This window comes from Gopherus flavomarginatus, chromosome 1 (assembly GCF_025201925.1).
Source record: "Gopherus flavomarginatus isolate rGopFla2 chromosome 1, rGopFla2.mat.asm, whole genome shotgun sequence".
In the NCBI taxonomy this organism is placed as follows: Eukaryota; Metazoa; Chordata; order Testudines; family Testudinidae; genus Gopherus; species Gopherus flavomarginatus.
In genome coordinates this window covers 152,185,923-152,257,605 of record NC_066617.1, presented here as the reverse complement: position 1 = coordinate 152,257,605, position 71,683 = coordinate 152,185,923, and the positions used below count along the sequence as shown (strand labels likewise).

At 44.3% G+C, this 71,683-nt stretch overlaps 1 protein-coding gene and 1 long non-coding RNA gene across 11 annotated transcripts in view; both read left to right on the top strand.

Annotated features, from left to right (window-relative positions):
* LOC127047234 (uncharacterized) overlaps positions 1-7,703 on the top strand; it is a 10,462-nt gene extending 2,759 nt beyond the window's left edge. The window contains exon 3 of the long non-coding RNA XR_007773354.1: positions 7,092-7,703. This is a non-coding gene — a long non-coding RNA (uncharacterized LOC127047234). The remainder of the gene's footprint in view (positions 1-7,091) is intronic.
* Positions 7,704-20,161: 12,458 nt separating this feature from the next.
* KEL (Kell metallo-endopeptidase (Kell blood group)) lies at positions 20,162-52,609 on the top strand. 10 transcript variants are annotated; one of them, XM_050943523.1, is made up of 18 exons: positions 20,162-20,465; positions 27,317-27,458; positions 29,149-29,352; positions 30,183-30,307; positions 31,244-31,390; positions 34,148-34,213; positions 37,105-37,293; positions 38,423-38,568; positions 39,019-39,145; positions 39,750-39,854; positions 41,260-41,358; positions 41,941-42,018; positions 42,523-42,626; positions 43,219-43,329; positions 46,254-46,321; positions 46,696-46,862; positions 47,886-47,981; positions 49,341-52,609. In XM_050943523.1, exons 1-18 carry the CDS (start codon positions 20,439-20,441, stop codon positions 49,515-49,517), a joined length of 2,178 nt encoding a protein of 725 aa, XP_050799480.1. In that variant the 5' UTR covers positions 20,162-20,438; the 3' UTR covers positions 49,518-52,609. The 10 variants fall into 10 exon arrangements, with proteins under 10 accessions (XP_050799480.1, XP_050799490.1, XP_050799470.1 ...); XM_050943533.1 differs by having other exon boundaries at positions 20,163-20,465; positions 27,317-27,414; positions 39,744-39,854; XM_050943513.1 differs by having other exon boundaries at positions 20,163-20,465; positions 39,744-39,854.
* The last annotated feature ends 19,074 nt before the right edge of the window (positions 52,610-71,683 follow it).

Here is a 71,683-nt window from a genome sequence, read left to right as displayed (position 1 = left end):
CTACAACCTCCCTAAGCAATTTATTCAAGTGCTTAACCACCCTGACAGTTAGGAAGTTTTTCCTAATGTCCAACCTAAACTGCCCTTGCTGCAATTGAAGCCCATTGCTTCTTACCCTATCCTCAGAGGTTAAGAAGAATATTTTTTCTCCCTCCTCCTTGTAACAACCTTTTATGTACTTGAAAACTGTTATCATGTCCCCTCTCCGTCTTCTCTTCTCCAGACTAAACAAACCCATTTTTTTCAATCTTCCCTCATAGGTCATGTTTTCTAGACCTTTAATCATTTTTATTGTTCTTCTCTGGACTTCCTCCAATTTGTCCACATCTTTCCTGAAATTTGGCGCCCAGAATTGGACACAATGCTCCATTTGAGGCCTAATGAGCATGGAGTAGAGTGGAAGAATTACTTCTTGTGTCTTGCTTACAATACTCCTGCTAATACATCCCAGCATGATGTTTGCTTTTTTTGCAACAGCATTACACTCAGATCATTGCAAAGGCTGTCAGAAATAATGATTCCCCAGTTTCTATTAAGAAATTAGTTTATCCTTATATCAGAATCATAAAAAATGCAGACTAAAGAAAAATTGGAACACCCAAAATTGGAAGTAACTTGAATTTTCAATCACAGATTAAAATTCATCTCTATTTTGGAAGTTGGTGGCAATGGGCTTTGACAAGACAGGAAAGAGATTTCATCCCAGCAGAAGTTGTACAGACAATATTGATTGGTGGGCCCCCGTGCGAGCAAAACTTTTTATTAATTTAAATCATACAGGATTTTTCTCCTCAGATTGGTCACCAGGTATTATTGTTCCACTTTATAAAAACGGTGACAAAACTGATCCTGGGAATTACTGCCAGTTAGCCTCTTACATGTATATATTAAAATTTACACTAGATATCGGGGTGAGTAGAGTTTTGGGCAGAGAACTGTAATTTATTTGCCCAGGAATAAACAGGCTATTTGCCAAGGAACAAACCTGAATGGCCGCTCTACCTTTGCTAACTGCTTTGTCCTCTCATCGATTCACAAATATTATTCCTCAAAGAAGGGAAAATGTTATGCAGCCTTCGTTGACCTGAAAGTGGCTTTGGATTGACAGAGGTCATCTCTGGGAGAAACTTGCATGGACTGGTATACCAGCTAGGCTATTTTATCTCCTGAGATCCCTGCACAGCCAAACTTTTCATGATGGTTAATGGAACGAACATATAGATGGTGTAAAGAAGAAAGCACTTCTATACAAGCAGTGCTATGTTTCACTCAGGTCTATGGGGCAAATCTAATCACTCCAGTTGTAGAGTTTTCATGGCTAAAGTCTGTGCCCAAGTACTATATCACATGGAAATTTGCGGCTGGAATAATCTTAGGGAGTCAGGGTTGAGCAAAACAGTGTTTTAAAGAAAATGCCCCAAATTATACCTCTGCTGCTTTACTCAGGGCAAAAGTAGGGGAATGTGCTATTTCAACCAAAGCCTTTATATTAATTGTCTCTGCATTTATCAAATGTATCTACAGTGCCTTCCAAGTTTATGTCTAGAACAGGCCTGCACAACATGCGGCCCAGGGGCTGCATGTGGCCCATGGGGGGTGAGTAGGCAAGCGGCAGGTGACGGAGAGGGGCTGAAGAGGCGGGCGAGCAGTGGTGGGGGATGAGGAGGAGAGCTGGGTGAGTGGGCAGTGGCAGGGGCTGAGGAGGCGAGCCAAAAGGTGGGGGGGGTGAGGAGGCGAATGGGCAGGCAGTGGCGGGGGATAAGGAGGCGAACCGCAGGGGTGAGGGACTGAGGAGACGAGCTAGGAGTCAGTGGCTGACCTGTTCTACTGATCTGGTCTGGCTCCCATACTCTCTCCAAGGGTTGCAGCTTTCTGAGAGTGCCTGCCTTCCACGCCTTCCTCATTCACATCTCATTCATTCAACAGGGCAATCGATTACAAAGTTGGGGGAAGAGCTTGTTCTACTTCTAGCAAAAAGACATTTTTCTTTTACATTAATTATACTACCTTAGGGGCCCGCTATAACATATTACCAAGGTTCAATGCTGCTGTTTAGGTGGGGCAGTGCTGAGGAAGGAGGGTTTGTTTCCATGGGGTGGGCGGTGCTGGGGAGGGGAGTATTTCAGGGGGGCTGGGCAGCACTGGGGGGGGTGGGGTCGGCGGGGCCAGGGGGTTTCGGTCCTCAGCTGTTTTCTTTGGAGTAATATGGCCCTCTCTTTTTTATGAGTTGTGCACGCCTGGTCTAGAGGAACAGCTCAAGCAGGTACATATTCTAAAGTTCGCTTGGCTGTTTTCAAATTCACTGCTCCCTCCATTCTTTGCGCTTTTCAGAACTAGACTTAGGACTGTTGGCAAAAGTGTGGAAACTTTAATTAAGCTTTGAGCAAAAGATGCCTGCAAACAACTGGATGTGGCATTTGTTCATACAACAGATATGTCTCCTTGGCTTTCTCACTTAAAGAAAATCCACAGTTATGAGAAATATTTGGACATTTAGAACAACAGTATGTTAAACAGGGCCTTCAAACTATGCAGATGGACAGTTTGGAAAGGAGGTATGCTGGTACTGAGAGAGAGAGTATTGTTTTTGTCCATTTAGGTCTGGCCAAGTTTAAGACTTATCACACTACTTATTGTCTTGTAACCTGTACTCAGGGCCAGCTTTAGGCCTATTCCAACAATTCCCCCGAATTGGGCCCACGCCTAAGAGGGCCCCACACCCAGTGAGAATCCCTTCCCTGGTTAGAGGCGCCTTTTTAATTTTTACTCACCCGGCGGTGCTCCAGGTCTTCAGTGGCACTTCGATGTTGGGTACTTTGCTCATTCTGGGTCTTTGGCGGCAGGTCCTTCAGTGCGGTCGAAAACCTGGAGTGAGCGAAGGACCCACCGCCAAAGACTCAGAGCACCGCCAGGTGAGTACAAGCCCCACATGTTTTTTTTTATAGTCATCCCTGCCGGGGCCCCATCGAAACTGTTCAAATTGGGCCTCGCACTTCCTAAAGCCAGCCCTGCCTGTACTGCACCCAAGAAATAAATGGCTATTTCCTTTCTTGGTCTAGATGCCTTTTACCACATTACCTCAGAAATTAGAATACTTGCTGTAAAATTAAAATGTTCCAGTTGTGTGGGGTCTTGCCCTATGTGACTGGTCAGCCAGAAAAATAAGAAAAAAAGGATATGAAAGAGAGGCTGCTTTTGACAGAAATGAAATAATGTACTCCTATATTTTATTCTATTTTTGTGCATTATTTTTAGGGGTGGTGATTTTAAAGTGTAACTGACTTTAGGGAAGGGTTTATCTTGTGCAGATTCTGGCTCTTGTATTTGTAGTTCAGTTTCTGGAAAATGTCCAGCACAGCAAACCCAGTGGATACTGAAAAGTCTGGTTTGAGAAACCATTTGGCTAAAATGCTCTTCTTTTCATCTCACTGATCTGTGGGAGAGATCTCTTTCTCTGTATATTATGCTCTCACTATCAAATTTAACCTTGCATACTAGTCACATAGTAATTAATAATACTTTGCATGAGGGCTGTCAAGTGATTAAATGGTATTCTATTATTGTTTAACAGTGTGATTAATCACACAATATTTTTTTAAATATTTTTGATGTTTTCTACATTTTCAAATATATTGATTTCAATTACAACACAGAATACAAAGTATACACTGCTCACTTTATATTTATTTTTTATTACAAATATTTGCTCTGTAAAAAAACAAAAAATTGCATTTTTAATTCACCTAATACTAGTATTGTAGTGCAATCTTATTATCATTAAAGTGAACTTACAAATGTAGAATTATGTAAAAAACCCACTGCATTCAAAAATAAAACAATGTACAATTTTATAGCCTGCAAGTCCATTCAGTCCTACTTTTTGTTCTGCCAATCGCTCAGGCAAACAAGTTTGTTTACATTTGCAGGAGATAATGCTGCCCACTTCTTGTTTACAATCACATCTGAAAGTGAGAACAGGTGTTCTTACAGCACTGTAGTAGCCGGTATCAAAGATATGAATCTGTAGCACATCTGACACGTGCATATGTCCCTTCATGCTTCAACCACCATTCCAGAGGACATGCGTACATGCTAATAAGGGATTCTGCTCGATAACAATCCAAAGCATCATCAGCATGGAAGCATGTCCTCTGGAATGGTGGCCAATGCATGAAGGGACATACAAATGTTTAGCATATCTGGCATGTAAATACTTACAAAAGTGCCATGCAAATGCCTGTTCTCACTTTCTGGTGACATTGTAAATAAGAAGCAGGCAGCTTTATCTCCTGTAAATGTTAAACAAACTTGCTTGTCTTAGTGATTGGCTAAACAAGAAGTGGACTGAGTGGATTTGTAGGCTCTGAAGTTTTACACTGTTTTGGTTTTGAGTGCAGTTATATAACAAAATATCTACATTTGTAAGTTGCACTTTCATGACAAAGAGGTTGCACTATGGTACTCGTATGAGGTGAATTGAAAAATATTATTTATTTTGTTATTTTTACAGTGCAAATATTTATAATAAAAATAATATGCACTTTGATTTCAATTACAACACAGAATACAATATATATGAAAATGTAGAAAAACTTCCAAAATATTTAATAAATTTAAATTGGTATTCTATTTTTGAACAGTGTGATTAAAACTGTAATTAATCGTGATTATTTTTTTTAAGTTAATCATGTGAGTTAACTGTGATTAATTGACAGCCCTACTTTGTACTTATACAGGAAATGTTTTGCTTAATTTCAAAACACTTTACAGTAGTGGATAAACATAGTTATCCCATTTTCCAGATGGACAGAGTGGTTAAGTGATTCGCCCAAAATCGCACCTTGATGGGAATGGAAATGAGGTCTTCTGACCACCAGTTTTGTGCCCTAGCCACTGGAGCATGGTGCAATAGTTTGAGATGTGTGTGAGCATAAAAGGATGGGAGTGCAAGACACCAAGTGATCACATAGTGGCAGCAGACAGTAAGGGAATGAGGAAAGGTGGCTGCCAGCTCTGAGAACTACTTCAGTTCAGGTCACCTACGTATAAACGGATAGGTCACTTTCAGCCCTTGGAGAGGAGCACATTGACTCCTATCACTGCTTCTCTTCCCATAGGTATTTCTAGTATGCGACTGGTAGATGGGGACAACCCCTGCTCTGGGTGGCTGGAGGTGCTGCATGAAGCTACCTGGGGCACAGTGTATGATAAGCATTGGGATGCTCACGACTCTGCGGTGATGTGCAAACAACTAGGATGTGGATCTGCATTGGAATCTCCATGGTTCAGCTTTGGACCAGCCTCTGGTCCTGTGTGGTTGATGGCCACATTCTGCCGTGGTACTGAGCAATATGTCTCAGTGTCTGAGCCATGGGATGGGGCAGGAGTCCTGCAGTCATGCTCAGGATGTTTGAGTAATATGCTCAGCATCAGGTAACTACATTCTTTGCTACTTACTTGTATGGTTTAGTGCAGACAGCCATGAGAATTCTCCTTCCAACTTGCTCAGTCTCCAAGAGCCACTAGTACTGTGGAAGCTGAGTCTGTTACCTCCTGTGCGTTAGAGCTCTGCACTGCCATGCAAGAGACCCAGATTTGGGTCACCTGGGCCAGGTCTCCAGCTTTCCCTTGGGAGGGACAATGGAGGTTGGGAACACCAAAGCAGATGGGTCTGGGGGACCTAGAGTTGGCCACTCTGAGCTGCCTTAGGGGAAATCCAGATTCATTTTGCAATTCTAGCCTCCTGCTCTCCTCCTACAGCTGCAGCAGGTGTTGAGAGAGCTTAGAGGCTGAGTTGGCTGCCTCGTAGAGGCTAGCACTCTGTCATCATGTTGGAGATCAGGGCTCAGTTCCCAGTCCTGAACTCTTAACTTCCCATGGAGAAAACACAGCAGCGGCTCCCTACTCCGACACAGGGACAGTATCAATCTGCAGTATCTGTCTCCAGCCTTGCCCTTTCTTCTGCAGATATCTCCAGTGTGCGCCTGGTAGGTGACCAAGGCCCCTGTGCAGGGCGTGTAGAGGTATTTCTCCAGGGCAGGTGGGGCACTGTGTGCAGCCTGGGCTGGAGCACCACATCCTCCTCCATCCTCTGTGGCAGTCTGGGCTGTGGATCACCTCCAGAGACGACATCTATGCCAGCATCCGTGTCAGGCCACTCCTTGGCACTCCAAGGCCTACTCTGTGGTCCTGTAGACTGCAACATCTCTCAGTGCAGCTCCTGGCTGTTGGACAGGAAGCTCCATGTTGATGCAAATGCTGTGGTGGTGGTCTGCTCAGGCACAGGTGTGACAAAAGAATTTCTCTTGATCCCACCCATGAGCTCTGTGGTTGAGGAATCCCTTATTCTCCCCAGTCCAAGGCAAAGTGGGTTTGAGGAGGATAATGGGTGATGGGGGAGAAGGTGGGAATGAATTCCTGAGTCCAATAGCCACAAAGAGGGGAACATAACCAGGATAGTAAACTCTTGTGGGGGGCATGTCACTCTCCTTCCTGCCTCTCACCAGTGGCAGAAAGCCTATGGATTTAGTGTGTGGGTGTTGAGTGGTACTGGTGGCCTGTGATCTACAAGTGGTCATACTAGATGATCTGGTGGTCCTCTATGACTCTATGGGAGGACTCTAGGGTAGCAGAGTACACCTGGGAGAGGAGAGTCTTTGGGGGAGAGATCTGAGAGGTTGGAGGGCCAGGGAGTTGTGTTCTTGGGAAAATGGCTTTAATATGGCTCTTCACAGCCCCGTGGCTGGAAACACCGTGGTTTGGATTCTTTGTGTGAAGTGCCAGGAGGAGGAGGGAGTTTTAAAGGAATGATGGCTGAGTTTGGGGACTGAAGGTTTGTCAGGGCTGAATATTTGGATGCAAATTTTGAGTCGAGTGAGAAGAATTATGGGTGCAGTTGAAATTTGGGGTGAAGGTTCCAGTTTTGGAGTGATGGTTTTCGCTTAGTTTATTCTTACTTCCACCCTGCCCCTGCTTTTTTAGATGGAGTTTTCAAAGTGAAATTATTTATCCTGTGTTAGTGTGCATGGAACGCTAACTGACGGCCCTTGAGTTTGTCCTGCTGACTCCTGCTTCCCTTTATGTTTCCCCAGAGGATTTGTCAGTTGGTCCATCTCACCACCGTGTCTTCTACTTTTGGAGCTCCTGGATTTTCCGCCTGTTGATCGCCATGGCTGTGTTTGTGTCTATTCTCTTGGGACCCACTTGCTGCTTGTCTCCCAGAATCAAAATTAAGATCTCAGTCAAAGCTCCTGTGGGGACTGGATGACTCAGAACAGTCAGGGGATGGGATATGGAGCTTTTCATCTCTTGGTCTCCAGTTTCACTGTAGCCCCAGGTCAGGAAGTCTGGGTAGCTCAGTATGATTACAGAATGGAATATGATTGGTCCTGCTTTGAGCAGGGGGTTGGACTAGATGACCTCCTGAGGTCCTTTCCAACCCTGATATTCTATGACCTATGACTAAACCATTTTGATTGGAGTCATGGGAGCCTAGATTAGTAGAGCTGCACAGGTACTAGAATTTTTGCTCTGTGAAAAATTTCAAAATTTGTTTTCATTCTAAATCAGAATTTTCCACAGAACACAACTAGAATGTTTCATTTCAATAAAATCAGAAAGTTTCATTAAAATTTTGACTTTTAAAACAAAATAAAATAAATTTTGATACAAAACTGTTTTAAAATAAAAAGTCAAAACATTTCATTTTATTAAAATGAAATTTGGTCCAAACTGACACGTTTCCACTGGAAGTTTCAATTCTGACAAAACAGCATTTTCAAACAGAAAAAATTCAGGTGGATAATTTTTGACCAACTCTAATCATGGGTATATTCCCTCAGCAGCCATTAGGTTCCTATAGGCCTGAGTGCCATACTGTGACCGGGGTCCTAGCGGGGGCCAGTTGTGGTCACTCAATTAGGGTGAACTGCAAAGAATGCAGCAGACAATCCCCAAAAAGCTGGTGGATATTCCAATATTTAGATTTACCAAGCCAGCATGAAACAGCTTCTTTATTACCTTACTGGTTACTCAGAAGTCCAAACAATACAGATCCCTTAAAGTGACCCAGCCTCAGGGCTCCATCCAAGTACTTAAGTCAAGCATGATGATTTCTGAAAATCTTGTTTCATCAAATAAAATAAAAGGTCCTACCAATCCCAAAGGATTGGACACATTATCTCCTAGGTTAATGCATGTTTCAGATCTTACCCAAATACATGCTACAACCAATTCTTATTAACTAAACTAAAATTTATTAAAAACCAAAAGAGCCACAGAATGGTTAAAAGATCAATATACATAATGACATGAGTTCAATTCACTGAAGTTTAGATTCATAGCAGAGATGGTGAGCTTTATAGTTTCAGAGAGTTCCTTTAGAATTCAGTTCATAAGTTATAGTCCAATGTCCAAATATCATATTCAGGGCGTGCCAGCATAACTGAGACCTCAGTCTTGTGACTCAAACTTCCCCTGATGAAGCTTAGGCAGATCTGAGATGAACAGGATCAGGACCCAAGCGTCTTTTTATACAGTGTTCTAGCATCCACTTGACCACACAGTCTTGATTGAACAATAGGTTTTTGATGTAACCTTTTGCTTTCTAAACACCACTAGTAATAAGTTACACAAATTAACAGAGGGCAATTTATCCATAGACAGTCTATCACAAACTTCAAAGAGACATATAGCCAATGACATAATTTTACCCAAGAGATATCCAAATGTTAATATTCCATTTTGATCTCTGAATCAATAGTTATAATGACAGACAGGAACTGTCTGTTTAGGGGTAGCATTTAAGATACACACAATTAATATTACTTCTAACAATATAGGTTTACATTTCAAAGTTCTAGCCTATTTAGCATTAACGGCCCTAATTATAATTTGCATACCTTTCTAACATGACTTTAAAGGTGAGCTTTAGGTCATCCAGCCTGCAAGCTGTTTAACCCTTTCTAGCCATGCATCACACATATCATTAGCAAATATGACATTTCTGGGTTTGGTGAGGCCAGCTGGAGGAAGCACAGAGTGAGAAAGGCGGGATGTAGTTTCTAAAGATAAAGACGGCTACTCCAGGAAGCCAACGTGTTTTGTGTGTTTATTGTGATTAGTAGAAAAGACACAGGTTCTCAGAGCAAAGACTATTGCAGTTTTATTCAGCATGGCCAGCTATCCATTTATTGGGGGTCGTGAAGGAATTTTCCTCCAGGGCAGATTGGCAGAGGCCCTGGAGGTTTTTCGCCTTCCCCTGCTGTGTGGGGCATGGGTCACTTGCTGGTGGATTCTCTGCAGCTTGAGGTCTTCAGACCACAATTTGAGGGCTTCAGTGGCTCAGGCATAGGTTAGGGGTTTGTTATAGAAGTGGATGGGTGGGGTTCTGTGCCCTGCTTTGTGCAGGGGGTCGGACTGGATGATCCCATTGGTCCCTTCTGACCCTAGAATCTATGAATCCCAGTCTGCAGCATCACAACTCTAACAGCCCAGAATACTCCAGTGCAAGAGATAATTTTGTGCACTTTATATGGATCCTCACAGTCCCAGCTGATCACCTTTCTTTCCATGCAATACCACAGCTGCACATTTCTTCCTGACCACGGATGATGGTCAATATATGCTCAGAAGCATAAGAACTGGTAGCCTTGTAATTGTTATCCTAGCTAATTTAATGGCAAGTGCTGTTCTTTCTATGTTTAAAATAATTTTGACTCTTCCTAAATTAATTGCCTCTCCTACTGTGAGTTCCTTAAGAATATTACATTAAAAATTTATTTCCTTTTCCCCATTTTCAGTGTGTCTTCTTTTCATTGTCAGTGGTGTCTTACTCTTTTGTTTTTGTTAATCTTTTAACTTTACCATAACTACTCTTAGTCAAGTTCTTTCCAAGTTAAACTGTTGTGCTGTTAATCTGTTAATCCTGACTCCTTTAAATCCCACGTGACATACATATGCACATGCAAACACGTCTCTCATTTTTGTTGCCCTTCTCCAAGCCTGTTGTATTTCTACTATAACTTACTTTTTGAAAGACATGAGCAAGCCTGGATGAAGTATTCAAAGGGTTTGATCCTAACTCCTTCCAAAGTCAATGGGAGGTTTGACAAGGAATTAAATGGATGGAGTTCCATTTTAAAGTGAAGATACATTCTACTGAGGCCTAATTTTCAGTTTGCTCTTAAATGGGCCAGCAGTTACATTGGTGTCATTTTGTAGGTCACCTCCATTGGCTGATCTTGAGAGCTGCTGAGCACCCTCAATTCCCATGCACTTCCATAGCAGTTGGGAACACTCAGCAGCTCTCAGGAGGTGGTCAACACCTTGCAGAATTGGGCCCCAAATGAGCGACTTTCCTCTACAATTTTGCTGCACCCAGAAACATTTTTAAAATCCAGTTGTTGAATCTCCACTTGCACTGTATGTATATGCAATTGTCCCTACTTTTCAAATGACTGAACCTCTGAGCCCAGTTCTTCTCTCAGTGACACCAGCATATCTGCTTTGACTTCAAAAGAGTTATTCCTGATTTACACCTGTATACTGCATGCCCTTTGTTTCCTCCAGCATCATTTCTCAGAATGTCTCGATCCAGTTAGTTATACCAAAGTTATAGAAATATTGTTCTTGTCCCGCTTTCAACTTCCTGGGCATTTACCAATTTTTCAAAAATCTTTACAAGGGAACAAGGGTTTCAAGAAAACAATTCTACTCTGAAAAGTGACTCCCTGTAAATGGCATCATGGTGTTTCTTGTTTATTGGCTCTCAGTGACTCCAGATCCAATGGGCTCAGTTTACAGGTAAAAAGATGTTTATTTCTGATGCCTGGGCTCTGAGACTCAAGCTGAGCTCTTTCCAGCTCAGATATCAGCACCACAAGAAAAGGATCTGCAGGCTAAATTCTGCCCTTACTGTCACCTGTGCAGCCCTTTTGCCTTCAATGAGTTTGCTCAGGTGGAACTTAGTAAATAATCCTGTTGATGGTGCACAAGAAGGAATAGACTCCAGTTTCCTCTCACTGAGCTGCGCTGGCTCTGCAGGGCAAACATGAGTAAAAAGCAGTGAATATCTGCCTTGTCATTAAATTCAGCAGACTTGACTCTGAATACTGAAAAGGAACACGTCTATTGGGTAGGAAGGGAGCATTTTTACCTAGTCACTTTTCAAAGTACAACAGCACTTCAGATCACATGTCATGTGAAATTTGCTTCTGGCCAGATGCAACTGTAATTGTACAAAAATAATTGGAGAGTAGACACTACCTTTTAGGACTGTGGGTAGCTCATGTATTTGGGTAGATGGTGTACCCTGGAGGACTAAAAATGGGGTTGTGAGGAAGATTCCTGAGTTAAATAATAATTGGAGATATACCAACCTCCTAGAACTGGAAGGGATCTTGAAAGGTCATTGAGTCTAGCCCCCTACCTTTGCTAGTAGGACCAATTTTTGCCCTAGCTCCCTAAGTGGTCTCCTTAAAGATTGAACTTATAACCCTGGGTTTAGCAGGCCAATACTCAAACCACTAAGCTATTCCTCCTCACAATGCAGTTCTAATGCAGGTCTTATGACTGACTTGCTGGCCTTGGGCATGTCATTCACTTATCTGCCTCAGTTTCCCTATCTGTAAAATGAAGATAATTATTCTTATTTACATCACAAGTATGTGTGTGTAGCTTGAAACCATGATGTCTTTAGTTGCTGTGTAATGTACCTTTAAATTTGTGAAATATGTGCATTACACAACAGCATCCATTTTGTATTTCAAGTGATTCCAGCCTATCATAAAGGAGATACATACACTGTGCTCTCCTTTGCAGGGATCTTATTTCTGTTTTACCTTGTTTTGTTTTCCCATAATCTAAAATAAAAGCCATTCAAGGTTTGCTTTTTCGAATAGGAAAGCAGCACCCCAGAGGAGTGATGGCAGAATTTTAAAGAATCAAAGCTATCATAGAAATGTAGGGCTGAAAGGGACCTCAAGAGGTCATCAAGCCCAACCCCATACTCTGAGGCAGGGCCAAGTAAATCTAGAGCATCCCTGACAGTAATGGGGATCCTTTGGAAGCCTGTTCCAGAGTTTAACTATCTTTATAGTTAAAAAGTTTTTTCCTAATATCTAATCTAAATCTTCCTTTCTGCATACTAAGCCCATTACTTCTGGTCCCACCTTCAGTGGACATGAAGAACAACTGATCACCATCCTCTTTATAACAGCCCTTAAGACATTTGAAGACTGTTATCAGGTCCCCCGTCAGTCTTCTTTTCTAATACTGAACATGGCCAGTTTTTTAACCTTTTCCCATAGCTCAGGTTTTCTAAATCTTCTATCATTTTTGTTGTTCTCCTCTGGACTCTCCAATTTATCCACATCTTTCCTAAAGTGTGGCACCCAGAACTGGATGCAGGATTCCAGCTGAGGCCTCACCAGTGCTGAGTAGAGCGGGACAATCAACCCCTGTGTTGTACCTATGACTCTCCTTTTAATTCACCCCAGACTATTAGCCCAGAGGTCCCCAAACTGTGGGGTGCGCTTACCTAGGGAGGGCATGAAGGAACATCCAAGGGGGAGCGGTGGGGCCCGTGCCAGCCCTCATAGGTTTTCTTATCCCTGGCCACATCCCACCTCTCCCAGACCCATGTCCCAGCTTTAGGGAGGGCGGGGTGGGGGAGGAAGAAGAGATTAAGGGGGTGCAGCCCTCAAAAGTTTGGGAACTGCTGCATTAGCCTTTTTGAAGCTGCATCTCATGATTAGCACCTGAACACAAACAGCACTATACAATCTCTAAGTATTATGATTAGCTTGAGTCCTTATAACGTTTTGTGGAAAAAGCTTAAACTCACTATCACGTTTGCGAACTCATGTATACACAAATGAGAACTCACTAGATCTAGCCTGAAGTGATGTTATAATTAAGACAGATTCGCTCTCAGAAACCTTGCCCAATGCAGCAGTAAAACCAGGCATTAAAGTTCTCAGAAAGTGATGAAAGGCATTCCCCGGGAAAATGACAATAACAATAAGAGGTAGGCGCTTTATAATTGCTATCCAACACCTTTTCTCACTACCCGCACCTTTGATCTCCTCTCTACCTCTTGGCTTTCACCTCTAATCCTCTCCATTCTCCTGCCCTCCTTTCCCTGAGGCCCTGAATACCCTGATTTTTCCTCCCTCCCCATGATTATCCACCCCTGTTCTCTTCCTGGCTCTCACATATCTCCTGCTCTTTTCTCTCTGCATCACTTTCCTTCTTCCCTTCCTCCTCTTCCTTTCCCCCACCCCCCCATCCAGGATTACCCTCCAGTCTTGCTCCCCTCCAGTCCTTTCCCCTCTTTCCTGGCTTCCCATGATCTCTCCACCTCCATTTTCACCCTTACTTCTGGTTTCTCTCCTTTCCATGGATATCAGGCTCCCTGATCCAGCCTCTGCCTCTTTCATACAAACTCAGCTTCCTGGCCTAAGTGTGCTCTGGCTCCAGACTGAATTGGCCATTTCCTTCTCTTCAAAGGGCCCACAGAAATGACACTATTCCACCCTCCCTGCTCTAGTTCTATTGTAGGCTTGTCTACCACCTCCTCTGCTATGAGTTGGACAATCCCATTATCCCTCCCTGACTTGAATGCTAGAGTTTCCTTCCCCTTTTCCCTGCCCTGGTAACTGAACTTCCCTGTCATCTGAGAGTGGGGAGCCTCACAGGATTTCTGTCTTCATTCATGGTTGGAAGTGAAGAAGCAAGTGGAGGAATGAAAGTAGAAGAGATAACATACATAAAGAGGGAGGAAAAGTATAGATAAGGTGAGAAGCAGGGTGCACCTGGGTGTGTCACTGAGTCTCCATCAGCAGTCTCTGCCACCAATGGGCTCTGCCAACCGCTAGCTGGTCAGAATGGAATGACAAAACCCCCGAATGGCATCCTCACTCCTAGCCTATGGGTGAGAGATGAACTCACTCTGCCCATAAGGTCACCCTCCCAGCCTCCACAGTGTGACAGCCTCATGCTGTCGGTGTGCACTGACTCTCCTCTCTCTCTCCCTTCTTCCCTCCTCCAGCTGACAATAGGCTGGTAAGCACTCTTGCCAGCTTTCACAGTGTTTGATGTTTTGCGCTGTGTCTTAGCTCCTAGATTCAAGCAATTACTGGAAAATCTCAGTTTTCATATAAAAATAGAAGGAAGATTCTAGCGCTCATGATTGCAGAGAAAAGTTTGAAAATGTGAACCTAGTGACCCTGACCGGCTCCAGAACCAGCAGACAAAGAAACCAACATTTAAAAACAAACAAGCAAACAAAAAAACCCTTCTGTTTTTTATGTCAAACTCATGATTTTGTGTGGTGGGAAGAGTACTGTTGTAACTCTGCTACCCAGGCCCTTATGCCAATGGGCACAATCCTTTCCCCTCACGTGGACAGGCTGCAGTTTTGTAGCAGAACAAAGAGCATTCTACGACATGTATTATATTAGCACAATTCACACAACATGTGCCACAGTTTATTTTGCTTGCAGGACAGCCCTTCACTGCATCCTGGGGGCCCAGGGAGGGGATGGGAGAGAAAAGGAATGCAAAGCCCTCGTAAGAGTAGAGTTCTGTACAGGAAAGAGGAAGAAAGCCAGTATTGCCACTTCTACAACTCCTGTCACAGCCAGGGGCCTCAAGGGATCAGAGCTATCCTCTGCAGCTCACAGATAAGAAAGAAGTCAGCTGATAAATGGTCCTGTGACGTCCCTCACACCGACACCTCTGCCTCCATCAGTGGCACGAGAAAGTTTCCAGGGAACAGCATTTTGTCTGCTCTTTTAGTAGCTGATAAGGTGTCTTCGAAGAAATTCATGAGTTAGAAGCAAAAACAACTTCACGTACACAGCACCTTTCCTCCTTCGACAGTACAGGCATCACTCCTCCAGCGTAGTCACACTAAATGCACAACAGTATAGGGGATGAAGTGCAGAAGAGTTCAATATCCAGTGGAAATATGACAGTTGAGAGAGATATATGGAGTTTGGCAAGGACATGGGGCTTAACATCCCCTACTCTTGGAGAAAAAATACCATTGAATTTTTAATGGCCAAGAGTCACTTTATATCACAGCTAAATGACTCGCGGCACCTTCCTATCAAATTACTAATCATTTTCCCTGCAACCCAGTACTATGCTAGGGCACACTAGCTCCATTCTGGGGCACTAGGGTCAGTGCTGACTCAGAGGGGACAGCACCCCAAACTGAGCCACCCATACCGCTACAGCACAGCGCCCTCTAGTGCCATACTGGTCACTGCAGTGAGCACTGACAGAGGGATGAGTGGTCTCTATTGAGGAAATGGCACTACTTCTTGAAGCACCTTAGATCTCCATGAAGGTTGACTATCCTTAGCTTGTGAGATCTGAAACAGCTCACACTGACACTCAAGAGGTCAGACTAGATGATCATAATGGTCTCTTCTGACCTTAAAGTCTATGAGTCCATAAGTAAAACGGTCTATATACTGTACCACGGAGAATACATAGCAAGGTCATAATAATAAGAATTACATTTTTCCCACTGGTGGGGCATACATTAAAAAAAGCCTATCAGTGCCTAGCATCTGGTTAAGAAATTCACTGAAGTTAATTCCAGTCTCATTCTCTCATTGATGGTTTCCAATGTTGATTGCTGGCCAATTCATGTTTCACAGTAATTTTAAAACCAAATGTGTTTGGGGCCTCATTTTCAGAGGATCTGAGCTGCAACAGCTCCCAACGACTTCCATCAAAGTTGCAGGGCTTAAATTCTCATAGATTATTTCCCAGCCCCACCACCACACACAAACATGCTATAAAAACTTCAAGGCCCATCAGGGCTTCAACTGTTGGCTTGGGGGAGCTCAGGGCTTCTGCCCAGTGATGGAGTGGTGGGGCTAAAGGTTTCTGCCCTGCAGTTCAGCCTGGCTCTGGGCTTCACTTGAAGAGCTTTTCAGGGCATTAGCCCCATGTGGGGTGGCAGTGGGTCTCAGGGCTTCAGCCCATTGAGAGACACTGGTCCCGCGGCTTTAGCCCTGTTGGAGGTGCTGGGGCTCAGGGCTTCTGCCCCACAAGTTTAAAAATATTTACCAGAGCTCCACTCTGGACACCTCTGGCTGAATTTGAGCCCTGCACAATTGTAAATGTTCAGCAACTCTGAAAACTGGACCCCTGCTTCCTTTACTCTGTGTATATTTTTAGATGGTTTTTGTTGGCAGCTATTCCTCCATCTGAGCTTCCAATGTACTTATCAACATTTTGTTTTTCAAGGGTGTGGGTGAACTTCAAGGAAAGGAGCTAAAATGTTCTTAAAAGATAACTAGAGTCTAAACAAGCATCAACATTTCTGGGTCAGGAAAGCTGAATCTAGTTTGCTGAATAGCAGAAGAATTGATCCTATTTAGCAAACCAATTTATTTTAAGTTGTATCATGCCCAAACCATTCTAGGCACTTTACATACAAAAATGGAGATAAGATCTGTGCCTCAAAGAGCATAAAAAGCCCAGTCCCTGCTAACTGGAGAGGAGAGGGGTAAATATTATTTCATGAGTACATTCCTTAATTTTAGGAGGCTCTCAGGTACCTCAGTTACAGGAAGTATTTAAGTAGCTAGCTAGATATGTAAACAGTCAGAATAAGTTTTCTTCTATCCTCTATTGCTGAACTGGAGGAAGAGACTTCAGGAGCAGACTGTATGTGCATAGACACCCCTGAAAAGCAGAGAGACCTGCTTTGCCAAAGTAATCAATTTTGGCTGTTTTGGGTTAAAATTCACTTTAATCTTGGACCTGGGGATAATGAAACGTTATTATCCTGATTGTATGATGAAAGGGCAGCAGAACTTAATATGCCCTAATTGAGGGGATCACCCTCATTGTAACCTCACTCTCTTACCTTACTCATTAAACAGGGCATAGTGATGCCAAATCCAAGTGCAAGTCAGAGAAGATTGGAATGAGTGTTCCTATCTGCTGATAAGGCATTGTTTAAAAAGTCTGTACCAGTTGATACTCCCCTTCAGTGTCTAAAGACAAAGCTGGTCAGACTCAGAGAGTCCTTGTTTGTGCTTACTAATTAATGACTAGAGGTAAAATCACTGATGGGAAGGTCTAGAGCAGCATTTCTCAAACTGGTGTCTGTGGACCCCTGGGGGTCTGTAAGGGTACTTCAGAGGGTTTGTGGGCCCCACTGATCAACTCCTCCCCCAAATGCCTCCTGCACACTGGAGAACAGCTGTTCAGTGGCATGCAGGAGGCACTGGTAGGGAGGGGGAAGAGTGAGGATGGGGTGTGCTCAGGGGAGGGGGTGGGAAGAAGAGTAGCAGGGGTGGAGTGGGGGCAGGGGCCTGGGGCTAATCAGGAGGTTTGAGAGTCTGTGAAAATTTTAAAATCAAAATGGGGGTCCTCAGGTTGCTAAATTTTGAGAACTGCTGGTCTAGGGGGGTTGAACCTTAGACCTTGTGTAGGGACAGTATTGCACTGAAATACAACACAAAGGGTACAGCAGCAGCAGTGAGGTTCCCCACTACCCATTGAAATGGTGAAGAACTGGGATTGGTAGTGGAACCATCACAGTTAGATGCAGAGGTGGCAGCAGCATAGATAATAGTGATAGCAGGGAGCAACAGAAAAGGCATTGCTCCATGCCCCCGTCAGTGGTGGGAGCTGAACCCATGTGAAAGCACCCCTGACTTCTGGGACTTTGCTGACTTTGGACAACTGACTGTGAGTGAGATGCAGCATGTTAAAGGACATTTGTCTGTCAGGCTTTTACTCTACCAGGTGAGAAACTGAGGCAAAGGACATTGCCCAAGATATTGTGGGGCAGGAGTTCACTTATAGGTTGCATATTTTTGAATCATTATTATGGTATTTTCCAAAATTAATGCTGGGTTTCCTTTCCCTGGCAATAAAAGTTTTCTCTTGTTATTTACAGACTCTGTGCTTGCCTCTTAGAGGTGTTATTTTCCCCAGATTTCTGGGTGGGAGCTCGAGGCATTTCCTCTTTTGCAATATTAACAGAAACCTCTAGATATGGAACCTGGCCCTTGTTGCTGCTAGCACCACCAGGTGTAAGCAGAGGTGCTGGAACAGTTTGCATAGTGGGGGTGCTGAGAGCCATTTAGCCAAACTGTAAACTCTATATATATTGGAAACCACTTCAAGCCAGTGGATACGGCAGCACCCCCAGGACCCCTAGTTCCAGCACCTGTGGGTGCAAGGGTGACAGAGGGACAGAGTCAGAGAGCAAATTGCAGTCAACAAATTTGGCCAGTTTATTCACAGATGCTTATAAGTGTCATGGAAGATCTATGTTTTGAGAAGGGATTTGAAGGAGGAGAAGATGGAATGGCAGACCTCTGGATGAAGAGTACAGGAATGTGCACCCCATGGTAAAGGCACAGAGACAAATGTGGCAGAGGACATGAAAGGATCAGCTAGACACAGCTTGGAAGGGGCAGGGAGCAAAAATAATCATGAGCTGAGCAGTAGGTAGAAGTTAAATTGTGTAGGGCCTTGAAAGCAAAGATAAAGAGCTTGAATATGAATATAAATACTGCTGTAATTCATCTTGCCAGTTGTCTGAGAAAGCACATGCCAAAGTGAAGACATGGGCATGAGGGTTCAGGTATCTGTCAGGAGACCCTTATCAGCTGGTCTGAGGACAAATTGAGTACCTCAGTCACATGATATAAATCACTCTTTCACTTCACACTTATTCTCCCTATACTGGCTGGGGACAATAGTTTATGCTGCTCAGGGGATAACAGAAGGTGTGCTAAATAAAGCAATCATGAGGCTGAAATGACTTACCTATTCCCATCCCCTTATTCAGGATCCCAGTTCATTGTTCAGGGGCTCTTAATTTAAATAAATAACTGGTGGTTTGACATAACATCTTTCAGGTCACACAAGTCTTATGTCCCTGTGTCTGTCAAATGGTTCTGAACATGATGCCCTCAGTCTCAGAGACTTGATTTGGGGTGACCCAAGAGCTATTTTCTCATACACAGCTAGTTGCATATTCGAGGAGCATCTGTAAAATGGAGGCTGAGCTGGGGATGACACAGGGTAAAAAGCTGCACAAAAAGAAAACTTCTACAGGGACTTCCATGTTCCAGGCTGTTCAGAACCATCAGATGGATATGGAGATGTATGACTTGGGATGACCCTAGAGGTATAAGGACCTGGGGTAAGTAATTGACTTCAGCTTCATAAGGGATCAATATCCTTACCTCATAATTATAAAATTATGAATCTTCACATGCACTTCACAGATACAAAAATAACCTCACTGTTAGATGAGGGGTGGGGGCTAATACTTGGGAAATATCTGAAAACTTGAGCTGGAATCCAAACCTATTTGTATACCCCAAAGGCAGTGTGGGAAGACAATGGCACATTCATCTGGGGAGTCTGTTGGAGTGGAGTGGTGAGGGAGGACCCTGCGCTGGACCTCTGCTCAGATCTAACCTTTCTGTAAACTCTCACCATCCAAATAGGTCCTAGCCACCCCTCTGTAACTGTCCTTCCATGTCTCTAAGCTTTAGGGGTCTTGGGGGAAGTAACCTAGACTCCCACTCCTGTCATGAAACCTTCACGGGACCACCATCTGGTTTCTCGAAGTGGAGGAACCACACCTCTTAAATCTTCCCAGGAAGGGTCTTCAGGGAAGTGGGCTGCTGCTATTTTGTACCAAACTGGAATGCACACGGGGTGTACCTGACACCCTGGAATGGATTCTGGGTGCAGAAGGAAGAGAATCAGAATTCCATTTCTGTTCCTGCTGGAAATAGAATTTGGTGCTGTTGTAGAAGCAGCAGGAGAAGCACACGTGGATTTTTGCACCTTCTGGGGGAGAAGGAGCACCAGAATCTGTAACTCTCATTATCTTGGAGGTTAGACAAGGCCTCAGGGCCCAGAACAGCAGGTTCAAACAGGCAGTTTGAACATCAGAGCAGGCATGTGCAGTGCAAGGAACAGCAGGGCAGCTGGGCTAGGAAGGAAGAAGTGGTGAGTTGGCCGGGGGAAAGAATTGCATATTTGTGACCAACATGGGTTCCTGGCATGGTCGGGAGGAGGCAGGTGCATAGGGTGACTCAGACAGATAGATAAACTGTGGTCGAACTTTGCTCTCCCAAAGGGAAGTAGAAAGCAAAAATGCACTGTCAGGGGAGGAAGGGGTGTCAGGAGGAGAAGGTGGGCGGGGAGCTGCAGAAATGTATCCATATCTCTCCTCTCTGCCTCCTGTTTTCTTTAAGGGTGTTTTTCAGAGCCCTTGTTCCCATCTCCTCCTCCTCTTCTGAGCACTCAGCCAAGGTGGGAAGGAGATACTGCCTGTGATCTGAACTGTGTTTTTTATCAGCCCTTGGGCACGAGTAGGGCATAGACAACCTAGCAGCAGCAGCAGTAACCACACAGGGAGCAGGAGAGTCTCCGCAATGAATGGCACAAGGACTCCTCAGCAGGTAGGGAAAGAATTCTAGTCCCCTACTCATATCATTTAACTCAGTTGTGCTCCCTCTCTATGACTCTCTTTCACTCTTACCCTGCTCTGTGCCTGAAGAGGGTTGGACAGCCGGACTCAATTGCACTTTAGAGTTAGGGTATAAAAGAACTTGCACAGGGCCCAACACTAGGGGTTCAGGTTCCAGCAGGGGGATCTATGAAGTTTGAGTTTCAACTTTATTTGGACTTGCCTAATGTACACATAGATAACTCCTGGCTCTCCCTCCCTGCTGCCGGTGAGACAAGATATCAGAGTTTTCTGTCTCTATATTTATCTGTATCCCCTGCTTTGCCCACATCTCTAAGAGTCTTTCTTTCCATATCTCTGTGTCAGAGTGAGTGAATTGCAGGGGGAGGCTTATTTTGTGCTATTCCAATTGGTAACTGCTGCTAGAACTAGGTACAATTCAGAGTCATCCCAGTGGGCAGTTTTGTCTTGGAATTGCTGTCCACAGTTAAAGGTTTCAGAAAACCAGTTCCCATTGATGGCCATATTTAGGTTATGCTGAGACCGAAGTGAACAATTTGCAACAAATAATGTATCTGATGAGTTTCTTTTTTTTATAGTATCCACAAATTGTCTGCACACAAATTTCAGAATTCCAGATGACCTCTTTATTCAGAATTATTGGCAATTTTTTTCAACACTTTTTTTTAGCCTAGAGATCATTCTTCAATTGGAAATATTTGCAAATTGAAAATCACATTGTATTGCCTAATTATATGTCATGTGGTTTTGTTTCTCTTTCCTGACTTATGTAATTAATCAACATAACTGCAAATTTATAATCAAATGTACATTTGCCAAGTCGTGCTAATTTGGTTAAATATATAAGATCCAAATGGAACAGAAACAATACCATATGAGTTATGTAACTAATCAACATAACATTATTTTCAAAATATCTGTTAGATTATAATTAAGCTGTTGAATACAGCAAAAGACAGAGTTCATAAGCCTTTGTTTGTATTCTGAATTGCTGTTCCATTTGTTTGTGTCCATACTCATTTTTATTTTCTGTTCAGGCAAATGAGGCATGTATATTTGGGGAATGGCTCTTTTACAGACAAATACCCATATTCCCATAAGAACAAGAGTAGGTGTCATTCATTATTTTAGTTTTTTATTGGCTGTTTTTATGCTTCACACTTTTCAGTCTTCCAGGCCAGGGTTCAGCAAACCATCTCTATTTCGCAAAGCACTTTAGTATGTACTTCACTTTCAATGTGTCCTTCAATCCCATTGGTTATGCACGTGATTAAGTGCCTTGTTAAACAGAGATGGATTTAAGCACGTGCTAAAGTATTTTGCTGGATTGGGGCTCCAAATCTGGGAACATAAATAATAATAGCATGTGACCAGGTTTTAGTGGAGGTCCTGGGTGCAAGTACACCCTCAGAAATCAGGCCCAGATTAACCAAGGTGCACTGGATTCACTTGCACATGGCCCCCATCCCAGGTTTTGCCCAGTCACTCCTCCACTATGACGGAGGGGTGTTCAGCCCAAATTTGAGTGAGTGGTGTTGGGACCCTGTGCACCAGGTTGCAGCGCCACTCAGATTTGGATCAGCCACTCCTCCGTCATGATGGAAGGGGGGCTGGGCCAAATTTGAATGATAGTGAGACCCTCGGTGCCAGGTCACAATGCCTGGAGCGGGGAACTGGGCAGAGCCCCAAGAGACAAGAACCTCTGCTCGGGAGGGTGAGGGTGAGGCAGGCTTGTTCTCCAACCTACCCACTTCACCCACCGCTCCCTGGGACCTCCCATCTACCTTGTGACAGTATTAGGATTGTAGTGCTGAGGTGAAGGGTGCTGCTGCTTGTGGCCAGTGCTCCCTCAGCAGGGCCAGGAGGAGGAGGCAATGTGCACCCATTGGATTGGGAGACTACATCCACCCCTGCATGTGATTACCATGGCAAATCACACCTCAGGCCCACTGAATAGCAAATGGTCAAAGTGAACAGTTTGTGAACAACCCAGTGGCTGAAGACAATTCATTCAAGTTATTTAGAGAATACTTACAAATAATAGCCCTGATTCTCCACTGTCTTGCACCTTTTGTTTAATCATTTACACCCGTACTAACTGAGTGCAAATTAGATGTACAATGCTACCATTCTGTGTTGCTAGTGTTTTACACCTGCTTTGCCCTCCTTTTGCACAAGTGTAAATGTTAATGAAAATGGAGAACCAGGCCCAGTGAATGCATAGGCAGAAATCTGTCACAAACAGAAAAAGGGCTATGTTATTTGGAGATTTTATTTGCAACAAATAATTCTACTGGCTCTAACTGTAACAGTCTCAGTTCACGTCCTCTTAGTTTATAAGTCACATGGTTCACATCCCCGAGTGGATGACTTATGTAATTAACCTTCACATTGTAAATTCCAAATTGTGTATTGTACTCTCAAATAATATGTTAGAAACTAGCTTCCAGTGACTATTCAAGCATTTAGGCTGAAATGGAAAATTTGGCAAGAATTGGTGTTAGTAAAACTTCAGTGCCTGAATATTCGTGGAAAGCAAATAGGATTGTGAACATGGTTGAGTCAAAATACAGTTTCCACTTCATGCTAATATTCTTAGAAAATTGTCTCCTTGCTTTGTTCACCTCTAGATATATCTTTGCTTAAGATGCCGATTCTCTCTCTCTCTCCTCCCTCCAACCACCAAGAATTTCTCCCACATTCAGCACTTCAGTATCTGAGCACCTTACAAAATTATCATCACCACAAGACAAAAGCCTCTTCCTTAGACACTCTGGGTTGTTTTTTCCAGCAATTTCCTCTCCTCCTCTATCATCTCCTTTATTGCAGATGTGGGGAAAGATCAGCTGAAGAAGCAAGTTTGATACTTTGCTCTAAGAGCTGTGAGCTCTGAGCTTGTTTTTCATGGGAAGTGAATTCTATCTCTTGAGCCAGCTGCTGAAAAAGCTCTGAGTTCTTCTTTCCCAGGATTAACTGTCCAGACTAACATTTTCATAGTTCCTGATTAGACATCTATGGAGACAGTCAAAGATGTTTTCTAGCACTGCACTGGTTGAAATTACGATTAAAGACTCAGCAACAAAAATTAAAAAGAAAATGAACTATTTTGTTTTGTTAAAATTTTTTCACATTGTTTTCAATTTTTGAAAAAAAAGGGAAAAGAAAATTAATTTTGAAAAAATGTGTTTTGAATTTCTGGATCCCCTCCCACTTGTATCAATTTTTACTCCTGCTCATTTTTTAAAAAGGTAAGGGAATGTAAAAATGTGTGTGGGGGGGCCATTTTCTCTCGCTATATAGACACTTATTTTCATATATTTCCTGTAGAGAGTAATTTAAATAAGAGATAGTGGGGTTTTCCCATTATTTCTCTAACTTCTTTACTTTTCCCATCCCCCTTTTTCAGGGGAAGAAAGTTGGGAAGTAAGTAAAATAGAAACTGAGAAATTTCTGACTATTTTGAAATAAAAAATTCAAACATTTTAAAAGTTTTGGATATTTTAAAATTTTTGTTTAGAAATTTTTCTAAACAAGTCATCAGCAATGATATATTTATTTATACATTTATTCACAAAAAATATTTTAATTAAACCCTTTTTTTTCAGTATCTGCCCAGGTGATTACTTGGCTTACTTGATTCTGTGTCTAACCTTAAAGACTGAAACAGAAAATTTGAATTTGGCCATTTATTCTGTGAGGAGCTCATGAAGTAAGCAGAGCTTTGGGGAGATCTGCTTTTATTGACACTGGAGCCTGGCTTAGCCTTGCTGTGCCACCAACCAGACTTTTAACAGCCAAGTCAGCAGTGCTGACCGGAGCCGCCAGGGTCCCTTTTTGATCGGGTGTTCTGGCTGAAAACTGGATGCCTGGTAATCCTATCTGTATTAGTATATGTAACCTATAAATGACAGAGTCCATACCCCATTCGCCCATGTCCATCCCTTACCCTGGAATATCCAATCCCCACAGTATGGAGAAGCACTGGAAATGCTGATCCACGCCTCAGTCTTCTGTAAACCATTCAGACTCCACAATCCTTCATTAATTGAAGCTAGTGATGGCTTGGAGGTAAAAGACTCTCTATCTTCTTCCTCAATTTCCTCCAACCATACAGCCAGTTTACCCTCTTACTTCTCTCTTACCTGAGGCCAGGTTGGAAGGGGCAACCTGCACATGATAGGCTCCATATCCCATTCCTCAGTCTCATGTAAGCCATCCAACTGTCTTGCACCCCACAACTTCAGGCCAGATTGGAACAAGATGTAAAAGCCTCCATATCCCATTGCCAAATCCCTTTGAGTATCTTGACCTAGCTGAGCTGCAACTAGACTGAAACCAGAGACTATGTGAAAAATTCTGTAGATCAGAGGCACCCCTTCCTCCCTACGGTCCCCCAGAGCTATGGTCAAGGTTAGTTAGTTTGTGCTGGGCCATGTGTATCTAGCCATGAAAGGTAGAGGAGGCATCCTCCTGCTCTGTATCTTCTTCCCACAGCACTAAGGGAGGAGATCAGTGTTCTTCCAAGCAGACCCAAGACACTGTTATTTCAAAAGTTGAATGTCATTCCTTCAAACCCAACATCAAGAACAGATAAGCTAAATCCAAAGGCTGTTGTTTAGGAAATATGAAGTGTTTTAGGAACATTTGTTCATGTCATGTCCCTCATTGCACAGACCCTAAAATCTCAGCTTCCTGCATTGTTCAGAATTGTGGATTTGGAGAGATCACTCTAAATGTCTGTTTTTGTTTGCTTGCTTGCTTACTTCTTTGTTTTAATCACTGCTATTTAACAGAGGCATTATTTAATAAGGAAAATATTAATACACTTTGTGCAGAGTGTGCTTTGAATCATAGCTTCCACAGGAAATCAAAAGTCACATCTTGCTGCTTCTTGTCTTCTTATACCACAACTTTCAGCATTTGAGGAGGAGATCTAGATCTAAATCTAGATCTAGATATATCGTTCAAAGAGCACAAGACCAGGGCAATCCAGCATTTTGAACACCTTGTAATCAGGCTGCCAAGTTGAAAAACAGGGAAACATATTACAGGGGTAAAGAGGGGGCACAAGGAATGGTTTTGGAGGGAGTGAAGGAGTTGCAAACAGAAGAAAAGGGTACTCACTCCTCTCTGTTCTTAAGCCATGCAAATTCTCCCTCCCTTTCCACCCCTTCCCTGAGACTGTCTTCACTTTCAGAGTAAAACTCAGAGTGTGTTACCATCACAGTGGGATCAAAGGGTGGAAGAAAACAATTTTTCTCTCTTTATTGTATTATGTCTGGTCACTTTCTATGTTTTCTGTGCTGTGTAGGCCCAGCTTCTGTCTATTTGATTTCCTTTCTCCTATTCCAAATCCTGCCTTAATTAGTTGGGGGCAAATTTTCAAAGGCATAGTTATGCACCCATTGAAAGCAAGTGGGAAATGGGCACCTAATATAATAATAATACAATATATGGCAATATACCTATGTCATAGAACTGGACAGGACCCTGAAAGGTCATTGAGTCCAGCCCCCTGCCTTCACTAGCAAGATCAAGTACTGGAATGTCTGTTTTTGAAAATCCCACATTAACAATTGTGCTGCCTTTCAAGGAAAACCCAAGGTTGTAAGTTCAATTCTTGAGGGGGCCATTTGGAGATTGATCCTGCTTTGAGCAGGGGGTTGGACTAGATGATCTCTTGAGGTCCCTTCCAATCCTGATAATCTATGTAAAATACTAGGTGTGCTAAGCATTATGGCCCAGATCCATAAAAATGTTGAGGCAGGTTCCTAAATTCCATTGAAATCATGGAAGTTAGAAGCCTCAATACCTTTATGGATCTGGGGCTATAATACTGCTTTTTGCTCTTCTCCTTTTATTTTATTCAGCTCTGTATAGGATCTTATCACGCTCATCACTGTAGTGTATGAGCAGCCTCCAGCAGATGTATGAGCACCTTCCAGTAGTGCATTAAGCAGCATGACTAACGTCTGTCATGTCTGGTTAGTTCTCTCATACTCTCCCATGGGGAGAAGAGTGTTGCACGAGAGTGTTCTGTTTGGTAGAATGTTTAGTTTAGTTTTGTGTTGTCGTTGTTGTTGCTTAAATATACCTATGGCTCTGTGTTTATGGTAAAGAAGGCAGGCTGAATAAGTACACCTTGCGCTTGAAGCAGAAAGTGGTGAGGTTTGGGATGGTCCTTAGTTTCTGGAGGAGCCAATTCCACACTCTCAGATCAGCCTCTGAGAAAGCTTTGTCTCCTGCACCGATGCATCCTTCTCTTTCTGTACCATCTCCACATTTCTCCTTCCCCGCCTGGGTTTTCTATTCTTATCTTTTCTCTGATTTTATTATGTTTATTGTTTATTATTAATCATGTTTATGGCAGTAGTGCCTAAGGCCAACCAAGATTGGGCCCCCATTGTGCTGTACAAACACAAAGCAGCAGATGGTCCCTGCCCAGAAGAGCTTACAGTCTGAACAGACCACAGAGACACAGGGTGGGGTAAGGGGGTAACATACAAGCAGAATGAACAATGGGATAGCAGCATGTTAGTGCAATGATTTTTGGGGAGGAATTGAGGGGTCAGCTAAATGGAAAGAAAAGGAAGGTTTGCTGCAGCTGGTAAGGAAGAGGTGCAGAAACTGCTGTTGAAGGTTCTGCAAGGCATGGATTGAAGCAGCTGGGGAACTGGTACAATTACTAATGTCTCTGGTTGCCAGCTCTCCTGTGTCAATATTAGTAGAATGGGTAGAGCTGGGAGGCATGTGACCAGGCATAACTTTAATAGAAATGTTTCTCTCTTCATCTCCTCTCTTTTCCTAATTCCCCCTTTTCAGCCCTGTGAGGAGGATCCAAGAGAGGCTGCAAAGAACAGAAGATGTCTCCGGGGAAAGAGCCTGCTCCTGTGTGCTCTCATGCTCAGCACTGTCCTTGGGTTTGCATTGCTTCTTGCCTACACCATCCTACACCAGGGCCTGGGTACAAGACATGACAGTCTTTCTCCCTTCCCTCACATCTGACCCATCAGTGAGACCCCTTCCTCTCTCTCCTCTCCCTTAATTGCCTTTTGGGCTGAGCATCTATATGAGGTCCAGGCCCTGGACGATTCCTAAGTCTTAGGAAAACATAATTGTCTGAAGTAAAGATATTCTAATAAAGAGATATTGCCCTACCCCTTTCCAAGCCTTCCCTGCCATGTGGAGATCTCCTCACTCCCAGGCTTCCTGCCAACCTAGTGTGGCATGGCCCAGCTTCCATGAAAAGCAGCACTTCACTTTCTAAAAGCTATTGTATTACAGTACTCTCATCCCCTCCCTCTTACTCACAGCTTCTGTATCTCTGAGCAGTATTGGTCTGTCTGTAGGTGACCCAGCAGAAATGTGGATAAGTCTAGAATTTGGGGTTGGGGCTTGGAATTGCCCTTCCTTTCCATCCCTGAATTCATAGACCCGTCCTAGTTTTCACAGGTCCAACCAATGGAATCCTTATATTAATAAGACAATTAGAGAGTTCCTGTCAGTGGCAGAGCTGGAAATAGAGCCCAGGAATCCAGATCCACAAGCAGTCCACTTTTCTAACCACTAGACAGCTCTCTGCTATAAGGATCTATAAATATGAAGAGGCCAAGTCATACACATCCTCTTCCCCAGTTTACTTATTTTCCCCTTAGCTGGCATTTCCCTTTAACTCCTCTCTTGTCCTTTCCCCATGTGTGAGGGTTGGGGAGCCCCTGACTATAGACCCCTAGAAGTTCGAGACAGAAGGACTGTATTAGTTCAGATCTTCTCTGTCTCCCACCTTTTCCCACATACATCATACCAACCAGTGAAGGTCTGAGCCAGGACTCTGATTAGGCCAGTTTCCTATGTCTCAGACAATGGCCCTTCCATCCTTCACCTTGAGACATTAAACTGCAGCCTGTGGCCTTGTCTAGACATAAACTTCCAAGGGTTTAACTAAAGATGTATTATTATTTTGACTGAATAATGGCTTATTTCAGGAAAAACTGACTTAACTGGAAACCAACACAAACCACTCCTAAAACAAAATAAGAGTGTCTACCCAGGAGTTTACATGGGCTTAATTAAATCAGTTTTTAAATTAACATAAATTGGACTGGTGCAACTTTCCTTTGTAGAAAAGGTCTGATAGATCTCACTTTTGAAAAATGCTTCCTGATATATCATTGTTCAGGTTTAGCTCTTTTCCCGTAGCTATGCCCTTCTCTTCCTCTCTGGTGTTTACTCCCTTCCTAACCTTGTAGTGGTTATCATATTCCCTTGGGGTCATTACTTTGCCAAACAGCCACTGACACACAGGGAATGTGGTAAGAAGATGAAAATAGGAGGAGAAATTTGTTGATAATCAGCTGTGTGGCCATTTGGGTTGTGCCAAGATTGGACCTTCTCCCTGGGGTGACTATTCATCCTTTATTTTAATGGCTTCTCTTAATTGGTACTTATTGACATCCATCCATAAAGTCAAACATAGGATACACTTTATCCTCTGTTCAGCAATAATTTTTCAAAGAATCCAACACTGTGTCAAAAGCATAGAATTTTTACCACAAATAAAACTTCAAAATAACCTCTCTCCTATATTTTCATACAGTTCTCCTGAATTTCCTTCACTCTGCTAATGATGGCTCCTGTCTTTGCTTCTTGCTCAGAACCTTGTGACACCAAGGAGTGTCTCACGCTACTGGCCAGACTCCTGGAGGTGAGAAATGCCACCATAGACCCCTGTGAGGATTTTTATGGCTATGCCTGTGGCAACTGGGAAGCCAACCACTTGCGCACAGGGACTATGGAGTCATCAAATGTGTTTGATGTCCTGCTGGAAGAAAACCAGCTGATCCTGAAGAGGCTTTTAGGTAGGGAGTGGATGGTGTATGTACTGCCAGCAAGCTCTTCAGTCAGAGCTCTGATTACTAACATACAACAGTGCAGCCACTCCCAACAGGGACCAAACTCAACCCCTGTTACCTCTCTGTCACTGCAACCACAACCATGAACCCAGCATGTACCAGTATGGGACCATGCCAATGGGAATAACACCATCCCCCTGTCACCACAACCACCAACATATATCACTGCAAACTTCCCCAGAAAATGACCAAACCATTTCAGTCACCATAGCCTCACTAACAACCACATGGTCTCTCACTTCAGCCCCTTAAGTCCAAATCATTTTCCTGCCATCTCACACCATCACCACTGTGGAAGTAGCCACACCAGTTGGGCAGCAATACAACCAACCCTGCAATGACACACAACCATCCCCATGTTTTCTCTCTGTCACTGCCACCAGAGCTATAACCATCCTAGCTGGAAACATAAAGCTCTCTTGGGATTCTCCAGAGCTGACTTGTGACTGTATCCCTCTGTCTCCTGGACTGTCTGGGCCCCTAGAAACTATACCAGAAACCTCCTTGCTCACAGCTAAAGCTACTACTTTGGTTTAGGTGATTGTGGGTTGTACTTTTTAATGTGGAAGATCCAGATTTGATTTGCACTGGTGACCATGGCGTTTATCTATGCAGCTCCAGTGTGCTACATTTCATCATGGATTATCAAATGAGCTGTAGTTCCTGCTTCAGGATGCACATTACCTCTTACTAACCCCATCTCTTCACCTGATGCTATTTCTTAGTCTTCTTTAATTTTTGGCTTGTTAGTGTTTTGTGTGTTTTCCTTTTCTCAGAGGTTCCACAACTCAGGGTTGGAAGCTCAGCCAAGGAAAAAGCCATCCGGTTCTACCACTCCTGCATGGATACCCAACAGATAGAAGCAGAAGGGGCTCAGCCCTTGAAGGAGCTTATAAATCAGGTGATCATTGTTCATACAATACTATTTCTGAGCATATGTATACCCTTACACTTCAGAACAGAGTTCTACCAGGAAAAAGATAGAAAACAATAGGGGGTGGGGGAGTAATAATCTGCTTCATTATTTGCTCCTTCATTATTGCACTTGCCAGCACCAGGTCATTGGTGACTAAGGTGTCAGTGATGGCAAGTTCGTGGCTTCTGCCCATGGAATGAGCAAAATTTGTAAATGAGGAGTCACAGCCTAATTTATAACTGATGAGACTCCAAGGCACAAACAGCATTTCCCTAATAGATATGATGGGCTCAACACTCATATTTGGCTGCCTGATTTCAGGCCCTGAATATGTATTTATTACCTTAATGTCCATTCAGGCACGTGCAGCCTTGCAGTTTTAGAATTCCTCCCATCCTGCAGGCAGGGATATTTTTTCTTAACAGGAACTCAGTGTAATACAATAAGATCCCAGACTGCAGGATAGGAAACTCCCTGCAAAACAGATGGAATTTTGCTGCCCAAGGAATGCATTTAAATCCCCAAGTATGAAAAATGAGCCCTAACTGCCCTGCATGAGGGTCACAGTGAAGTGTAGACACTTTCCTTTCGTCCCCTTCTACCTCCTTATCTCACTCGTGGCCCTCATGTGACTTCCTCTCATCCTCTTGCTCTCCTCTGCCCTGGATGGCAATTTTATGTCATTCCATAAAGGTGAAGTGACAGGGTCACTTTAGGGTCACACAACGAGTGTGAAGATTTTCATGGGTTCTTCCCATTCTTCTTCATTATTTGTACTGATCCTGAACCTTGGCTGTCATATTCATCATGTTCTGTTGGGTGGCAGGGGGAAGAGAAATTTGGAAATGAGTATCTAGCAGATGTTCCCGTTTCTCTTTCCACCAATGTAAGTTCTCTCTGTTTGTCATTCTATTTCCTCAGATTGGTGGCTGGAACTTCACAGGCCCTGAGAAACAGACCGATTTTAACCAGACCCTGCAAATACTCATGGGCAAATACAACACCTTCCCCTTCTTCAGAGCGTATGTGGGACCCAACTCTTCTGACCCCAGCACCAATATCATCCAGGTGACAGGATCAGCAGGAGATGGCAGTCAGAAAGGACAGGGTCAGGGCAGTACCTGTGGGCCTTTAGGATCAAATAACTGCTTAAGCTACTGGGAGAGGCAATGGAAATCGGACATATCTTATGAGTATTATAAACACATGAGCTCCTTAAAAAGATCTCTGCAAATCTATGCAATTAAAATAAACAAGAAGAACGGTTTTGCCATGCACTGTGTAATTAACGCATGGAACTCACTGCTGCAGGATATCATTGATGCTACTAGATCAGTGAGACTAGAAGAGGATTAGGCACTTCCATGAACTGAACCAACACCAGCTATGTAAGGGCTAAATTATTTTGGTCATCAGCCCTCATGAGCTGGGAGGCCAAGGAGTCATCCATGCTCCAGTTTTGTAATATTACATAATGAGGTATGTTGTGGATATTTTAAAGCCTTTGTCTGTCAGAGACTGGAGACCAGATGCTATTTTATATCAGTTCATTTTCTTACATTTTCCATTCATTTCTTAATTCTGTAATTACTTTTTAAAAACAATAATATAATCTTTATCATTCATTTCTGGAAATTGAGCATATGGGGAGTGGGTTAGGGTGAGCACATGCAGATAAAGTTATTTCCCTTTCTCTCACCCTTTATCTGCCTTTGACTAGTTAGACAGTAAGCTCTCTTGGAAGGGACTGGCTCTTGTTATGTGCATAGCACAGTTGGGCCCTGGTCTTAAATGGGGTTTCTTGACATCATTTAAATAAAAATTCATAAGTTTTTGTTGTTATGTATTATATGTAATAATAATTATTAGGCTGTCAAGTGATTAAAAAAGTAATCATGATTAATTGCACAATTAAAAAATTAATTGCTATTAATTGCACGATTAATTGCGCTGTTAAACAATAATAGAATACTATTTATATAAATGTTGTTTTTTCACATTTTCAAATATATTGATGTCAATTACAACACAGAATACAAAGTGTGCAGTGCTCACTTTATATTTTTTTATTGTAAAAATTTGCACTGTAAAAAGAAAAGAAATAGTATTTTTCAATTCACTTAATACAAGTACTGTAGTGCAATATCTTTATCATGAAAGTTAAACTAGTATTTGATGTACAAAAACTAATAAAACAATGTAAAACTTTAGCACCAACAAATCCATTCAGTTCTACTTCTTGTTCAGCCAAACACTCAGACAAACAAGTTTGTTTACATTTGCAGTAGATAATGCTGCACGCTTCTTGCTCACCTGAAAGTGAGAACAGACATTCAAATGGCACTATTGTAGCCAGTGTTACAAGATATTTATGTTCCAGATGTGCTAAAGATTCATATATTCCTTCATGCTTCAGCCACCGTTCCAGGGGACGTGTGTCCATACTGATGGTGAGTTCTGCTTGATAACAATCCAATGCAGTGTAGACCAACAGATGTTCATTTTCACCATCTTAGTCAGATGCTACCAGCAGAAGATTTATTTTCTTTTTTGGTGGTTTGGGTTCTATAGTTTCCGAATCAGAGTGTTGCTCTTTTAAGAATTCTGAAATCATGCTCCACACTTCATCACTCTCAGATTTTTGGAAGGCACTTAAGATCCTTAAACCTTCGGTCAAGTGCTGTAGCTACTTTTAGAAATCTCACATTGGTACCTTCTTTGCATTTTGTCAAATCTGCAATGAAAATGTTCTTAAAATGAACAACATGCTGAGTCATCATCTGAGACTGCTATAACATGAAATATATAGCAGACTTCTGGTAAAAACAGAGAGCAGGAGACATAGAATTCTCCCACAAAGAGTTCAGTCACAAATGTAATTAACACATTATTTTTTTTAATGAGTGCCATCAACATGGAAGCATGTCCTCTGAAATGGTGGCCAAAGCGTGAAGGGACATACAAATGTTTAGCATATCTTTCATGTAAATACCATGGAATGCTGGCTACAGAAGTGCCATGCAAACGTCTGTTCTCACTTCCAGATGACTTTGTAAATAAGAAGTGGGCAGTATTATCTCCTGTAAATATAAACAAACTTGTTTGTCTTAGCAATTGGCTGAAGAAGAAGTAGGACTGAGTAGACTTGTAGGTTCTAAAGTTATACATTGTTTTGTTTTTGAGTGCAGTTATGCAACAAAAAAATCTACATTTGTAAGTTACGCTTTCACGATAAAGAGATTGAACTACGGTACTTGTATAATGTGAACTGAAAAATACTATTTCTTTTGTCTATCATTTTTACAGTGCAAATATTTGTAATCAAAATTATACAAAGTGAACCCTGTACACTTTGTATTCTGTGTTTTAATTGAATTCAATATATTTGAAACTGTAGAAAAACATCCAAAATATTTAATAAATTTCAATTGGCATTCTATTGTGCAATTAAAACTGTGATTAATCGTGATTAATTTTTTTTATCACAATTAAGTTTTTGAGTTAGTCGCATGAGTTAACTGTGATTAATTGATGGCCCTAATAATAATACCACTTTACCATGTATCCAGTGAAGCCTAACAAATGTAGCTTGAATTTAAATGTCAAATACGGCAAAATTCTTGAAAATGATCTGAAGACCAAAAATTAAGCCTAGAACTGTTTGGAGGACACTTCCCAATAATAAAATCAATTTATGACCATCATAACCCGCTTGCAGACAAATTCTTGAACAGATAAAGAAACAAAAGTCATTGAATAAATTATTTCCCCATCTCTAGCATTTATGGCATTAACTAAGTGTTTTTCCTTCGCTCCTTTCCTCAGATTGACCATCCTGAGTTTGAGATGCCACCAGAGAGTGACTACAATGAAAAAGGAAATTATCCTGAGGTACCCTGTCAGAGGCTGGGGCTAGGCAAAAAAATGCCTACTGGGTTCAGAGATCTACTTTGAATTGTCCCCTGATTTGGAATGGTTTGTGAGTGGTGATCACATGTGCTCAGTGTCTGATGAGATCATGGGGCTATTCCAGGGCTTGTCCACACTAGGACAGGATGGACGGTTTTTTGGAACATTTTTAGGTAACAGGTTTTTAAGTCCTGGTGTAGGAAGGGCATGTTGCAGTTTTTTAATGTGTTAGCTTGTCAAGGGGAACATGGCTTACAAAAAACTTGTCCTGATTGTACTAAGACTTTATAACCCATTAGTTAAAATATGATACATTTCATTCCAATGTACATGAGAGCCCTTGGAATTCCATTTAGTCATCTCGTCTTCTTCATCTTCCTGAACTGGATCAGCTGAATTGGCTGCAATTTACTGACTATGGGTCTTTCAGAAGAGATCTTAAATACCAAAGTTCTGTCTTCCCACCATGGATGTTTAAGATCCCCTGATAATCAAAGTAGAAACAAGAATCTGGTCTGCTATCTCTGTCCAAAATTTCCATTTTGTTTGTCTCACTGTCTGGAGTGGCTCAGAACTATCAGAAAACAGGGCAGACACCCCAAACTGGTGGTGTATTTTATAAGTAGATTTCACCAAGCCAGTAACAAATGTGCACTCCTGGATCACTATGCCAGTCTTACCATAGAGTCATAGCCGCTGCAGTCTATCTTGCCACCCAGACAAACTGGACTTTGTGATAAAAGGTTATATAAACCAATAATCACATCACATTAGGTTACTCCAAAGCCCAAAGGATCAGTCACTTACTCAGATCAATTTGGTACTCTGGATCTCACACCAAAGACAACGCTGGCAGCCAATTCTCTAATAAACGAATTAAAGATTTATTAGCTAAGAAAAGGAATGAGAATTGATGAGAGGTTAAAGTAGGTAAAATACATTAACGAGTGACTCAAAGTTTGTAGGTCCAAAATGATAGCAGTTGATATAATAAACTGCTAGTTGCCCGAAAGTCTTTTCAGGGAACCCAGATATTTCTGGGGATCTCCACTTTGCATTTGGCATCTTCCCTCTAAAAGTCATAGAATCATAGAATATCCAAAAGTCCAAACAGTCAGAGATGATGATTGTTCCTTTGAATCAGTATTTATAGTTTCTGCTCACAGAAGACAATCTGAATCGTAGAATCATACAATATCAGGGTTGGAAGGGACCTCAGGAAGTCATCTAGTCCAACTCCCTGCTCAAAGCAAGACCAATACCCAACTAAATCATCCCAGCAAGGGCTTTGTCAAGCCTGGCCTTGAAAACCTCTAAGGAAGGAGATTCCACCATCTCCCTAGGTAATCCATTCCAGTGTTTCACTACCCTCCTAGTGAAAACGTTTTTCCTAATATCCAAACTAAACCTCCCCCACTGTAACTTGAGACCGTTACTCCTTGTTCTGTCGTCTGCTACCATTGAGAACAGTCTAGATCTTTGGAACCACCTTTCAGGTAGTTGAAAGCAGCTATCAAATCCCACCTCATTCTTCTCTTCTGCGACTAAACAATTCCAGTTCCCTCAGCCTCTCCTCATATGTCATGTGCTCCAGCCCCCTAATCATTTTTGTTGCCCTCCGCTGGACTCTTTCCAATTTTTCCACATTCTTCTTGTAGTGTGGGGCCCAAAACTGGACACAGAACTCCAGAAGAGGCCTCACCAATGCCGAATAGAGGGGAATGATCACGTCCCTCGATCGCTGGCAATGTTCCTACTTTGACAGCCCAAAATGCCGTTAGCCTTCTTGGCAACAAGGGCACGCTGTTGACTCATATCCAGCTTCTCATCAATTGTAACCCCTAGGTCCTTTTCTGCAGAACTGCTTCCTAGCCATTTGGTCCCTAGTCTGTAGCAGTGAATGGGATTTTTCCATCCTAAGTGAAGGACTCCGCACTTGTCCTTGTTGAACCTCATCAGGTTTCTTTTGGCCTAATCCTCTAATTTGTCTAGCCCCTCTGTATCCTATCCCTGCCCTCCAGCGCATCTACCACTCCTCCCAGTTTAGTGACATCTGCATGTCTTCATCCACATGAGCCAGTGAATTTCCATTGTCAAATACAATGGCCCTTGTTTTGACTTTAGCACTCGTCTTCATTTACATTTCCAAGGCTCCAATCATGTTTGATGGGTAATTTAATTAGAGGGATATACATAATGTAAAAAGTAATGTAATAGCAAATAACAATCCTTCATTAGTTTTTGTGAAGTTTGCACATCAAGTACATTCTCATTTTAACACTAACACTTTTGATCTAGGGTTATCTAGTTACAGAGATATACATAATGTAATGTGATATCAATCAACAGGTTATAGATAAGCAAAGACAATACTACTAACATTTCCTTTGTGTGTTTACAAATGAATTGACCTGATTACCTTTGACATTCCTTTGATTTCTATTAACATATGACTGAATTAACCTGCAGCCCTGTCCTGAACTGGCACCAGGGAAGACAGCATCACACTGTTCACTGTTGTTCACAACTGCTTCACGCAATTAAACAGCTGCCTCCTCCCAGCCCAAAAGTAGCTGCATTTCAGTGCTAAAATAATCCCTATATTTAAACCATTTGTAAAGTGTGAGGGAACTATACACTATTATTTCTCATTGATTATTCAGTTTTGTTCACAGATCTAACAGTCCTATTCAGCAAACTTTGCTCCAGGCAGAAACACAGGAACATTGGGATGAAAGGGGTGGTTTGTGTTGGTGAGAAATCCCTGAAAGATTGAGGGTTGGGTGGGAGGATCCAGGTGAATGGCTGGGTGAGTGAGATGGCTCAGATCCCAACTCATAGCTCTTCTACTGGTGATTGGTTTTAAATCGCAGGTGGTCCGTGTGTATTTCTCATACCTGATGAAGCTGGGGACACTGTTGGGAGGGCCACAGAATGTTACCTCCACCTTCATCTCCTTTGCCTTGTCTTTCATCTCCAACCTCCAGAAGGAGGTCACCCCACTGCAGGAACGGCAGGAGAGAGGGATGCTGTTCTATCACACCACTATCAGGGAGCTGCAGGTGTGTGTCTTGAACTTCCAGATGAGAGAAGATGTGTGCAGGGCTAGCTCCAGGCACCAGCCGACCAAGCACGTGCTTGAGGAGGCACCTTGTAAGGGGCGGCCAATCTTCGGGTGGCAAGGGGGCGCTCAGGGTGTTGTTTTTTTTTTGGTTTGGCAGGGTGATGCTCGAGGTTTTTTTGTTTGTTCGTTTCAGCAGGGCAGGGAAGCACTCCGGGGGGGTTGTTTTGGCGGGGCAGGATGGCACTTGGGGAGATGGGGTGTTTCGGCAGAGCAGCACTGCCTTTTTTTTTTTTGCTTGGGGTGGCAAAAAAGTTAGAGCCGGCTCTGGATGTGTGGCGCTCCTTGCAGAAACCTGGCCGAAATTGCCACTCTCCTGCCTCCTAGAGTCTCCTATGCCACTGAATTGTCAGTTTCAGAGGGGTAGCTGTGTTAGACTGTATCAGTAAAAACAATGAGGAGTCCTTATGGTATCTTAGAGACTAACAAATTTATTCGGGCATAAGCTTTCGTGGACTATAAACCAGTTCATCAGATGCATGGATTGAAAAATACAGTAAGCAGGTATAAATATACAGCACATGAAAAGATGCGAGTTGCCTTACCAAGTGGGGGGTCAGTGCTCATGAGGCCAATTCAATTAGGGTGGATGTGGCCCATACCCAACAGTTGACAAGAAGGTGTGAGTATCAACAGAGTGAAAAATATTTTTTGTAATGGCCCAGACACTCCCAGTCTTTACTGAGGCCTAATTTGATGGTGTCAAGTTTGCAAATTAATTCCAGTTCTGCAGTTTCTCATTGAAGTCTGTTCTTAAAGTTTTTTTTGTTGAAGAGTGGCCACTTTTAAGTCTGTTATTGAGTGTCCAGGGGGATTGAAGTGCTCTCCTACTGGTTTTTGAAGTTACAATTCTTGACGTCTGATTTGTGTCCATTTATTCTTTTGCATAGAGACTTTCTGGTTTGGCCAATGTACATGGCACAGGGGCATTGTGCACATCTACCAATGTGATGTATGCCATCATGTGCCAGCACTTCAATCTCCGTGGATACATTCCTGTTTTCCCCATTCAGTCCTGGGGATAGGCTGGGAAGTCACATTTCAGCATTTCTGTTTGGCTTTACCTTTAGGAAAAGGCACCTGCGATCGATTGGCTGTCATGCCTCCAGGCAGCCTTCCATCCAGTGCAGCTGAACATTTCCCAGCCAATCGCAGTGCATGACATGGATTATTTGAAAGGCATGTCACGGATGATTGGAAAATGGCAGAAGGGGAGGTAGGAGCTGATATCTGATATTGTAGCCATTGTTCCTTGAGGAGGCTGTGATAGCTTCAGGTGTCAAACTAAACCCGAATGGACTGAGTCAGTGTTCAGATAGGAGATGGCCAAGGAAACACTAAGGCACTGCAGAAGCTCAGTAAGTTACCCAGCAAGGCTCTTCCCACTTATAGTCATTAAAGATCCTATGGCACTTTCTGCAAGCTTTGACCTATTTCCTGGCCCAGTTCCAGCTCAGGCAATTATATTCTGCCAAACTAAATTCTTCCTGCCGTTCCAGGCAGAGGTACTGTTAATCACTCCTTGTCTTCAGGTGTTAAGTGGTATTGCTATTTGCAGTTAAACAGCTGCCACAGTTTACCCAAGATATGGATGCATTTAGTACTGGCTGAAGTGATCCTTATATATTAATCTCTATAAATATGCTGCTTTGTGTCTTTTCCCCAGGGTCCTACAGATCTATATGATCCTCTGCCTGGTTGGAAACCTCTCCCCAGCCCTCGACAGCCGGTTCCAAGATGCACGCAGGGAGCTATATGAAAAGCTGCATGGAAAGACAGGGGAATCTGGGTTGGTGAGTCAACTTTCATTCAGTTCCCCCAGCTCCCAAAGCAGCTCGGTAGATGCTCTGCTTCCATGGCCACCCTCCCACCCCCGGCTGCTGCCTCTGATCTCTAGTCCTTGAAGTAGTTTCTCATGTTGGAGGGACAGAGTGAAAGGATATGCTGACAAGGATAGCAGCATTACTTTCTATTTCCTAGCACTTTCCTCTAGTGATGATGCCATGGAGGAAGCCAGCCCTGTACCTGCTGCTGCACCCATGGAGTCCAATCCACACTAAGAGACTTCCACAAGGACAGGGGTTGGAGAACAATATACAGATGGGCAGGTTTCCCTTTTCTGTCCCTTCCAGCCAGGATATGAGTCCCCTGCACTTGTGGAAGCGAAGAGGGTGAACCAGCCTTGAGTTCTACGGCCATGTTTTCTGAAGTGCTCAAAGCCTCTTAGGGCTGATAAAAATCTAAGTAAAATAAATTAAATTCTTGATTATTTGCTATGATCATTACTACACATGTAGACATATTTCTCTGTCCCTCTCTCTTTCTATGTGTTGTTCTGCCTTCCTCCTCTGGCACTTTGTTTCTCTCTCTCTCTCTCTGCTCCTTTCCCAGGTACAGGCCCATCGCTGGAGGAAGTGCCTGAGTGACACCAGCACCTTCTTTGAGCCTGTCCTTGGGGAGATGATTGTGCAAGAGATTTTCCCTCAAGAGACAAAGGAACTCGTAGGTATTCTTCTTCCCCCACCCAAACACAAACTCATCTTAATGTCCTTCTTCTCTTTCCGTTCTTACCTGATACACTATCGAGGGCAGGTCACTTCCTTATCCCTTACAAATGTCCCATCATTCTTTGGGAGTGAGGTAGGTTATTGGAGCTTCAATACACTTATTGCTAAAATAGTCAGTAGTAGGCCCTCCGTCCTTAGCCTTATCCCTTCAGTAACAAAGCAGAGAGTGGGGCCCCCAGTACTCATGCATGACCCTACACTAAAACAAACCATTGTGTGCAGCCCCAGCACTCATACAGGGCCCTACAATAACAGACCAGTGCCTGCAGCCCCAATACCCATGAGTGATTTTCTAATAACAAACCTGTGCTTGCAGGCCCAGTACTTATATGTGACCCTACAAGAACAAATTAGTGCATGCAGCCCCAGTAAATGCAGTTCTAGCACTCATGAACCATCTCATGATAAAAAACTAGCATGGATTACCCAGTACTTGTGAACAATCCTTTATTAACAAACCAATATGCCAGGGCTTCTGAGTGGGTCAGTAATCACAAACAAATCTGGGGAAGGGGAACCTTTTTGCTAAGGGATCAGATTTCTGTTTCCAAGGTTATTAGCACAAGCATTGAATTTATAAAGGGTTTGCAATGTGTGAAAAATGCCATGAAAAAATAACCTAGGGACATGGGACAATGAGAGACATTAAGAGGGAAGATCAGTGAAGAAGCAGAGAAGAGAAAGAGGGAAGGAGGACAGAGGAGAGCATGTTAAATGACAGCACTCATCTTCCTTGTAAGGGCATCAGTGAAGTGAATTTCCTGGGCTTCTTCCAGGGCAGACTATAGGTTCCACTATGAGAGAAGTGTATGTGTGTGTGCACATGCACGTGGTGGAGCCCTGAACTGTTTGATTGAATCCCCCTCGGACACCACCAGCAGAGAGGAGGGTCAGATTGTACAATAGAGGGAGCTGGAACTAAATACATCCTGAATTTTCCTGTAATTCAGACAAAGGGAAAGAATCTGGAGTAGATCCCATCCCATGTTAGGAGAGGAGAAGTCTAGGACTGAATGAACAAGGGACTGTGTTCTCCTCTCACCTAAGCAGAGGCAATGGGGAGATGAGGAGAACAGGGCAGGGTTAGGGGAGCAGTGTACAGGGACAAGCCTATGGCTGAAAGGAAGTGAAGAATGAATTCCCTTCTCACTCCCTGGAAAGAGGGATCCTTACCAGGGCTGGGTTGTACCTCAATTTGTGGAGCACAGAAAGAGAGTAATCCAGGACTGAATAAACATGGGCCTGATTGCTCCCCTCTCCTCTCAGAGCCAGATATGGTATTTCCTAAGGAGCAGCTGCTTTTCTGTAGCCATGAGTGTATCTCTCTTTCCTCTTGGCAGGCTGAGAAAATGTTCTCTGTGGTCCGAGATGCCCTCAACAGTCGGCTGGATCAGGTGGAGTGGATGGATGAGCAGACCCGACAAGAGGCCAAGGACAAGGCATGTGTGGAAGACACAGGTCACTGGGTCCTTATGTCCCAGAAGCCCGTGGAGAAGGAATGTGCACCTGCACATACTTTGACATGTGTTCTTGTGTACATAATCCTACATGGATACATTTATACATACCTGCTCAACACTTCTAGGTGGATACACATATACCTTCATATGCACATAGTCATACCCTGATGTGTATATATGGAAAAGGTATGTTTATCCAAGCGCACCCACAGCTGCACACATGCCAACATTTATGAGCACCAACAAGCTTCCACATGGAAGGAGTTAAAAAAGCACAAAGCTGCCCTGGTGTAAGCAGCTGCAATTCCATGGGCTTCGTTAGAGCAGCTGCTGTTTATATCAGGGTTGCATTTGGCCTTATGGCACTGATTTGGGAAAGGAGAAGAGCAAAAGGGAAGATGTGTTACCTGGAGAAGTCCAGTAGGACAACTCTTATTTTTACAGAGCTAATTTATAAGTCCTTCTTACCCTGCCCTGAAACACTTTATAGGGACATTCAAAATGTAAGGAATCCTCTTGGTTATGTGTTTTATTTATTTTATTTTATTTTAATGACTTAAGGTTTCTAAGCTTCAGGTGGAAATTGGCTATCCAGACAGAACCCTCCAAACTCCTGAAATAGACCGGGAATTCCAGGATGTGAGTTATAGCAAACATACCTGTCTTGTTACTGGTAATATACCTGTTCCATACCCAAGGGGAACTTCTGCTGGAGACGAAGGGAGCAGAGCATACTCCATACAACTAGCATACCTTCTCCCTCCAATGTCTTGTTTTGAAAGAGGTTGGGTCTGGAGAAGCTGGGAAGTCCAGTCAGTGCTCTTGCGTCTTTGCCTACTCTGCCTCCTGTTGGCACAGGAGAAGTTGGAAATGGCACAGTTCATCCCCCAAAGAAGCCGTGCTCTGCCTTGCTTGTGATAATATCTCCTGCAGTTCTTTTCCACCTCTTAGGTTGGAGATTTTGAGCGTTGGGAGAGAAAAGAGAGAATATTTGATTGTTTGATTTTTTTATTAACCCCATTTTCTGCCCTTTTTGGTGTTGTCTCTTTTGTCCCATCCTCTTTCTGATTCTCATCTCTCTCTTGCTCTTGCTCTCTTCTGTGTCCTTTTAAACTCACTCTCATTGCCTCTCTCTTTCCTCAGCTGGAGATACATGACAATACTTTTTTGCTCAATGTGGTGGCCTGCCTGAAAGCTGTGAGGGAAAATTTCTCCCTGAGGCTCCTTCATCCCCACCTGCAGGATAAGTATGTGTCAGCTGACAGGTGGTGGGGATGATGTGTGGTAGGGGACTGGTTATAGGATGTATATAGGCTGTGGAGAGGAGGTATAGGAGCAGCTGACTGGACACAGAAGAAGATACAACAAAAACAAGAGGATTAGAGATATAGTATAGGAATGGGCCAAGACAGTGGGAAGGAAAGTTGCTCTTGTGGTTAATGCACTGAGCAGAAAGTCAGAAAAGCTGTGTTCATTTCCCAGTTCTGCCACATACCACCTGCATGACCCTGAGCAAGTCTCTTAGCCACTCTGTAAAATGAGGCTACTATCAGTGGCTTACCTGACAGTGGTGTGGGGAGGGTACATCCATGAATGTTTTCAAGGAACTTAGCTATGGCAGTGATAAGTGCCTAATAAATAAATAAAGGCAGATTGAACACATGAGGCTCTGAATAATGTGAACCTCTAACTCTGCCTCCTCTCTGTATGAAATTGCACTGGGGAGTTCTTTCTCTATTTCACCACCATTCCACAAAGGTCCAGTAGGGAGAGAGATCAGGAGAAGGTCCCAAGCCATTAATAGTGGGTGTTCTTTCTCTTTTCTTTTTCTGCTTCTAGTTGGAAGGTCTTCCCTTGGTCTGTCCATTCCTACTACTCATTGAGGCACCACGCCGTGGTCTTCCCCGCGGGAATGTTCCGCAGCCCCTTCTTCCACGCAGAGTTCCCCAGGTACTGAGGGGCTGCAAAGCCACCAACATAAACCTCACCCCTTCGGCATGCTGTGTTTCTAGTACACTGTTTCACTGCGAAAGGCCAAAAGCGGGGAGAGAGGGTCCTGCTCTGAGGTCTGGTCCACACTACACAGTTAAATCGATTTAAACAGCGTTAAATCGATTTAACTCTGTACCTGTCCACACTACAAGGCACTTTAAATCGATTTTAAGGGCTCTTAAAATCGATTTCTGTACTCCTCCCCAACGAGAGGAGTAACCCTAAAATCGATATTACTATATCGATTTAGAGTTAGTGTGGACGGAAATCGAAGTTATTGGTCTCATTCCTTTAATGTAGCTACCCAGAGTGCACTGCTCTGGAAATCGATGGTAGCCTAGGACCATGGATGCACACCACCGAATTAATGTGCCCTAGTGTGGACGCATAAAATCGATTTTATAATATCGGTTTTATAAAACCGGTTTTAGTAATTTCGATTTTATGCTGTAGTGTAGACGTAGCCTGACTGAACTCAGTGGGAATTTGTCCACTGGCTTCAGTAAGAGCAAAATCAGAGCCTAAGTGCTTTCCAGGTGGGGCTGAGATAAGCCATCTCTCATCTGTCACTGAGTAACCTCAGTGTCTTACCCTGAGACTCAGGCTGGCAGTTTTCCTGGCCCTCCCATGCAGGCAGAATATAATAGAGGAGAAGGAAAAAAGACATGAGGCTCATCAAGACAGGCTACAAAGACAGTTCCTGAGCCCACCTCAATATTGAGTCACTCAAAGATGGAGCTATATTATTTTCTAGAGTCCAAGAATAAAACCTGTGAAACCTTTAGGCAATCTCCTATCCAAAGTGTCTTCAAATGGATCAAAGACAACTCTGCTCCTCCTTTATAAAAAGACCACCTCTACTAAGCAACCTTTTTTTTTGCATTATGAGGTTTGTATGCATTCCTGTGAATCATCAAACAGTACAATTCTGTTCTTCTGTTATAATGAGAGCACCTCTGTTGAGCAAGCAATTGTTGTCATTGAGTGGTGATTTAAGACACATTAAACATTGTTTGATGTCATTTTTTTTTGTCCCCCGGTAGAAAAGTTTGCACAGGGAGAATGATCCCAGACTCATTAAATTCCTATTATAAAAAAAATAGGCTCTCACTGGGGGAAGGAATGAAATAAGTGGTCTGATCAATATAATAATTCTTTTTAGTCTATGGTGAAACTTACACCTCCTATCTGTAGAACACCCATGTGCCCTTGATGACTCATAAAACTCATAACAAGATTAAGAATGGGACACAGCTGAAATGAATAATGGCAAGACAAATATACTTTTCTAATGCTGTGTGCTTCCACTTAATGAGTGAGTCACTTCTGAATCAGCAGATCTGTCTCCTGTATTCAGTCTGATTTGCTGACTAAATTGACTGTGACAGAAGTAAGTTTGCTAACACTGTTAGCCCAGCAGAGCTAACAGTTCAGAGAGAGAGAGAGCGCATTAGATTCAGGAGTCAGACATCCATGGTTTGAGGTTTTTTCCCCAAAAAATGCAGTTTGGGGTTGACAAAAATATTTCATGAATTCATTTTGAATTCTCCAAGTTCTTTCAGTTGAAATTTAAAAAAATTGAAACGTTTTGTTTTGACATTTTTTAAATGCAAAGTTTTGATTTTTCAATTTTATATGACTTTTCATTTTCAAATTTACTTCAATTTTATTAAACTTTTTTTAAAAACTGAGTGGAACTTAATGCTTCATTCAATACAAAGCAGATTATTTTTTCATCGGTTAATTAAAAAAAAATTAAAAATTAAATTCTGGTCAACTCTGAAACAAAAGTTAGTGTTGATTTTTCAGAATGGCCAGTAAACTGAAAAATCAGTTATAAATCCAGCTGTAGTTGCAGATAACCTTTAAAATGTGAACTGAGTCTGTAGAACTCTAAAAGCAGCCGCTGTTAGAGAGATATGAGTTGCTCCTATTCATTTCAGTAACCTGTTAATTCTGAAATCTAGTGATGATCACTACGTACGTGTCAATGTGCTTTGCTTTTTCATTATTGATCAATGCATTTATGAAAGGAGAGGGATGATCATACTGTGGAAATTTAACTGTGAGTGGACTCATTCTGGTGTTTCAAATGGGTGGAACTTGGTTTGTGGGTGGAATCTGTGGGAGTACCACAACTATTTCTAGTGAAACCCCTGCTTAGATTACTATCTTGCGCATACTTAGCAGACTTGTTAAAAAACATCCAATTGCAATTGTTCACTTGTACAACCCCATTATCTTTACCCTCAGTTATCATTTGTGCAACTCTTCAACAGGCAATGGGGTTGCACAGATGTCACTAACCTGGCATTACCATGTCACTAACCTGTCATGAGGACACTGGGATTCCACAATTAATGAGGGCAGAATTTGACTTGCAGAATCTTTAATGATGAAAGGGTATGAGCTAGAAAGAATTCAGCTTGACTCTCAGGGTATGTCTACACCAGAATAAAAGACCTGTAGCTGGCCTGGGTCAGCTGACTCGGGCTGTGGGGCTAAAATTGTTGTGTAGATGTTCAGGCTCAGGCTGGAGCCTCCGGCAAGCCCCAAAGTTTATACAATTTTGCAGCTGTCCAGCAAGCCCAAGTCAGCTGACCCAGGCCAGCTGTGGGTATTTAATTGCTGTGTAATCATAGCCAGGGGGAATTGGCAGTGCTGATAGTTAGAAGAATCATACCTTTACTTGAACATTTGCTGAACATGTTGGTCTGGAATAACAGAGACGATAAGCATGCAGCCCGTGATACTGGTTTTACACCATCACTTGGCAGAGTAGAATCACACTAGATGGAGCAGGGCTGTACAGAGAAACCCCTGCATCCCCTGCCTCCTGCAGGTTTGGCAGCTGATACCTCTTTACATTCTGTGTTTTTCAGCGCTGTGAACTTTGGAGCCATGGGAGTCATCATGGCACATGAGCTGCTTCACGCATTCCATGATTATGGTGCGTATTGTGAACCATTCAAGGGTGCAGCAACATCCCCTGGCCTGAAGTAGTAATAACAACCAAATACGTGGTTTCCACTTTCACCACCCTGACTATAAAAATTGTTCCAATGCCCCGAACCATCGCTGGTAATTTATAATACAGTCTTCCCTCTGCTCACTGTCACAGACCTCAGGAGTGTATTCCCTCTGGAGAGCTCAGGGGTGCTCCTCCAGGACCTGCTCCCTATTTAAATGTGTAGTGCAAAGATGGGTTTGGTAAATTCAAAAGACTCAGTTCCAGATCATGCTCATTACTAATGGGAGCAGTGACTGAATCCCAATGGACACTGATATTGCATTTACCTTCCTGGATTTCCCTCTTCTCTACAGTGGTGCCTGAGAGCTGTCCTAGATGCAACAGGGATGCATTAGTGTGGGGTACAGACTGCATGGTGGAACAGTATGAACGCTACTCTCTGCAGGGCCTGAGAATCAATGGCACTTTCACCCTGCTGGAGAATGCAGCTGACACAGGAGGACTCGCCATCGCTTACCAGGTATCTCAAGCTACCTGCTGTTCTAGTCTTGTAGTTTCACATAACTCTACCAGTACCCCTCAGTCCTGCCCTGCCATGCAACCCTCTTGCTCTGGTCCTGTCTTGGTCCTGTATGAATCAATAACCCATATCTATGAAGCTGAAAGAACTCTGTGGAAGAAAGTTCCTCTTCAGGGAAGTTATGAAGTTTAATTAAATAATGTCTGTCACATGCCTTCAGATCTTTAGACAGAAGGTACTAGTGATATGCAAAGCATGGCAAATATTTTTTGAGCATGGGTGACTTAAGTTGAAATGATTTTCATTCATTTATAGTGCATCAAACATCATCATCTTCTGACCCTCTGCTGCCACAATGTGGTATTGCCTGGAATGAGAAGCACAACAGTTAGGTTGATAGGAAAGAGCAGGGGCAGCTCTAGACATTTTGCCATCCCAAGCACGGTGGCATGCCGCAGGGGGTGCTCTGCCAGTCGCCGGTCCCACGGCTCCGGTGGACCTCCCACAGGAGTGCCTGTGAAGGGTCCGCTGGTCCCACGGCTCCACCGAAGCCACGAGACCAGCAGACCCTCTGCAGGCACGCCTGCGGGAGGTCCACCAGAGCTGCGGAACCAGAGAACCCTCCGCAGGCATGCTGCCGAAGCTGGCTGCCTGATGCCCTCCAGGTGACGAGCAGAGCGCCCCCCGCGGCTTGCCGCCCCAAGCACACGCTTGGCATGCTGGGGCCTGGAGCCACCCCTGGGAAAGAGGGCAGGGATAAGCCATCTCGGAGAGCAAGGAGATGGGACGGGAAAGAAAAGGATACTATACTTTCTCGGTGATTGGATGGATGTTTATGGTGTGGATGGATGTCTATGGTCCCAGTGTAAGAGCTCCAGTGCAGTACCAGCAGGCTGCACCAGCATGCACACTGGGAGGAAGGAGGCTCCTGATTTCAGCTCTCTGTTGTGAGTTAAACTTTAACGATATTTGTGACAGTCTGAGATTTTTTTTTTAAATTTATCTGTCCCTCTTTGCCCACAGGCCTATAAGAACTGGCTGAAAAAGCACAAACAGGAGAGGAATTTACTCGGGAGTGGACTCTCACACCATCAGCTCTTCTACATCAGCTTTGCCAATGTAATGAACACCTTGCTGATCTTATTCATCTTGTCTGTCCCAGTCCATCAGGCCTCCTTTAATGTATCTTTCTCTCATACTTTCTCTCTCTGGTTTGTGTGTCTGATTATCACCATCTCCTTCCCTCCTGGTCTGAGTCTCTCTCCCCACTTTGCAGCACTGGGCTGCTCCCTAAATGCTGATCAAAGGCCTCACTGAAGACATACATCTTACATGGGCTCTGAAGCAATATCAGACTGTCAAAGGGACCACGCACAACAAACTATCTACTATCCATCATTTAAGGTTTATCTAAGGCAGTCACTGGAATATCTAAGCACCCTTGGTTATGATGACTGATGATAATGAAAGAAAAAAAAAAGAATGATATTTAACTTGACTGTCAAACAATAATTTACTTACCTGGGAAGAGTGGGCAAGAAGAAATTTAGGTTTGCGGGAAGGAAAAGACAGCAAGAGTGAACCAGCACTGCCACCACAATGGGCTTTAGGGAGAGAGCTGATCAAGTATTTTGGTGATGGGGGTCAAGTACGTGGATGGATGGATGGATGGAGTGAGTGAGATTTTTCAGGTACCTTCCTCTTAGCAAGTTTAGGACTTATACATAACCTAACCCTTGAGCTGCAAGTGAAGTGCACTTCAAAGATCACTGGTGTTATGTTCTCATAGAGATTCAGGGATCATAGAGATCAGCCATTATATTCCACACTAGCTGGAGCTTCAGAGTGCTTATTGATGGTATCCCTGAGAAGAGTGCAGAAGAAGGTTGTCCAGTCCTGAGGCTACAAAGCATTGGGTCACTCTGGTAAGGTCTGTATTAGAGAAGGGATGTGGCAGCTCTAGGACCAGCTGTCAGTGAATGCAGGCAGGATTAACCAGAGTGATCATCTGGGCTTCCAGCAACAGTGATGAGTCCAGTATGACCCAGACTTGGCAAATCACCTGAATAAAAGCTGGACTCTCCCCTCCAAAGAATGGCATATTCACAGCACTATCTGTCCTATAGGTGCTTCCCCTGCCAGCCAGCATAATTTCTGCCTTGTTGGGGCTGTGACTAAATTAACACACTGAAATAACATAATGAAGATTTTAGAACAGATAGATATGGATAGATGGAACTCTTCCCCTCTACCATGCACTAGGAAATGGCAGTATCCAGGTGTGTAGATCTGAGTGTCATCCTCTCTCCTGGCACTGTTGTCCAGCATCTCTCTCTCTGTTTGCCCTGTCTCCTCATGTTCATGTTGCCCAGGAAGGATGACAGCTGGAACTCGGCAGAACCTATGTGAGGGCTCATGGGCAAGTGAGTCTTTGGGATCATTCTTAGATGCTGACATGATTGTTTTGTTTCCCTCCAGGGTATGTGTGGGCACCAAAGCCATGAGAGACTGCAAGCCTTCCTGCACAATGACCCACACAGCCCCCCACCACTCCGCGTCCGTGGGCCCCTCAGCAACAGCCAGGACTTTGCCAGGCATTTCCACTGCTCCAGCACAGCACCAATGAATCCAGCCTTCAAGTGCCACATCTGGTAATCCACATGGAGACGGAGGGGGAGAGAGAGAGAAAGGCAGAGGTATGGAAACTGGAGCTGTAGAATTCATCCCTGCTGAAGAATGGCCTGCCCTCACAGAGACATTCTGGAGCCTAACCCACTCCTCCACATCCCTTCTTCTCATCCTTTTCCCCCACCAACAGGTCATGGTGGCAGAAGATACCAGTCCGAGTAGCAAGAGGGAAGAGAGGCTAAACATAGCAGCCAATACAGTGTGTGCTACTCCCCAAATGCTCCCCATGCCCTGCCCCAATTAGGCTAAATTTGCCTTTCAGAGTGTGGGGGTACAGGCTTGCAAGGTCAATAGACAAGCTGCAATTATTAACAACACTGGGGGGAACCTCACAAGTTCCCATGCACACCTCCCGCCCTGGACCACTAGGGATAGAAGAACTCAGATCTCTCACTCTGAAATCACAAGGGGGGAAGAGACTCACTGGTTACTGCTTCCAGATGGGAAGATGAGACATTTAATTAATGTACATTGCTAAAAACCTCACCTAGATATGTTATGGCATACCTGTCTTAGCGCCCCCAATATGAGTGGAATGGTCTTGAGATTCTATGTTATTTTCTGCTATTTAGCCTAGTGTCCTGGATCTGACCTGTCTAGCTCTTTGGGATTGTTTTTTCCCCTGGTTATTCTTATCTCTGACCACTAGGGGCCCGGCCCAGTGCTAGCTTGAATGGAAAGCTCAGTCCCATTAACTTCATTGGACTTTGGATCAAACCCTAGATATCGCTTGTCTGATGCAGCGGTTGCCTCTCTTTTCTAATTGCTCCCCCTGCTGACTTCTGACGAGAAGGATGTAGCAGCAGCAGCTATTCTTAAGCTTTTTTGCACTCAGAAGAAGGGGAAGAGCATGCACTGGCTGAGGGATAAGAAAGGCTGGAATGGAGGAACCCCTTCTGTGGAAAAGAGGAAGGGGGGAAGCAAGGCATGAACAGGATAGGAAGTGGAATCTCAGGAGTCAGTGACATAGCTATAATGTTGCAAGTAGTGAAGTTCCACCAGAGCCATTGAGTTATGAGGTTATGAGGGACTTCCTGATGGAATGGCACTTTGGCATATCACTTGGTTCACAAAGTGGCAATGCTGCTCACACAAATTTGGCCCTCACCCTTCTGGGGCTCAGGCCAGATTTGAGCGGCATTGTGACCAGGTGACACCACTCATCAATCAGATTTGGTCTCCCGTGTGATGTGGGGTGGACAACGGGGTGAGAGGAACTGAGGGGCAGCTGCCAGCCAAGATTAGGAGTTGCCTCCCTAGCCTGGAAATGGAGTGGGGTGCTGAGCTGGGTGCTGGTGAATGTCCTGGAAAGTCTTGGAGGCCAGTGGATGAGGGGTTGGGGGGGTGAGGTGTTGGTGTACTATGGGGTGAGTGGAAAGGACTGGGAGGATGGGGGCAAGTGGGAGAGGTGGGGGGAGTTTTGGGGGGCAACTGAAGATGTTGGAGGTGGTTGGATAGGATGTGTGCCCAATGCTGGGCATAAGCAACATTTTAGATTTTGGAATGGGGAAGGGAGCCCCTAATCTAGTCCTGCACCAGGGCCTTGTCATGCACTGTCAGGAGGCAATGGGATGTGGGAGGGTGTTATGCCCCCCCAAGATGTTAGAGATTCCTAATAGTTTCCCCCAGTCACTCCATATGGAAATAACAGACAAGTCTTGTTCCCTCTCACAAAAAGGCATCAAGTTATGGTGACCCTATGTCCCATTTTGGCTAGGACAGTCTCTTTTTTTTTAAGCCCTGTCCTGGCTGTTCTGACTGTTTTTGGCAAAACTGGGCATTTGTCCCAAAACTGGACAAATGCCCAGTTTTGCCCCAAAAGTGGGGTGCAACCTTAGCAGGGTGCAGAGGAACATGTGTGTGGGGGAAAGCAGCAATGCCAGCCCTTCACAGGAGGGAGGGCTTGGGAAAGCAGCTCAGGCCAGAGCTGCCCTCTGCATATGGGTGGCAGAGGGTCTAGGGCTGGCCCTACACACATGGGAAGAAGGAAGCCTTGGGTAGGCCCCACACAGGAAGGGAGGAGGTGCCTCGTATGGTGTCCCATTTTCCTTTTGGAAAATATGGTTACCCTATATTAAGTTAGCTAGGGCTGGGGCCTGTTTAAGGAAAGATTGGGATGATAGGGGGTGGTTTCCAGGGTTTATGGGAGCCTCCAGAGGTCAGACTAACCACCCAGATTTTAGAATGCTTCTCCAAATACCAAACTGCTTTTCAGGAATTTTTGCTATCCAGATGGGAGAGTTTTGCTGCTGTTATGTTTTTGTGACATAGTATTGTTGTAACCAAATGTCATGCAGTAATGCAGTGTAGGGGAGCAAAGTGTAAAAGATATAGTGGATTTCAGGAGCAGCAAGAAAACTGGCATATAAGAACATTTCTATGTTACTAAGAATCCCTTAAAACTATAATTTTGGAGGCCCTGATAATTAGACCTATATTTAAAAAAACAAAAATAATAAAATTCACTAGAATTGGCAAACACAACCCTCCTACAGCTCACTGGCCGCTGTTTCTTTGTAAAACAGTTCCTGGGAAAAAATTTAAATGATGGGAGCTGTTTTATTCTGAACATTATATTACCAGTGGGGTGATTCTTTGGGAGTAGATACTGGTATTGGGAATAAGCAGCAAAATTAAAGCTGGAAAAGACCAATTAATTGTCTTAATCCTTGTCACTGTGACAATTAGCAAGGGTTGTGAAGGATTCTCAATCTTTGGCAATTTTTAAATTAAGGCTGGATGTTGTTCTAAAAAACAGGAATTATTGGGGGAAGTTCTATGGCCTGTTTATACAAGAGGTCAGACTAGATGATCACAATCATCCCTTCTGGCCTTGGAATCTATGAATCCAGTGCCAACCAGTATAGGCCAACACAGTATATTCTTCAGGAACACTTTTTTTGAAAGACCATTTCACTGTTATATTCTCACTGATTAAAGGCCGAACAGAATATATGTGAATAAAAGGTTCTTTATCTGTGTTGTTATTAATAAATCTTCTGATTGAAAAATTATAATTGAAATATTTTTTTAAAATTAAATGTACTATTTACTATTAATGCTGATTGATTCATTTTTGAATTTCACTCAGTATTAGAGAATGAAAATAGACGGGTGAATTTCACTTTTCTTTCTGTCAGTTTTATTTTCCAGTTCTCAAGCGCTAGGTCATTGCAGTAATATCAGAGTTGCAAATGCTGCAGGAGAATGTTTAAATCCAAACTAAAATCTGTATTCCTTGGAGTGAACAAAGAAAATCTTAGAAACATTTCTACTAGTCTTGAAAAAATGGTATATATCAGACTCACAGTTTGATATAAGTAATAGCACATATGTTGGTGAGTTTTATGCATAGACTTCAAAGCACTATACAAACAGGGTTAGATATCATTATCTTTATTTCACAGATGGGGAAACTAGGGCACGGAGACACTAATGACTTAAACAAGATTACACAGCAGGTCAGTGGCAGAGATGAGAGAATAAACCATAGGTGAAATCCTGGCTCCCTTGAAATCAGTGACAAAACTCCCTTATGACATTAATACGGCTGGATTTCACCCCAGCCCTTCCAATTCTTACTCTCTATGCTTTATCTACTGCATCACACTGACTCTCTTTAAAAAAACAACCTAATATTATATATTTAAGATTACAAGCAACATTTAAACACCACAGGGGTTTTTCTTTTCTTTTGTTTGTTTGTTTCCTGAAAATGTTGGCATTTCCTCCTCTGCCCACCAATATTTTTTCCTTTTTTTCCCTTTTTTTTTTCAACATTGGAAATTCAGGTCTTGTCAGTCATGGTTTTTTTGGACGCCTCTTGGACTACTAGAGAGCTAGGATCTTTATGACATCAGAGAAATCATGCAAATGAAACCTGTTTCATTGATATGGAAAGAGCTTTTTTTTTTTTTATTCTAACTGTTTAAAACGATCTGTTTGGTTGTTGGCGGTGATGCTTTTGTTTTTTTAAACATCTATTTAACTAATTCAAATACCTGAATGATCAGTGTGAAGCAAAGCTCTTGTAGATAGGGCACACCTTGCCCTTCAAGTATGGGCTGAGATCTGAGAATCTACATATCCATGTCTTCCAAGAAAGACCTCCAGCAAAACAGGAAAAGCAAGATTTTATTTTCCTGGTATTTCTAAGCTTTAAAAAAAAGATGAAGAAGAAGAAGGAGAAGAAGGTGCTGAATACCTTACAGCTTAACTACATATGGAGTTATTCAGGGACAGCTATTATTGAATAACTCCATGTGCTGACACACCCTTACTTGGATTGTAAACTCTTTAGGCAGGTCTCCCTTTTTGTTCTGTGTCTGTACAGTGCCTAGCAATGAAGTGCAGGTTCATGACTGAGTGCCACCTTAACAAATCCTGTTAGGCTTTTGTCTTTTGTCCCTCATAAAGAAAATCACAAGCTCCATGTTACTATCCTTTGCAGGTCATTCTTAAAGTGTTTACAGATTCCACACCCAAACTTTTCCTCTTTGTTCAATTCCTAGTCCAGTCCGCTCAAGAAAGGCTCCTTGAAAAATACTCCTCTTTCCTTTGCATTTATTTTCTTCAGATACTACAGCCTGAGCTAATGAATTGTGAGCAATATATACTGGGAATGATTCAGCTCATGGTGGATTTTTTTTTTATAATTGGTATCCCAGAGTGTATTTAATTATTTTACTCATAATTTTCAAGATCAAAAAAAGATTGTTATGTCCCCAACAAAACTTATTTTTTTATTATTTAAACTTATTCTTATAGTAATCTACATTGAGCTCTGTTTTGACTTTTTTATACCTTGTTAATCAGAGAAAAAACATTTTCTCTGGAATGTGAGTTGAGAAAAATGTTTGTCATTCAGTAATTTCTTTTCCAGCAATGTATGCAACATATTGTTTAACCCCTTTATACTGCTGCTCTTTCAAAGACAGAAACATCTTTACATTTGGATATTTTTGGCCATTACAGAGTCTGACTTTATTACACAGGACATAGCTGGCCTGTGGAACTCATTGCCTCAACATATTATGGAAATGCAGAATATAGTGGGATTCAAAGCCGGCTGCTATGTATCTGAGTAAGAAAATATCTGCAGTGACATTGGATAGGATCAACTCTTAGGATCAGACCTACTGGTTTATGGATAAAACAAACACTAGCTGCCTGCTTTAACAAATACCTTCCCCTGTAAGCATGTATTTGTATAGTTATGGTGGAGTTTGCAGCTTCATGTGAAGCATATGGTAATGGCCCCTGCTGCAGAGATAATACCAGGCCAGATGGACCAGCTGCTTTCCTTTGTGTAGATCAGGGGTCGGCAACCTTTCAGAAGTGGTGTGCCAAGTCTTCATTTATTCACTCTAATTTAAGGTTTCGTGTGCCGGTAATACATTTTAATGTTTTTAGAAGGGCTCTTTCTATAAGTCTATAATATATAACTAAACTGTTGTTGTATGTAAAGTAAATAAGGTTTTTAAATGTTTAAGAAGCTTAATTTAAAATTAAATTAAAATGCAGAGCCCCCCCAGACCAGTGGCCAGGACCCAGGCAGTGTGAGTGCCACTGAAAATCAGCTCTCGTGCCACCTTTGGCACACGTGCCATAGGTTGCCTACCCCCGGTGTAGATAGTTCCTTTCACTCATTCTCATGTGAACAGTCTATATCACTGATTTAACCATTAACATACTTGGAGCAAGTACCTACAGGGTGAGTCACTCCAGATCCTTGCGCCGGGTGGACCAGGTATTTTGGCTGCCACACTGTAACTAGGAACTGGGTCTCTGTCGCCTTAACAGCACCAAGTGAGAAAGGAATCAAGACTGTGACCCACAGGTAGGTCTCCAGCATGGCAATGCAGTGCATAAGCCCCTTTAGAGCCCTCTGGCCCAGCTCAGTGGAGAGTGCTCTGCTCTGCCATAACAAGCAGATGGGAGACAGAAGATGGTGATCCTGAGATGAGGAAGTCTGGTTTATAAGAGATTCCACAAGCTTTGGATTGAGGGTTTATTGAGGGTTCTCAAGGGGGTTGGGAGATGAGACAGGTCTGGGTGATGGGGAAGATGCCTGTTGTTGTCACTTGGTTCACAGGTTCCCTGGGGTGTGAGTAGTGAGGAAAAGCACTGTTGCTTAGCAGGCAATCATGAAACGCAGATAGACATTCAGGTTGTCTTCATCCATGAGCATGGCAATGATTTCTGGTTCTATGTCACGCATAAAAAAAAAAGCATGATGCTGCCTGTGTTCAAGGAGATGGCCAGATCCAACAGCAAATCCTTCACCACTGAATTCCTCAGTCTTTGCGCATCCTCATTCTGCACCATGTCAATCAGCTCCATGCCTTCCCCTGTTGACGAAGCCACAAAGGTTTCTTCCATTTGCTCCCAGCCTGTAACCCAAGAGGGGGACATAAGCTCTCCTCTCTGTCTCTCTTTCTCCTCTCTTTCTCTTTCACTGTCCATCCTAGCTATCTCTCATTCTTTTTGGTCTCTTGCTGCTTCTATACCTGTCTCTCCTCTCCTCCCACTCCTTTCTCCATTCTTTCCCTCAATTCATCTTCATCCCATCTCCATTCTCTCACTCCTTCACTCCCTTCTGCACTCAGTCCCCTCCAACTCCCCAACTGCTTCCCTTCCTTCCTGTCCCCTTTTCTCTCTTCCAAACTCCCTACTCTCACTATCCTTCCTCTCCCTAGATGTCTCCCCTTAGCCCATCCCTCACCACATTGTTGTCATAGCTGACAAATTCTATGTAGCTCCTTGTGTGATGTGCTTATGGATGTGTGTGAAGTAAGTAAACTTTTACTACACCAGAAAAATCATCTAATGCTAATAAATGAATGCTATACTGCCATCCGAAGCTATGAAAGTGCTCTCACCCACCTGTGACCCAAGGTCATTATCTTTATTTTATAGATGGGGAAACTGAGGCAAAGAGGAGCGAAGAGACTTGCCCAAGGTCCTAGCACAAGTCAATGGTAGAGCTGGCAATGGAACTCAGGAGTTCCAGGCCTGTGCATGAGCCACATGACTTGTCCCTACAGCATTTTCCCTCCTCCCTTTCCCTCTTTCAACCACAATCTCTCATCTAGTCCTTCACACCTTTATTTCTTCATGATTGGCCCTCTCTCTCTCTTTGCTCTCACCCAGCCATTTCTCTTCCCCTTTTCTGCTCTCCCTCTTCCCACAGGGATCCAGTGCCCCTCTTGCAGAGCCCTTGCTCCCCCTGAGCTTGTGAATGCTGGTCCCATCTTCCTCATTTCATAGAAGGCTGCTGGAGGGGGAATGTGCTCAAGCTCACAGCCTGCTCACCTCTCTCTCCTCATGTGAGGCAGGAAGCAGTGAGGCCAAGTGAGGGTGGGGTAAGGGAAGGAAGCCTCAGTTGCCTGTTCAGAGAAACTCTGAGAGCAACCCCTGCTGGGAAGGGAAGCTGAGCAGATAAAGGGGAAACCTTGCTCCCTGCCTATGAGCAGCATTTCAGCTGGCATGGTTGAGAGAATGACAGGATTGTATCATTTAGCAGTTATGACTACTGGATGGGTAGCCAGTAGTGGGGAGCAAACCTGAGACCTCTGGATCTTAATGCAGGACTGCTGCCTGAACTAAAAGACAGCTTTTTCAGCAACACTTGCAGCAGGCTTACCAATCTCTAGTACCACTCAGAGGCCCTGGCCCAGAGCAGGGCCTCATTGAATTGAGGCATTGCACGTATAGATAACTAAAAACAAGCTCCTCTGATATCCCCTCAATTTATATCTACTCTTCCCTTATGCTGTCATTCCTTATCATCCTTCTTCCCTCCCCATCCAATTCCTTTTTCCCCCTCATTCCTTTTTGCCAACCGCTATTCCCACTTTTCTATCCATTCCCCTCCCTCTTTCTCCATCTCTAGCTGTCACCTTGCACCCTCCCTTCTTTTTAATCCTCACGCTCTAACCCCTCCTTCACCACATCTTTTTTTCCTTCCCACTCTGCCATCTTCTCAGTCCATCCTCTCTCCCTATTGGCTCTCCATACAGGAAAGCCAGAGACAGCCTCTCTAACCTGGTGGTGGGCTCCTTCCCTCAAGCTTCCTGTCCTTGACTCCATGGAACATGGTCTGGCTTTTTGATGGTATGAATGCATCAGAAAACACGAGGAAGTGGGTGGCCAGGAGTACGGCCAACAGATAGATGGTGTACCCCAGGGAAACCATCAGAATTGGATCACCCCTCCTCCACCTCTCCCGTCCAGCAGGAGATGCCTGTACTCATTGCCCCTTGAATTAATGAAGGACTCAGGATCCTCCTGGCAGACTGACTCCAGCTCAGGGTGGGCTATGACATCATCAGGCCCTTGTGACATACCATGATGTCATACTCTGTTATGCATCTGCCCTATGAACAGGAGGAGAAAGGGGGGGAACAGTCTCCTTCAGAATGGAGCAAGGACTCACAGCTAACAAGAACCTAGAATGTGGAGAGACTGGGGCCACGTCCAGACTAGGAATTAAAATCGATTTTAGATACGCAACTTCAGCTACGGGAATAACGTAGCTGAAGTCGAATTTCTAAAATCGAGATACTCACCAGTCTGGACGGGGCGCCATCGATGTCCGCGGCTCTCCGCGTCGATTCCGGAACTCCGTTCGGATTGATGGAGTTCCGGAATCGATGTAAGCGCGCTCGGGGATCGATACACCGCGTCCAGACTAGACGCGATATATCGATCCCCGAGCAATCGATTTTAACCCGCCGATGCCGCGGGTTAGTCTGGACGAGGGCTGGGAAAGCATTTTGGGAACCTGTAGGACTATGATTTACTTACAGTAAAGACTGTACAAAACTAAAAGGGAAGTGAAGGGAATTGGGCTAGCAAACTGTAAGATCATAATTAAAGGGAGACCACTGATCTGAAAATCAAACTTCACTCTGAACATGTACCTATTATTCTTACAAGTTTCACTTCATACACTATAAGAGAAACAGACTTCACAAATCATATTTTTCTCTGTTTTGAGGTGAGGAGAAAGGAGTTATGTAGTAGTTTTCCTGTATTACCAGGTATCTAGAATCCCTGTTGTTTGTATAGGTCTTTCACATAGCACCAGTGGAGAGAAACACATTTTTAAAAATAGGAAAATGTGCTTGTAAAACCATAAAAAATGTGAAAGATGCTCAGGGGCAGAGGTGAGGCCTGAAACTACATTCTACTTAAGAAGAAGATGACTAGATTTCAACATGAAGCTTTAAATAGAAGTATGTGCCCTAAAACAGCCTCCAGATGGTGCTCTAGCATCACCAGTGAAGGGACACAGCTGCTGTTATTGAGTAGTTTTATTTTATAGATGAAAAAGTTCTTTTAGGTCATGTCTTGTCCATCATTTCTCTTTCCCCCAGCCGCTAGAAGATTGTCCACTACAGTTTAGCCTTCAGGTCTTTGTCTGGAGCACATTTATGTGTCCCAAGTGATGGGATTTCCAGCATGTGGCTTGGGAAGCAATTTTCATTAATCATTTCCAAACTCATGGCGTAACCCCAACTCCATTTGCCTTTAGCAGATGCCTACACAGTTTGTGAAATTTTAAACAGAAAGTTTTGCATTATCATTTATAGGCTGTTCCTCTGCCCTTTTCCCTCCCTCCCCTGCACATTTTCTTATTCCTCCTATTTTTTTTCATGTTGTTTACCTTTCATCTATGAATATGGGACAGACTCCTGGGCTATTTACTCTGCCCTGGATATGACTGTTGGGCAGTAGCTGGATAACAAACTTATCTGTGTCAAACCCGAAGTGATCTTACGCTCTTTTTCAGAAATGCTGCTTCTACTCTCAGGTATTTGCTTCTTTCCTGGGTGCCTGGGATTTTTAGCCTCATACTCAGGATACCTTTCAAGCCTAGGAATTTATCAGAAGACTGAATGGGCTGGAATATGGAGATTTTCTATATCATGGGATGTTCTGGGGCCATCTCCAGATTCCTGACTGGGACTTTGAAACAATCAGAAAAGAGACTTGCCCTCAGATAATCTTTCTCTGTTTCTACAATGAGCCCAGGGTGCGCTGGCTGGGACAGGACTTCAGGAGTTTGTGGCCAAATGTTCCCAAAGTCTCAGCACAGTGAAGGCCATTAGTGTCACAATAGGACCTGCAGTGTGCTGAGCTCCCTTGAAAATCTGGCCTTTAGTGAGTGCTGTACATATACCATGCAGTGCAAGTGAGATCAACAAAGATCACTGTTTATGAATACCACTATCAAGTCTCAGTGCCTTGATTCAAGGATACTCTAGTACACAAGACACCACAGGTGCCATATGATCCTGGCAGTGCACACCAGATGGTTTAAGGGGAATGAGACTGAGCTATGGAGTTTTTCATCTCTTGATCACTACTTGCAATCACCTTGCCCTGTTTAAAATGGGTGCAGGGGCTGGAAAGGTAACTCCCAGGAACATGTTCCCTATAGAGACCCCAGGGGACCAACTGGACCCTGTTCCCAATTTAAGGATGATGTAGTGTGTATCCCAGTAGTGTAACCCTATGGGGACCTATTTCTTGTTTAAAGGATGTGCAGTAGTTCGGGAGCTGAGTCCTAGGCTAGAAGCTTATGGGCCCGTGAAACTGGAACAGGATGATTGTATTATCTTCCCCCGATTACACAAAGTTCTGGCCAATCCGCTTTCACTCAGCCCACAGAAAAATAAATCTGGCAGCAGAGCAGACACGTAACTGAGATAGCACAAACCCAAAAGGAGGTGCTGTAGAGAGTGACAGGACTTTGGGTTAATGCCAGCACTACTTAAAAACAGTTCTTATTAGGAAAAAATTTTTCACCAGAGAGTTGGTGAAGCACTGGAATGGGTTATCTAGGGAGGTGGTGGAATCTCCTTCCTTAGCCGTTTTTAAAGTCAGGTTTTACAAAGCCCTGGCTGGGGTGATTTAGTTGGTGCTGATCCTCCTTTGAGCACGGGGTTGGACTAGATGACCTCCTGAGGTCTCTTTCAACCCTGATAGTCTATGATTCTTGGCCGAGCAAAAAAATCAGGAAGTAAAATTCCTAAAAATAGAGACTATGTGCAGGGTGGAACTGGAGGGTGAGGATGAGACAGGTTATCTGAACAGCCCCATCAGAAGGAGGTGCTCAGGCACCACCCTTCCAGCACTTGAGGGCATGTTGCTCTGACTCTATGCTCCCACTCCCACACCCCACTAGCAGGTGCTCAGGTCAGAGGGAGCTCAGGGTCTGTAAGGAACTGGGAGGCATTGTGGCAGTGGGATGTTTTCGCCTATGCCGTCAAGCTGGTAAAACATTCAGCACAGGGAAATTATGAGTGAGGCAATACACACAGTGGAGAAGCCTGGTAATTTCATAAGGCTGCCAAGCAGCTAGTATGGTGCAATCTCCAGTGTTTTCCCACATTTTGAAAGCTGACCCCCTCTCCCTCCTTCAGTAAAATGACCCCAATGACAGCCTGTTGCTAAAGGCCTGCCCATCTTCTGCTCTGGTCAGCTAGTCCTTCGTTCCTCTCCCCACCCCCACGTTTGGGAAATGCTGGTGTTAATCTTAGTAATATGATTTTTCCTAGTCTTTCCTGCATGCTGTGATGAACAACATTCTCCTTTAGCAAATCTCCCTTGGTTCACCATAGGGACTCTGTCTTGCAGGCTTTAGCAAGTTTCATCAGCCAAGCTCCCTGCTGTGGAGGATTAAGTTATCCCTCCCACCTGTAACCTCCTCCAGAGATCTGCAGCAATAGTTCAGTGCCAACCAAGTGCTCAAATGCGCATCTTTAGCTCGGACCTTATATTTTCTCCTGTACAGACAGCACAGTGTAGATGTTTCCACTACTTGTCTGCATATAACACCAGGCCAATTGAATGTTTAAACTTTTACATATTTTTTTCAGTGAAAGGGATATGGGTCAACTCTGAAGCTGGGATCTGAATTGAACATCAGGTTGTTCAGAGGTGGGATTTTGGTTTGTGTCCCTAATAAAACCCTAATGAAAATAAGTAGCAAAGAGACTTTAGCTATGTACACAATACTACTTAAGTTGGCAAAATTTATGTTGCTCAGGGGTGTGAATATTCCACCTTCCTGAGTAACATAAATTATGCTGGCATAAGCACTAGTGGGGGGGTGGATTAATTATGTCGATGGGAAAGTTGTCTCCCACCAGCATAGATCAGCTACATGAGAGATCTCCAAGCAGCACAGCTGCATCAGTACAGCTGTGCCACTATAAACACTTTAGTGTAGGCATAGCCAGAATAAAAAGGGAAGCGTGAAAGTGTGGGCTTGACGACACTAGGAAGTTTTACCACTTTAACTGTGCCAATACAATGAAATGCACTCCACCTCACCTCAAAGTATAGCTATAGTTATATTGGTCTAAAGGTGCTTATACTAGTATTGCTGAGACCATGTATGCACTAGGAAGGTTTTACCAATATAAGAATACCAGTGCACTGCACTAGCCAAGCGTTCCTATTGGGATTGCAGCTTATGTCAGAAAAGCTGCACATTTGCTAGCATAACTTCTTCCACCCCCACTCCCAAGTGAAATAAGCTATACCTACAAAAGTGCAGATCTGTTGCTATAACTCTGCCTGTGCTCAGGGCTTTTGCCAGCACAGCTCAGTTGGTCAGGGATCACACCTCTTCACATTCCCTGACTCACCGAGCTGTGCCAGCAGAAGTCTGTAGTCTAGACTTGGCCTTATTCTGGTTCAGTTACGGGAATAAGCTGTACCAGTATAAGGCCCCTTCTTACTGAAATAACTGTGTCCACAATAGGGGCTTTTATTGATACAATTAGTTTGGTTTAAAAAAATCACACCTCTAATCAAACTAATTATACCAATAGCACTTTTTAGTGTAGTCCAGGCCTGAGAGAATGAGACCAGGAGGCAGGGAGAGGGTGTGAATGAGAGGAGGAAGTGGGGCAGGAGAGAAAGGAGCAAGAGAGAGACAAGATGTGGAGAGAATGAATATGGAAGTGTTATTTACCCAATGGAATTAATAGGCAGCAGGTTTAAACCAAACAAAAGCAAGCATTTATTCACACAACACACAGCCAACCTGTGGAACTTGTTGCCATGGGGTGCTGTGAGGACCAAAAGTATAACTGGGTTCAAAAAAGAACTAGATAAGTTCATGGAGGACAGGCCCATCAATGGCAATTAGCCGAGATCGTCAGGGATGCAACCCCATGCTCTGGGTGTCCCTGACCCTCTGATTGCCAGAAACAGGGACTGAATGACAGAGGATGGATCACTCAATAATTTCCCTGTTCTCTGTTCGTTCCCTCTGAAGCATCTGGCACTGGCCACACTCAGAGGACAAGATACTGGGCCAGATGGACCATTTATTTGCCCCAGTATGGCTGTGCTTATGTTCTTAAGTAAAGGGAGAGAGGAGAGCAGGTGTGTGTTGGAGTGGGGAGGGAGGAGGTGAAAGCCCCCTGGCTCTGACATTGATGTGTGAATGGCCGTTCTGCATTGCTGGCTTCCCTGTCTGAGCTAATTGTTCTTTGTACTCGGAGTCTCCTCACGCTTGGACTCTCCCAGCCTGTGTGCTGACAGATCACAAGGCAGATTAAACACCACTTACCATTACTGAGCTAGGTTGGCTTCCCCTGGAAACCTCACTGCATGCCTCCCCCTCCTGCTGTGGTCTACCCCCATTCTGTTAACATCAATCTTAACTTCTACAAGCTACCAACCCCAGCCCACCCCCACTCTTCACCATCCAAATCCAGAAACAACTGAATTTCTGTGCCCCTTGCAATGGAGTCTAGGTGCAACTCCTTGGGGACTGGCCCTACTTTCCTATAGCCCTTGCAGAAGGCAGCCCTGGGAGTGAGAGAATAGCCTGCAGTGGATTTAGGGTTGCCAGTCATCCAAGTTTTTTACTGGTACACCCGGTTGAAAAGGTACCCTGGCGGCTCTGGTTGGTACCACCATCTGAGCCATTAAAAGTCTGGTTGGTGGTGCAGCAGAGGCCCGGGGCTAAGGCAGGCTCCCTGCCTGCCCTAGTTCCACACAGCTCCTGGAAAAAAAATGCCAGGTCCCTGAAGCCCCTAGGTACACGAGCAGCCAGGGAGGCTGCACCAGGAACCACAACCAATGGGAGCTGAGGGGGTGGCACCTGCAGACGTGAGGGCAATGCGCAGAGCCTCCCTGGCCATCCATGCACCTAGGGACTGCACTGCAGGGACTTGGCAGCCGCTTCCTGGGAGCTGCAGTAAGCACCACAGAGACCCTGTGCTCTGAATCCTTTCCCACACCCCAACCTGCTGCCCCAGCTTGGAGTCCCCTTTCGCACCCAAACTCTCTCCCTGAGTCCACACATACACATCCAACATCCAGCTCCAGCCCCCTCCTGCACCCCAAACCGCTCATTCCCGGCCCCACCCCAGAACCCTCACTCTCACCACACCCCAACCCCCTGCTCCAGCCCAGAGCCCCCTCCTTTACCCCAAACCCCTCATCTGGGCCCCACAGCAGAGCCTGCACCCCCAGCTAGAGTTCTTACCCCCCCTGCACCCTAATCCCCTGCCCATAGCCCTCTCCTGCACACTGAACCACTCATTTCTGGTCTCACCCAGAGCCTGTACCCCCAGTTCAGAGCCCATACTTACCCCCCTTCTCTAGCTCAGAGCCCTTTCCCACACCCCAACCCCCTGCCCCAGCCCAATGAAAGTGAGTGAGAGTGGGGAGAGCGAGCAACGGAAGGAGGGAATGGAGCCAGCGGGAGCGGGGCCTCGGGGAAGGGTCCCAGAAGGGGTGTTTGGTTTTGTGAAATTAGAAATTTGGCAACCTTAACTGGATTCCTATGCCCCCTAAATGGATTCTGGGATAAGCTGCTTAGAAGGAAAAGGAGGAATGAAGCAATGAAGTAGCAATGTAGGAATGTAGCAATGAAGTAGGAGGAAACCTGGATAAGGGCATTCAGGAGGTTTGCAGGTGACCACATCTTTCAGGGCTCCCCCCTCTACCTAGCAAGTCTCTCCGACATGATCTAAGGGAGGGAATAAAAAAGGACGTATCTCCCAGCCACTCTCCAACAGAGGCAGGTCCAGCCACTGCACATGGATTAGTAGGGGGAGAGGGCTAGGACAGAAGGGTTAATGTACGCTCTTCCCCACCAAGGTGAGTGAGCTGGCACATGAAATCCAGTCAAGCAGCTCTCCGGTCCAGTGGAGCACAGAGCCATCAGCCGCACCAGGGGGATTATTGCTCTCCACATTCGATGGCTCTCCTCTTTTGAGGCCAAACTCCAATACGTTCGCAGGCGGGAGGTGGAGGAGGCTGCAAAGTCATTCCCAAGATGAGGGAGTGAAGGCCTCGAGGCAAAAAGGAGCCAGTGGAGGGAAGAAAAGAAATTTATTAAGAGATCATATCAGTGAGGTTTCTGCATCCTCCCCCCAGGCTCTGCTCCTCAAAGGACAGGAGGGAGTTAAGTTACACAAAGACTCCCACAACCTGACTGTGAGCACTAGGTGCAACAGACTGGGACACTGGCAGAACTAGGGGACTATGGGGGCCCAGGGATGGAATAGCTTGGAGGTTGCAGGGCAGGACTGAGGGGCATTGGCAGAGCTGTGTGGGGAGCTCAAGACTGGAATAGCAGGAGAACTGCAGGACAGGACTGAAGGGCACTGGCAGAGCTGTGGGGGAAGGAGGGAAAGAGTGGAGAACTGGATCAGCAAGGAGTGCAGTTAATTTGGATTGAGGTGCATTTGTGGAGTTATATAGGGACAGGAAGTCAGGTAGACTGAACTGCAGGTCAGCAACGCAGTGCATTGGCACAGGTATGTTGTTGGGAGTGTTAGGGGGAGCTGCAGGTCAGAGACAGGTACATTAGGAAAGCTCTTTGGGAGCCCCATGACTGAACTAGTAGGGAATGCTGCTGGTATGGACTAAGTGGCATTGGCAGAGCTGTGGGGGAAAGTGGGGCCAGGGCTGGAATAGCAGTGGGTGCTGCAGATCAGAATGTAAACCTATGGCGATGGAGGTGAAGGAGTTCATACCAGGCTCCAGGAGAACTGTCAATTAAGTGCCTCAGTCCAAAGACCACAGTAAGACTGGCACAGTGATCACAGACTGTGATAGGAACAGCATAGTATCTGTACTGAGAGTCAGTGAGTACACTGCAAGGTCTGAGCGGCCATTCCTCCTGGGGCAGATAATCCATTACAGCGCTCTGTCCTACTTATTATCAGGGTGTTAAGCGGTTCTGCCAGAATCTGTTTTTCATACCTCTCATACGCATTCCACCTCTAGGCGTGCCCTCTTAGCTCTTTGTTTTCTCATGTGGCATTCATGGCCTGTAAGGGGGGTTTGGTGGAAAGGGCGAAGTCATACAGAAATCTGACAAAATAACCCCTTTCCAGCTCTGACTGAGGCCTTGTCTACACTACAAAGTTGCAGCACTGGTGAGGGGGTTACAGCGCTGCAACTTAGGATGTGTACTCACCTGCAGGGCATTACCAGCGCTGCAACTCCCTGTTTGCAGTGCTGGTCGTACACCCGGTCGTGCCTCGGGTGTAGAGGATCCAGCGCTGGATCACCAGCGCTGGTCATCAGGTATAGACACTCACCAGCGTTTTTGTTGACCTCCGTGGAATAAGCAGGTATCCCCGCGGTGTGCTCTGGCGTTCCCCGACCCCCCCTCCAAGCAGGTCTCCTTCCCCGCGGTTTGCTCTGGCGTTCCCCGACCCCCCCTCCTCCAAGCAGGTCTCCTTCCCCGCGGTGTGCTCTGGCGTTCCCCGACCCCCCGTCCAAGCAGGTCTCCTTCCCCGCGGTTTGCTCTGGCGTTCCCCGACCCCCCCTCCAAGCAGGTCTCCTTCCCCGTGGTTTGCTCTGGCGTTCCCCAACCCCCCCTCCAAGCAGGTATCCAGCCCTGCGGTTTGCTCTGGGGTTCCCCGACCCCCCCTCCAAGCAGGTCTCCTTCCCCGCGGTTTGCTCTGGCGTTCCCCGACCCCCCCTCCAAGCAGGTATCCAGCCCCGCGGTTTGCTCTGGCGTTCCCCGACCCCCCCTCCAAGCAGGTCTCCTTCCCCGCGGTTTGCTCTGGCGTTCCCCGACCCCCCCTCCAAGCAGGTCTCCAGCCCCGCGGTTTGCTCTGGCGTTCCCCGACCCCCCCTCCAAGCAGGTCTCCAGCCCCGCGGTTTGCTCTGGCGTTCCCCGACCCTCCCTCCAAGCAGGTCTCCTTCCCCGCGGTTTGCTCTGGCGTTCCCCGACCCCCCTTCCAAGCAGGTCTCCTTCCCCGCGGTTTGCTCTGGCGTTCCCCGACCCCCCCTCCAAGCAGGTATCCAGCCCCGCGGTTTGCTCTGGCGTTCCCCGACCCCCCCTCCAAGCAGGTCTCCTTCCCCGCGGTGTGCAACAGTGCTGCAGCGTGGCCACATCTAACACCACTTGCAGCGCTGGTTGCTGTAAGTGTGGCCACTCTGCAGCGCTGGCCCTATACAGCTGTACTAATACAGCTGTAACAACCAGCGCTGCAAAATTGTAGATGTAGACATACCCACAGAAAAACATCCTGCTGCCTCTGTTACTGCAGGTGCTAGGAGTTCACTGATGCCTTCCTGTGCAAATAACAAGCCTAGACTCTGTTATTGCAGTGTATGGCTTGTTTCTCTCTCCCTACCTGGCTGTAGAAATAAGATGGAAGTTATGGTGATTTGTGAGCTATAGGAAGGTCACTTTAGAACCTTTGTGCAGACTGTGTCAGATATATGTTTCCTCAGCAAACTTATCTTCCTCTTCAGCATTGTGCATGAATGCCGCTTCCTTACTTTGCCCTCTGCCTCGCTCATCCGGGCTTCCACTTTCTCCTCTTGCCTTAATTAGCATTAGAACAGTTTAAAAAATATAATAAAAGGCCTGCCATAAATTACCAAACAAAACTAGATCCTCCACAGAACACTAAACTCCCCTCTCCCCACACAGATGCTTTCTTACAAAGGTGCCCCTCCCCAGCAGTCCACATGAATAGATGTGACTTGCAGCATGCTCTGAGGATCAGAAGACTAGCAGTAACATTTTCAAAAGCACCTAAGTGATACAGGAGCCTAAGTCCCATTTTTAAAAGTGACTTAGGGACTTAGGAACCTTAATCTCATTGAAAGTCAAGTTCCAGAGTTCCAAGGTTCTGGTTTCTGAGTACACTTGATTCAGATTTTCAGGTTTTTATCTGGTTAGCAACTTATTTTTTAAAATAAAAGAAAGCAAAGACTTTTGTGAAATCTCTTGACTCCAGGATCTGGAGCTTGAAGAAAAACATCAAATAGTGTGAAATGCATGCTAAAATCACAAGAATGGGCAACTTCTCTTGGCTCTCTCTACTCTCTTCCCTTGCTCCCTTTGTCTGGCAACAATCTCTCCTCTGTCTCCTTGACACTTCATTGTTACTCACAGAGTGGAAGCCTCTGCAGAAGACAGCCTCTATTTTTCCACCTCATTAGCTTGTCATCCCTTTTCAAATCTCCACTAAAATGTATCTTCTTTCCATTGAACATGAGGCAGCTTGATGGAGTGGCTCAGGCCCAGGACCAGGGAAGGATTCTTCTCCCCCAGCTCAGCCCAGCACGGCCTGCCCCCTGTACCAATGTTAAAAGACCAGTAACACTCTGTAGCTGGTAGGGAGAAAGAGAGAATTCCCTCAGCACAGGTACAGCATATAGCACCCCATGTAGTTCTCTGAAGGATACTGCACAAGCCCAGGTAGTGGGCATGCCAGGGGTGGAGGGAGCAGGAGGAGGCGGGGATTGAGATGGAGGAAGGAGCATGCCCGTAGCACAGTTTTATGACATTACTGGTAGAGCTACTGCTCATAGAGATTCTGATGTACTTAAATGGTTCCAGGTGTTGTTGCTTTCAGAAAACACCAAATATATCAAGATTTAAGATGAAATCATGAGAACTGGCAACATCAAGATCCATTAGGGATTGGGGATGCTGGGGTATATGATGGGCATGTAAACTTCCAGGTTATGTAGGGTAGGGAGGGTGTCAGGAGACTGAGTCATAGGCAGTTTGGCCTTGTGGATGGAACAGGAGTCATACCTAGTGGGCAGAGTTAGGGCCAGAACCAGAGTCTGACTTTGAATGCAAGAGCCCAGGGACAAGGCAGAGTTAGAGCCAGGGATCAGAGCCGAGAGTCAGAACCAAAGTACCTTAGTCTGAGGAGGCAGGAGCAGGTTGGGACAGGACTGGAACAAGGCTGGGTGCAAGGCAGGGTCTAGGTTGGAGCAAGGTTGTATGCAGGTCATGATCTAGGCAGGAGCAGGGCTAGAAGCAAGATGAGCACCAGAAGACATGAGCATTGAGCAACCAGCAAGCTCCTGCTGCTGCTGGGCCTAAGAACCAGCATTCTGGCTTGCTCAGCCAGTCAGGCAGGGTGATGTGTCAAGCAGCCTTGCTAGCTCATTTGGCCATACTCCTGACACTGGGGCACTCAGAACTGTATTTGGGGACCCATCCAAATACTGTTGCACTCTTGCCCTAAACTGACACATTTATAGACTAAGAGTGAGGATCTAGATAACAGGGGCAGCTCTAGCCATTTTGATGCCCCAAGCACAGTGGCACGCCACAGTGGACGCTCTGCCGGTCGCCGGTCCCGCAGCTCCGGTGGACCTCCCGCAGGCTTGCCTGCAGATGCTCCACCAAAGCCACGGGACCAGCGGACCCTCCGCAGGCACGCCTGCAAGGGGTCCACCAGAGCCACCTGCCGCACTCCTGGCGACCGGCAGAGCGCCCCCCCGCGGCATGCCGCCCCAAGCGCGTGCTTGGTATGCTGGGTCCTGGAGCTGCCCCTGCTAGATAATACTTTGCATTTCTCCCATCCCGAAATACTTTGCAAACCGATATACAAGTTATATAAGGATCTCTCACATGCAGCACTGAAATAAAACCATCTCCACAGTGAGACCCAGCAGACATATTCCACTAATGATGTCTTTTCACTTCTAGACCTCTTTTCCATTTGAGTGTTCAGTCTCCCTGTGAGATGCAGTAGGCATGCAAGGTCTTGATTTGGTGCCGCTTGCAATGGGGGGTGGGGGGCGTGACATGGGCGGTAAGGCCAGGGGTCTATACCTACCTGACTTGTTGTGGAATCTGTGTCTATTACTGCTATCCTATACAGCTTGGGTTCACCCTCTGTGAGATGTGGGCATAATGCTGCTTCTCCTCCTTTGTAAAGTGCTCTGAGATATACGGATAAAAGCACCACGTAAGAGCTAGGTACTCTTATTGCTAACAGTAGCAATTACTATTATTGATATGGGGGCCACTGGACAGGGAGTGTAGGCTGTTTACTTGGGCTCCTTTGGGACTGGGGTGCCATGTCACAATGCATATGCTTACAGAAAGCAATGGTAGGAGGTTGGCGTATAGCTGCTGCATGGAGTCACTGAGTGCTCTGGCAGGCCACTGCGTCCATTCCTCCCCGGGCACAGAATCACTGACATTTTTCTGACATGTTTTCTTTATGAATGGGCAGTTCTGCTGGATTCATTTCCCTTCAGCCTGCTCCGAAGTAGAGCACATGTTTTGACTTTTCATTTGCTAAAACATGAGAATCACTGTTGCAATCTTCTTCCAGGCTGCAATTAGGGTAGAATGAATGAGGGTAGTAGAATGTTAGGCTCTGGGTGCCACAGGCACTTGGTGTCTGTGAAACTGGAGGTGCCAGGGTTCACTTGCTATCTCGACTGCTACCATAAACTGCCTCTATATTAGCGAGCTCCATCACTGACACATTTAGATATCCCTTTCCAACAAGATAGAATCTCCAAGGTTGAAAAGAACTAAGTAAAGAAATAACTCTGTGTTTAAAATTTAAATCCCGATTATTGGAGAAATTATTTTTATTTAATTCTCATTATTCTAATCACATTCTCCAAATAGCCATTGAATATTATAATTTAACCCAGACAACTTTAACTTCCGAATTAGTAACAAAATTGAAATCACTCCAGTTTCCTTCTACTTGGAGGAGATCCTATTTCCCAGTCTCTCTCCCTGTTTCTATCTCTATATTTCCCATATCTGCCATATTCATGTAGTATATGTAGCTATGTAAATGTTGGGATGATGAAAAAATTATAGTTTCCAGGTGTTGTACCTTTAAATTTAAATGGTGAAATCCTGGCTCCATTGAAGTTGGTAAAATACTCACGATTCTGAGTCATTTCAAAATGGCTGGTACAGAGAGTTTGATGCTGTGCTCTCCCATAGACACCTTATATTTGTTCTTACTTTATTTAGTTGCGTTTCTTATTCCTTACCAGGAAACAAAAGTCATCCAGACTGAATGGGAATGTTTTGCTATTTGTGTATGGGAAATATAATAATCATTTTAATTGTGCAGATGAAGGTATTTGGAGAAAAAGATGAATTTTCAACATCATTTGAAAAGGCAGACAGGGCAAATGATTGCTACAACAATAAAGAACTGACCTTCCCAAATACTGGTACTGCTGAGACATATAGTGTGTGAGTTTCTCTACGTGTGTGTGTCCCTATCTGTATCTCCTTCTCTGTCATGCCTGGAGCTCTCTCATCTTCTCTCAGAGATATTTCCTGTACAATAATCATAAAATAATAGCCAACCGTTAATATTTCCCTGTTACACGGCAAACTTAATATAAAGTGTGCACCATATGCTTAACTTTTAAAATATCTTTCTATGTTTGGCCAAGTATTCTCTGGTACCATGCCCTATCTTTGCTGTTCTCACAGCAGTATGGTAGAGCATCATTCTGGAATATGCATTCTTCCCAGGGTGTTTTTGACAGTGTGACCTCCAAATATCTAATCTAATCTATCTGTCCTGGAATTTGTACTATGCTCACTACTGTGATACCTGTGCTCAGATCCATGATGAGTTTGTGTTTGCCTCATAGTCTTGCCCCAGGAAACAAACAGCCTAGGGTTTTGTTTTGTTTTTGGGGGTGGAGGTGGGTTGTTTTTTTCTGGTTATGGGGTTGGTCCTTCATTCCAGAGATCACAGAATCATAGATGTTAAGGCTGAGTTGGATCTCAAAGGTGACTAAAGTCAAATTCACTTCATGTAGTAACATTACACTATTGCCCTGAGAACTTCTTATCATGTTATATGACAACTGACCCCCAAACTCTC

Excerpts from the sequence above, each read along its gene's own strand:
- KEL (XM_050943513.1), top strand. The coding sequence starts at position 20,439 with ATGAATGGCACAAGGACTCCTCAGCAG. Across the intron at positions 42,627-43,218 it reads CATCCCCACCTGCAGGATAA|TTGGAAGGTCTTCCCTTGGT; the intron begins GTATGTGTCAGC and ends TTCTGCTTCTAG. Across the intron at positions 46,322-46,695 it reads TCACGCATTCCATGATTATG|TGGTGCCTGAGAGCTGTCCT; the intron begins GTGCGTATTGTG and ends TCTTCTCTACAG.